Source organism: Schistocerca piceifrons, chromosome X (assembly GCF_021461385.2).
Source record: "Schistocerca piceifrons isolate TAMUIC-IGC-003096 chromosome X, iqSchPice1.1, whole genome shotgun sequence".
Classification (NCBI taxonomy): Eukaryota; Metazoa; Arthropoda; class Insecta; order Orthoptera; family Acrididae; genus Schistocerca; species Schistocerca piceifrons.
The window spans coordinates 615,468,892-615,540,980 of NC_060149.1; the positions used below are offsets into that span (position 1 = coordinate 615,468,892).

Below are 72,089 nucleotides of genomic sequence, written 5' to 3' on the forward strand. Positions count from 1 at the left end.
ATTCTTATAATTTAAATAACACCAGCTGCTGCTTGTAGGTTTAATGATACAAATTTTTGCCAAGTTGTGGAATTCCACAATTTCCTAAATCAGTGGCATGTGCTTTCCAGTCATCCTCGCTTCATGCTAATAAGAACAGTATAAGGAGTATAAGAAGCACAAAACAAGTTGTGGTTGTATTATTTTGTGATATCCCTAAGTCTTCATGCAGAAAAAATTAGTGCCTTCTGCTTTATGTTACTAGTGGGGGTTAAGTTGATTTTACTTAGCCTATTCACCATTCTGTATGAAATTCTGTTTCTGTGACTGTGCAATTAGTACTACTACTCCTATTTGGAATTTCTCATTATCATCATCTGAGCTCTCTTTTTCACACTCTCAGAACAGATGTTTTGTGTTAAATAGCTAACTGAAATCCTTTTTGTCTGTCCCCTTTGCTGGCTGTTTTAATAAACACACCTTAATCTCCCTGCACAAAGCTTCCAAGAACTAACACGAAGTATGACATTTGTAAAGCCAGATTTGATATTTCTCTCCTGATATTCTTCACATATATCATATGTTTAACTTCGTGTAGTTATTAAAACTACTACTTGTAATTCTTTCAAAGTTGTGATGAGAAATGTCCTCTATCTGTGGTGACTAGTTTCAGATATGACGTCCACAATCAAACCATCGCCTTCATCGAAAGTATAGAACCAGTACATTTGCAAATAGCTACATTCGGTAATCATAAGTATCATGTACACAATCATCTACATATACAATATTATCAGTGCTTCTTGCCATGCTGTACCAGGATCATGCTACAGGTTCCAAATCATCATGTACTCATGTCAGTACCGACATTTTTATAATGATAAAATGGAATTATACTTCATTTTGCAGGATACCACAAAGTAATTAGAGGCTGGTGCCTCTGTGCTTTGTTTTATGAATAATAGCACAGAGTCTTCCATCTGCTTCCCCCACCTACTTTTAGCTACAAAACATGCAGACAGCTTTCATTACCGTTAGAGAAAAATAATGGAGTGGACCTATTTGGCATAAATACCACTGCTAAAGAGTGTGAATAATATGAAGCAAATTATTATCAAAAAGCTTATGGTGGAGTCAAGTTTTCATGGAGAAATGCAGTGTTTCATGTTTAACACTGTTATTGACTTTCCTGGGCAAAATATAAATTTGTATGAAGATGTAAGAAATGAAACTGACTTTTGTAGTAAAATCTTTTGAGACATTAAGAGGAGATCATAAATCAGGATCAGGATCCATAAGATAACATGAGTTATTCATTACAAATATAGTCCTCAAAATGTAGAATCAAACAGATGCAAAAAGTCACTTGTAGAAGCTATTATCTCCAGAGCACCACATCTGCACCTAAAAGTGAGTCTCTGTTTTACTCTTAGGTGGGGAAATAAGTAGACTCATGAAAATGGGTCACAGTATATTACTGACAGTGTGCTGCTATCGAGGACACATGGATATGGGCAAGCAGCCTCTACTAGGAATGAGGGCAAGCACTTCTGTCTCCTATATCACAAATACAATTTTTCCAGAGTTATTTGCCGGACCAGCATCAAGCTAATTCTGTATCTCAATATCCAAATGTGATGCTGAAACTGGCTAAAAGCCAGAAACTGTCCACATAGATGAGTAGATTTCCACAGGGACTCTGCAACTGATAGTGAGCAACATCTTTAGTTCACTAATAGTATAACATATAGGTACTTTTACAAGGCCACCCCTCCTGGTCAGTTGTAAAGCTATTTAAAGTAAACTGGATGCACATAGTAATTAAGAATAATTTACACAGTACTGCTCTTTATGTCTAACCCTATAACCCAATACACCTGGAGAGTTCCTCCCTCTCACTCCGTTGATGTTACTGGGTTACGTAAAGGACCCAGGGCTGCCCAACCCTGCACCCAAATCAGAACACAGCTCGGGAGTCATTGCAGTACATAATTGTGTTCAACATTATCTGAATGTGAATAATTAAAAACAAACTTGTTGCATGTTATCTAGATTTAAAATAATATTTTATAATTTTTTGTTTCATGTTTTTACCTTTAGCCTTAATTAGTGAGTACAGTGCGCAACAGGTCTCAGGTAAAATCCAGCAAAGAACTTGAGATGAAATGGTATACAGATATCTGATGGTAGCTAAAAATCCTAATGTAGCACTTAAATGTTTCATGAACAGTTATGGTGTTTCTGAACCTTATATCTTTATTATCTAAAAATCTACATTTTTATAGGCATTGCAGATATCAGTGCCTATGACTAGATGAAATTTCAGAATCTCTCTCTTATGTAAACACAGCTCATTCAACAGATTTCGTTGACTGTAGTACTACTACAAATCATTGTTCCCTTCCTTTTTGCTAACACTGTTAAAATAACAAAAACATCAACAGCTTGTCACTCAGACAGGAACTATCATTCCATTGTGTGTTAACCAAGAACTGCAAATGGACAGGCAATTCTAGTAAAACATACAAGGATGTGTACCAAGGATTGACAAGCTTTGTGAAACCAGAATGCTATAGCAAAATAACAGCTGCAGGGAAGCATATGAATACAGTTGAACTTGCTTTATACGTATATCAAGAAGAAGCGAAAAGATTACTTGTACTTGTAACTCAGAATTACTTAGAAGTCATACATAGATACTGTAATACACACAATATTTTTCACTGAAAAAGCATATAACTGGGGCTACACGAGTAAATTTTACAAATGACAAAGATAAAATACAGTATAAAGAGAGAAAATATTATTTGGTCCTGCTTTAGAGAAATTAGATACTGTATTGTAATTTGGTACTTTGCACTGTACAAACAACTAAGATGGAGTATTAAAGAGAAAATACATTCTTTTGAACTTAATCCTGCTTTAAAGAAATCAGATAATTTGGCTTATTTCACTTTTTGAGGATTAAGTGTATACACCTCATTTTGCAAACTTAGAAATGAATTCAGAGCTTTTTCACTACAAGTTTTTGCACTGATGAAACACTTGCACACATTGACTGCACATAACATTTCACTCAGTTTAATTGTTTCAAGATTCAAGTCATCGTCATCATCTCCATCTGCTTCACTGTCACTTGAAGCTGGTCCATCTCTTCAGTCACCACCACACTGTTGGCACACATCAGCAACAATCTCCACATCCTGTTGTTCTGCACACATGGTGAGATTATCATCAAAATGTACAAACCTGTCAAAATCTGCACCATTCAGTAGCACTATCTCATTACTAGACACAACTTCATCATCACCACCACCAGCATCACCACCACCACCATTGGCAGTCTCTTCCAGCAAGGTAACAGCTTTAAGGAAACAGTCATTGATTGTAAAGGATGCCAGGCAGCCGAAATAAATTTCATGGCTTATAGTAAGTTAATGGAAAGATTTTCATTTCCTGCATCAGTCAATGCTATCAAACATTGAACCAGTTTTTTTCTATAATGCACTTTGAAATTTGCAATAATGCCCAATTCAAGTGGTTGTAGAACACTGGTACAGTTTGGAGTGAAAATTCCACTCAATCATTTTCCAAAACTACCTGGGGTGGATATGCCGCACATTGACCTATAAAAAAATTTTTTAACCACTATTCCATTAAAAACATAGTCATCCAGGAATTTTTACTGGATTCGCATTCCATAGGTTTCATCTTTACACCTTTGGAACCTCAGATTCTTAGATTTTCCTGTCAAAAGGGATGTTCATGATGAGAAGAACTGTCACATGATTTTTTTTTTTCTTCCTTCCATGGAATGAGTCCAGGGGTGCTGACTTCTAAAAAATATTGGGGGCGGGGGGGGGGGGGGGGCTTGCCCTGGGTAACTTTCTAAATTTTAGATGAAAAATAGTGAGATTTAAAGTTTTTTAAAGCATTTTAGAGTCATATAAGTAATACAGTAGTTTGTAATACATTACTAAACTAGTACTAATATTTCGAAACTGAAAATTTAACATTATGTATGTATTTAATTCTCTATTTTAAAAAGATTTTTAATAGTACTCTAAATGCCAGTATTAGGGCTAGAGTGTCTTTAGAAAGGTGTAAATGTTGACCGTCTGACTTGATTACTGAATATGAAGTCATTGATGACTGGTTGGATATCCAATTCATCCAAAACATCTCCATGGGCATAAAGAACAGACAAGTTGTTCAATCGCTTCTGTTCCATTGTTGATAGGACATATGACTTCAGATGTCTAAGGGCGCTTAAATGACCGTTCTGCTGTTGCTGCTGTGATTGGAACTACTTGGAGAAGCTTAATGCACTTCACTACTCCACATAACATTTCTCCAACTGCAGGCTCTTGTGTAATGTACTTTCTTACATCACACATGTTTTTTAAGACCAGTTGTTTTTTATTAGCAATATCGGCCAACATATTCAAGTGTAAGTGCAGTCTCTCCATGTCTAGGTTCAAATGGCTCTGAGCACTATGAGACTTAACTGCTGAGGTCATCAGTCCCATGTCTAGGTCATTTTTACAAAACTCAGTTGATTTTTCCAAATTTGTTTCACCTCTCCTTACTACAAAGCAAGCACTCTTGTTCAGCTGTGAGTCCAGTTGAAGCAAACTGCTCAATAACGCAAGATTGCACAGTTTCACAAACTTCAATGTAAATAGCTTTGCAGTATTCCTTTGGGGTTTTGAAAGTATGCGGTGAGCTGTCTTCATTGTTTTCATACTTCTTTGGTATACTTCAATTCTGAGGAAGTGAAGGATCATCAACTTGTGAAGGTTTTTCTTTTAAACACAATTCTCAAAAGTGTTCAAAACTATTGCACCTTGTATTCAATATACAAATCAAGCCCTCATATATTTTTTCCAGATCAGCAACACTTAGATGAGGGCATTGAATTTTTTCATTGACATCCTCTACTGGGATCATTGCATGGCAATAAAGATGTAAAAAGAAATTAGTCTTGAATTGTAACATTGACTCAAGGTAGCCTGCAGATTTGTAACCTGCCTCTGTTTTGTCCTTTGCAGAAAATGTTTCAAAAAACTCCAGAAGTTCTTCAATGTTTTTCAATATTCTCAAGATACTAGAAGCTCGCATAGTCCATCAAGTTGGCCAAAGGAGTCGTAGACCAGCTTGGTCGTTGGCACTCTCACAGCATATGCTTCTGAAAAGTCACACAGTGCTTTCGCAGTCATTCAGTGTGGATAGTTTCATTCAGTGCATGCTGCAGATGTGTTTAGTGTTCGCTTGGAAGTTGTTCATACTGCAAGTCAACCTCCAACAATTATTGTGTCATCAATTGCTTCATCATCTTCAGGCAAGAACCGTTCACAGCCATAACCTGGACAATCCGGTATGGGAAGATCATTTCAGAAGACTTGGTTGATCAAATATACGTGGCTAGTATATGAAGCATCTACTGAAAAAGGTTTTTGCAAAACCTGCAAAGAGGCCAAAGCTAAAAATTTATTACAATTTTCTTCAGAAAAAGAAGATGCATTTACTTCCGTAGGATTTTCTAATTGGATTGTTGGATTCCCTTGCGTTTTTGGAAATATTCCGTATTGATGAAAATACATTTACTGATAAAGAAGATGTTCTGAAACTAAATTCTATCACTAACCAAAGTGTGGCCTCCCAATTGAATGAACAGTTAGACACTGATATGAAGAAAGGCCGTTTAGCTCTTGAGATAATTTTTACTACTGTGCAATTTCTATGCCGACAAGGACTAGCAATTAGAGGGCACGAAGATGTAAACTCAAATTTTTTTAATTGTTGGAACTCCGAAAGAATTGGTTAGGGCATTTGGGGTATAAGTGGATGACCCACGATACTCAAAATGAGACCATTGATCTACTACGAAAGTCTGCATTGAGAAAGGTATTGGCTTCAGTCAAGAAGACTAAACCTTTTTCTATTACGGTTGATGAAACAAGTTATTCTTCGATTCAAGAACAAGTGTCATTTTGTATTCTTACTGTCAATGATTCCTTAATCATCAACTAAGACTTTATTGGCTTATATGAGACCCCCAACACTGAATCACAAACTCTGTTTAGTATTTTAAAAGACTTTTTGCTCGTCTTGATTTGTCAATGGATAACTTGAGAGGACAGTGCTATGACGGTGCCTCGAATATGAGAGGTAAGTTCAAAGGACTAAAAAAGTTAGTTTTGGATATACAACCAAAAGCACTGCTCACAGTTTAGACTTGGCAGTTGTAGACAGTGTCCACTATCTTACGTCTATGAGGAATATTACGGTTTTGTCAAGGACTTAATAAATACCGCAAGGGACTCCAACAATCCAATTAGGAAATCCTACGGAAGTAAATGCATCTTCTTTTTCTGAAGAAAATTGTAATAAATTTTTAGTGTTGGCCTCTTTGCAGGTTTTGCAAAAACCTTTTTCAGTAGATGCTTCATATACTAGCCACGTATATTTGATCAACCAAGTCTTCTGAAATGATCTTCCCTTACCGGATTGTCCAGGTTATGGCTGTGAACGGTTCTCGCCTGAAGATGATGAAGCAATTGATGACACAATAATTGTTGGAGGTTGACTTGCAGTATGAACAACCTCCAAGCGAACACTAAACACATCTGCAGCATGCACTAAATGAAACTATCCACACTGAATGACTGCGAAAGCACTGTGGGCTTTATACAGCAGTGGCGTCATAATGTCTTGAAGCGTCAAGGCGACGTGAGGCATAGGGTTCCAGGCACTTCTGTTCCAGTCCTTTCGATGTCACTGTGGCCGCAGCACTGGCCCGCAGGCGCCAGACTTTACCCAAATGTTTGCGCATCGAATCTAATCCTTATTTGTTTGAACTCATTACTGAATGTATTTTAAAAGGTAACTGTCATCAAACAAGCAAAATAAAAAATTCCAACATAATTTTGTGATTTTACAAAGCATAATACAACTAATAATTTTCTTAAATTATTGGGGGGTGGGGGGGGGCTCTGCCCCCAAACGAATTTTTGAGGGGGCTCGGGCCCCCTCAGGCCCCATGGAGTCAGCACCTCTGCGTGAGTCACCCTTTTCAGCTAATATTTTACTACGAAGCAGGCTGCAGAATAGGCCATTCTCATCACAGTTGCAGATGTTTTTGAGGTTGATAACCCTTTCAGATACCCTGCAGAACCCCATCAGTCCAATGTTGCACCGTGATGACATCCACAGCTTTAGATTTTCCAGAAAATGTTCTCCGTGTGATTCCATGACAATCTTTAAATCCTTGTAAACATCCTACTGAAACCTTGAAATCAGGAATGATGTTCATACTTATAGCTAAAGCTATTGACTTTGCCTTTAATATGTCGCCACTGATCAGTAGAGCTGCGTCCCGAATTTGCTGGAACCATATAAAAAGCACCTTTTCCAAATGTACGTATCTCTCTTCTTGCTGGTGGCTACATTTTGTTGATTTCACATCCAATTTTAAAAACTTGCTCAAAATACTGTTTCTTTTGCTGATGAGTGTACATAGTGTGGTATGGGTATGGTCTCAAGCAATTTCAGATTTTGTTTTGTGTGGATTAACATCCACCTCTCGTATTTTTTTGTTTTGTTTTAGGGCACAAAAACAACTAGGGTCATATGCACCCATTTCAAAACTGTAGAACACAAAGACAAAGAGAGGAGTTGAAATGGCTACATGTCAATCCCAATTGATGGAAGAGAAGACAGCTAAAAACAGGGATGTGGAGCAAAGTCTATAAAATACACCACAGAGAAACGGAGGTCCAGAACTAGAAAGTAAATGGCCTTCGTCATATTGCTATGATGGATAAAAAGTGAAACATGGCTGACAGCCCATGCATCATTCACAAAAGCAGCCAATAACTCAGACAGCAAACACAACTGGGAACGTAAGCAGTTAAATAAAAAGGGTATTCCATCAGGAAATGGCAGACAGTCAAAAGTTGGGTGCAATGTGCACAAAGTGGAGGGGGAGCACCCCTTAAAAATGGCAATGGCTAAAGAGACACTGCCCAATACACAACCTGGTTAAAACGATCCCCTCACAGTGAGGCGGCCGAGAGGTGGTCATCCAAGCTGCTGGGAGAGGCTTAATTACTCCGAGATTGTTCCCATGAAGGGAGGGCCAGTGGTGATGCCAAAGTGACACCACCTGCTGACAGGTAGCAACACAGAGATCACTGGAGGGAATATAAAAACTAGCGGGCAGAGGTACGAGGACTGCAGCCTTGGCAGCAGCATCAGCAGCCTCGTTTCCTGTCAGACCGAAGTGACCAGGAACCCACATAAACATCACAGTGGTTCCTCCAAGAGTGAGCAAGTGACAGCTTTCCTGGGCCCATTGCACTAAGGGATGGATGGTGTGTAGCACACAGAGGCTATGAAGGGCACTGAAAGTGTCTGAGCAGATGACGCAATTGGAAAGCCTGTGTCGCCAGATGTACTGCATGGCCTGATACAGGGTGAAGAGGACTGCTGTTAATAATGAGCAGTGTTCTAGAACCCGATACTGAAAAATGTCGGCATCAGTGATGAAGGCACAGCCAACATCACAGTCAGTCCGAGAGCCATCAGTGTAAACAAAGGTACTATTGTGAAATTCCATGTTAAGATCATGAAACTCAAGGCGATAGAACAAGGCTGGAATAATGTTCTTAGGAAGTGAACGATGGCCTTAGGAAGTGAATGAAGGCCAAGTTGAGCACAGGCCACCACGCATAGCAAAGGTGGTGAAGGGTTCACACCCACCGGGAAAGTTGCAGGTAGTGTGAAGTTAAGCTGCCATAGAAAGAGCCAAAAGTGAACTCCAGGAGGTAACAACAAAGGGGGACATGCCCCACATTGGTGATCAAAGAAGTCATCAATGAAGGAGGCATAGGATAGATGGCCATGCATGGTGGACAAACGGCATACATATCTGCTGAGGAGAAAGTCCCGGCAGTAGGATAGTGGTAGTTCGGCAGCTTCTGCATATGTACTCTCAACTGGACTACTGGACTAGTGTAAAAAGCCCCAGTGGCCAAACGGATGCCACGATGATGGATAGTAGTGAGATGGCTTAGGAGGGATAGACGTACAGATGCATAAACGAAACACCCACAGTCTAGTTTTGAACTGGCAAGGGACCGAGACAAACGGAGAAGGATGGTTCGATCTGCACCCCAGTACCACTGAGGACAGTAGGACATTGAGGGACCACATACCATGGGCTGCCAGGTAAGACATGTGGGAGTACCAAGAGTGTTTCCTATGCATGAATCCCAGGAATTTCATAGTTTCAATGAACAGAAGAGCAACAGGCCCACGACGTAAAGATGGCGGAAGAAAATCAATTGCACCATCAGAAATTCATACAAACAGTTCTATCAGTGGAAAAACGAAAGCCATTATTGATGACTAAAGACAATCGAGACACCACTGAAGATGCCACTCAATGAGACAAGTCCATGGAGAACTGTAATAGATGGCAAAATCGTCAACGAAAATGGAACCAGAGATGCCTGACAGGAGACAGGGCATTATAGGGTTAATGGCAATAGCAAAGAGGATGACGCTTGGGATGCGACACTGAGGCACACCATTTTCCTGGCTAAAGGTGTACAACTAGGCAGAACCCACATGTACCTTGAAAACTTGGCCTTTTAAAAATTCCTGAAGGAAATGGGGCAGGCAGCCATGGATGCCGCACATGTAGACTGTACAGAGGATACCAGTCCTCCAGCATGTGTCGTAGGCTTTCCCCAAATTGAAAAACGTGGCCACAGTCTGGGATTTCCACAGAAAACGATTCATGACATGGATGGACAAAGTGATGAGATGGTCAACTGCAGAACGCCGCACTCGAGATCCACACTGTGCAGTGGTTAGTAAATTGCGAGACTCGAGCCACCATACCAGCTGGGCATGAATTGTATGTTCCATCACCTTACAAACACAGCTGGTAAGAGAAATGGGGTGGTAGCTAGAAGGAAGATATTTGTCCTTACCAGGCGTAGGTATGGGTATCACAGTGGATTCATTCCAGTGTCTGAGAAACGTACTCTCTGCCCAGATGCAGTTGTATGTATTAAGCAGGAAGTGCTTGCCAGCAAGAGAAAGGGGCTGTAACATCTGAATGTGAACAGCATCTGGCCCTGTGGTTGAGGATTGGAATGAAGTGAGAGCACGATCTAACTCCCTCATAGTAATGGCGGCATTGTAGCACTCACTGTTCAGACCAGAGAAGGGTATCTTCCGAGCCTCCTCTATTTTTCCGATGGAAGAAGGCAGGATGATAGTGGGAGGAGCTCGAAATATCCGCAAAATGGCTGCCCAGGGTGTTAGAGATAGCAACAGAGTCCATGACAACATCGTCTGCTATTATTAGGCAGGAAATTGGAAAATGGATGGTGGTCCCAGAAAGCAGTCGCAGTTTGGCCCACACCATTGAAAAGGGAGTGGAACTGTTGAAAGAAATAGGGAATGAAATCTAGCTACCTTTTTTTATCCCGAAGAACGTGACGAATTCTGCAAGCATGTGTTTACAATGAATGCAATTTGCCATCATTGGATGACAGCACATCTCCACACACTTATTGCATCGTGGCACACCTCAGTCCACCAAGGGACCAGGGCACAGTGTAGTAAAGAAGAAGTGTTAGGAATGGAATGTTCTGCAGCAGTAGCAATAATGTTTGTAAGATATTCCACCTGGTCATCATAACTGGGGAAATGTTAAAACTTCCTGGCAGATTAAAACTGTGTGCCGAACCGAAACTCGGGACCTTTGCCTTTCACGGGCAAGTGTTCTACCAACTGAGCTACCCAACCACGGCTCACGCCCTGTCCTCACAGCTTTACTTCTGTCAGTACCTCGTCTCCTACCTTCCAAACTTGCTGTGAGGACGCGGCGTGAGTCGTGCTTGGGTAGCTCAGTTGGTTGAGCACTTGTCCCCAAAAGGCAAAGATCCCGATTTCGAGTCTCGGTCTGGCACACAGTTTTAATCTGCCAGGAAGTTTCATATCAGTGCACACTCCGCTGCAGAGTGGAAATCTCATTCTGGGGAAATGTTGTTTGTCAAAGGTCACCAGGGAGGAGTAAAGCCTCCAGCCAGCCTTAAGTTGCCATTTGAGTGTGCACGTAGGTGGGGTAGGAGTCAGCAAATTGATAGCACACGGGAAATGGATTGGTTCTGGGAGAACCTCAAAGGGGATAGTGTGCATTAAAGTCACCGGGCAGCAGAAAGGGGTGAGGTAGCTGCCCAGTAAGCTGGAGGACGTCTGCCTTGGTGACACTGTGTGATAGAGGGATGTAAATGGTACAAAGGGAAAAGGTGAAGTGAGGAAAGAAAAGGCAAACTGCAACAACTTGAAGGCAGGTAGTCAGGGAGATGGACTGACTATGAACGGCATCCCATATGAGCAGGACGACTCTCCCATGAGATGGAATGCCGACATCCCCTTTAAAGTTCTTCTAGAAACAATCCATTTCCTGTGTGCTGTCCATTTGCTGACTGTGATAACTTCATGACCTGCTTTGATCTTTGACAGAAGAACCACCATAAAAAATGATAGAGAGAGAGAGAGAGAGAGAGAGAGAGAGAGAGAGAGAGAGATAGAGTGTGTGTGTGTGTGTGTGTGTGTGTGTGTGTGTGTGTGTGTGTGTGTCAGACGTAGTCTCCAAAAGCAAAGTGTCATTGCATAAATGAGAGCAGGATTTCACAGGGCCAGTAATTGCATCATCACCTTTCTGAATAATAAACGGATTTACTGCAGTGAAGGACTGACAGTCTTCACTACATGAAACCACGAGGCACCTTGTTGCAGCTGGGAGGGACTTTGAATCATAAGCCTCACTCTGTTTACGTATCGTAGCCATTGACTGTGAAGGTGATTGGCTCATTGCGAGAAAATCACCCATGACTACCAGTGTCTTCGATGGCATGCTCCTTCCAACTGGGGGGCCCCCTTCAGAAAGGGGTGTCCTCGCCTTAGGTGATTGTTCACACTTCAGGTCATATCTCCTGAACACCTGACAGAGGCACAAATCAGCAATTTGGGAAGGTAGTAGCTCAGGCAATCGCCCCTCCCTGGGCCTGGCCTGTACCAGGTAGTAGGTTCATAACCCTACCTGTCGACCTGGGGCTGGGAATTACGTGTTACCCAGTCATCAGTTATGCATCAGACAAGTGGGCCGGCCTTCAGGAGCACACAGGGAGGAAGAAAAAGCGGAACTGCAATGCCCAAGTGGAGGAAGGATAGGACAAGGTGAACGAAGACCGAAAAAAGGAAGATCGGAGAGTATTCTGATACTGACTACTGAAAATCCGGAATACATTTCCAAAAACAACCCAGACATGTTCCCCTAGGGAGGAGAAAACAGCAGCAAGAGGATAGACATGCAGCATGGAAGGGAAAAGATGCTGCTAAGACTGGGGCCCTGTGGTAGCCAAGCATGAACCTGCCAAAGAGCAGCGAGCCCACTGGGGGGCTCTCATATGAATGTTACTCTTTGATCCAGTATATAACTTTTCCTTTTTCTATTCTCCCTGGCTCATCTAAAGCAACTGAATCATAGAACAACTGTTCAACAATAAACATCTGCTGGCAACTTTTAACTTTAGGATTGTTACCATGAAAGAAATTCTCATATTGAAAACAACAGTGCCAGGAGTTCCTTTGTTTCCATGCTGCCCTCCATGGTTAATTGTGTCTTTGCTCTTTGTCTCTGCCCACTCACTGTACTTGCATACATCAACAAAGTTACAGAAGAGCTACTTTTCAAACAACAATGCTCATTACAATTATGCAAAACTAAATTTATTTCACCAGAATTTGTTACGTATAACAGCAAATTACATAAAAATGCATTACATATATAAAAGGTTTAGTTAACATATTTTAAAATTGTATTTTGTCGGGACTGACAAAACTTTATGTAGAACAGAGTTATGTATACATCCGTTTCAACTGTACAGTGTAATTCCCAGAATACTGAATACAAGACTGTCTGACATTTGGGAATAAACACACATAATCAGTTCCCTCCAGTCCTGTGAAATATCCTAATCATCGGATATACAACTAAGATTTTATTGCACCTATATGCTCAAAATTTAACACTTTTAGGTTCTCTGGTAATAATTATGTGAGAATTAATTTATACAGTGTGTACTGATTTTCCTTTTTGTTTTAACCATGTGTCATTTCATGTACTATAGATAGAGTTCTGCTGTTATAGTTGACATGTCATTAGTCTACCGCATGCAGACACTATCCTTGAAACACGTAAAGCAGTTGAAGGCAACTTGATTTCACTTCAGAAAAAACATTGGACAGCACAAAAAAAATTGATGCATACTATATGTTATCTTTCCTCACCTTAGTAAATAGCAAGACCATTGCTTGATTGGGCATTTTTTGCTTTGTATGAGCCAGGTAGTGATAAAACAATGTTATTTTACCCTAAAAATATTTGAAAATTATTCAGGGCATACATACTGAAAATTTTTGTCAAACCCACTCAGATTCCTGAAGAATTTAATTGATAATGCAGACTTGTAATCTTTCATGATCAAAATAATTTTCATGTCATCACTTATGTTAAAGTTGAACTTCCTATCGAATAACACATTGCTGTTGTAAACATCACAACACATTGATTACCAAGTCTGATAATCAGCACCTACTTCCACCTACCTCATTATAGATGATAGGATCAAACAATGCATTGTATAAACATTTTTTTCTTTGAAAGAATAGTTGTGTCTACATTTTTTATCTGTCAGTAACCAAGACATTCTGTAATTAAAGTGAAAATCCATTCAGTGAGTAGAGTTGATTGGATCACTGTAAATACAATTACCAAAAAATTTTATCATTTCTTGCAGAGAATTTCTCAATTTACTCTTATTGGCATAGTTCGCAGCTCATGGTCTTGCGGTCGCGTTCTCGCTTCCCAGGCAGGGTCCCAGGATCGATTCCTGGCGGGATTAGGTATGTTTTCCTGCCTCGAGATGACTGGGTGTTTGTGTTGTCCTCATCATTTCATAATCATTCATGAATGTGGCGAGTTTGGACTGAGCAAAGGTTGGGAATTTGTATGGGCGCTGATAACTGCGTAGTTGAGCGCCCCAAAACCCAATAATAATAATAATAATAATAATAATAATAATAATAATATTGGCATGGCCTCTGAAGACTTAGGGGTGGTCATTTGCCCCGAGGTAAGGAGAATAATGTCTTACCATGTGTTTTAATCGTGGGAGATTTGTTATCTTACCAAGTGAGGTGGCGCAGGGATTAGCACACTGAACTCTCATCTGGGAGGACAATGGTTCAAACCCGCATCCAGCCATCCTAATTAAGGTTTTCTGCACCTTCCCCAAATGCAAGGTTGGTTCCATTGAAAGGGCATAGTCAACTTCCTTCCCCATCCTTCCATAATCCGATAGCGCTGATGAGCTAGCTGTTTGGTCCCTTCCCTCAAGTCAACCAACCAACTTGACACAAAGGTTAGCCAGTTTCCTGCCCTGCAATTTCTGTTAATTGTGTTAATTGAAGAATTAGGCTTATCCTCATCTACTGGATAGCTACACTGGCAAAAAATAAATAAATAAATGTAAGGAATTGTCTCTTTCAAACAATTTGTTCTGTATGTTTTACAACAGAGTAGTTCATCATCAGATGAATGTAGAGAAAGTGTCAGTACACTTCTTTGGTTCCCAATAAATAGTATAAAGTTGATGAATCAAAGAATAAGAATGTGAATGTAAATATGAATGGATGATAAAAAAAAGGCCATTTAATATCATCTCCACCAGTTAAAACTTACAAATTTTATTGGTTCTATTTTTCTAAAATAAATACAATTTCATTTAATTTAGTAATATAAGCTTGCTTTCAAAAATCTACAAGTGAAGATGAACAAAAGGAGACTGACTATGGAAACACAGTGGACTAACAAGCGAGACTGCAAGAGAACAATGTTTCCCAGAAATGAATTTAAAATGCAGTCAAGAAGATAGCAAGTCAAAGTTTACAGGTAAATGTGGAGGACATTGTGAAACTTAGCTATATTTAAATCAACAAATTTGCAGAGCAGTTATGAAGGAACTTTTCCTTTCTGCATCACTCCTAAGAGTTAGCTTTCTGTGAAAACTATTCTGCCTCGTTGATAAATTATTAAAAGATTGCCTGCTACAAATATCTGTGGTTGCATTACTTAGAACGCTATATGTATTCAAAAAGAAACTCGTACAAGATTACCCTTTGTTATGTGTCGAGAATAAAAAGATGATTAATGGTGGTATAATATGGGGTTGTCTGAGGAATCTATGGTTAATGGTTTTCATCTCATGGAAAGGTATATGTGCAATGTCCAATGAACCACAACATTACCCAGATATAATTTTTCAGTTCTCAAACACTGTAGTAACGTAATAATTCGGGAATTTTTTTCCTGGCATGGTGTCGGACCAATATTCTGAAGCAATGGCAGAAATATATAAATATGCTCGCCAAAGATACTGTGTTGTTATATGCTGAGAGTGAGATACTGGAAATTTATACATATCACCCCAAAATCCCCAACCAAATCCCACTGAAAATCTGAAGAATTAATTGGTCTAAGGATAAAAATGTGGACATGTGGGAGGAAATAAAGAAGGAAAAGTGTTCAGTTCATAAAGAAGAATGCAAATTTGTAGTGCACTCAATGGGTCGATGATGTGAAGCTGTGCTGAACAACAGATTGCTTACAAAATACTGAAATATGTAAATTAAACGTCCAAGTGGATACAATTTCAATCTGAAGCAAAAAACTTCCATTATTTTGTTTAAACACTGGTAAAAAGTGAAATTTTTTAAACTAATTACTTCCATATTTTGAAAATATAACAAATTGTAACAGTATTTTATTTTACTTCGTTAGTACTGTTTCCTCTGTCCACCCTTTCCCTTCTATTGCTGTATTTCTCACTCAGTCTCTGTAAAACCCTACCCAATACAACAAACACGCCAAGTGATACGAACAGTCACATCCACTACATTTTGGGACATTTTAAGAAGAATACTTATATGTGTGAATTTTTTAAAATATTTCTAACATGAGTCAAAATGCTGTGTGTGCCACTTGAATAAAATTATTGGCAGAATACTGAATGCAAGTCACCAAAGAGGCATCATATGAAGAGACTTGCACACTAGGCAGCTGATCAACCGCAGATGGAGGTCTTGCAGCAAATAAAGCTATATGACTTACAGAGTTGTAAAAGTACTGTAGACTACTATAGGGTATCATAAGTGTAGGCCATGGTAGTTTTCCTAGTAGCTTTTGTCAGTTAAGAGTGTAACCGTGTTAAATGTATATTAAGCGTGTTGTATGAATATCGGGTGTTACCTCATTTTGAGCCCTTTGCGTATACGAAGCGGTGAACAGTCTAGAAATTTAGTGACTATAAATAAAGGGTCATGTAACCAATGCAAGATTTTTGTTCCTCATAGTTATCCTCCTGCCTGTTATCTAAGTGTAAATAGTATTTATAGCAAAGTTTAAATTGTCGCTGTTTAACTGAAGTTTTATTCAAACATTTTTGTAATGTGAAACAGAGGGATTATTTCTGCTATTCACAACCAACCTTCGTACTTGTGAAAAAGAACAGGGAACTCTTGCCTTTGATCAGGATGAATGTTCTATTGAGTATAAAACGACAATTATATAAATTTTTATGTTTGTGCATGTAAATTGTACTTTTATCAAAAGTATTTGCTTTGTTTGCACAAAAGCACAGAAGTTATATGATCAACTAATTTTTATTACTTATAAAATGCAGTTTATGTTTTGTAATGAGATAAAATACACAGTGTACTAACATTGAATGATGTGGGGTTCTAATTGTGTGCAACAAACAGTGAAGCTCTCGGTTCTCAGATTTTCTCTCACATTCATTCATTTAGGTTTTTGTCCCTATCAATGCTACCAATAACACCTGTAATCCTACCATTTACTACACCATTTACGTACTGCACCAGAACTACTGAACTGTAGTTTTGGCAGAGTGCAACTCTGTATACAAACATTTCAGTTCACTAGCAGAATATCTTCATCAGTCTTGATCTTCTGTCACAAAGATGTGTTTCATATTAGAAACTGAATATCCTAGCAATAACAAGTAATAAGAACCATATTAAAGACTCCTACTCAGTGAAATGATGATTTTTCAGTTACAGTACATCTTTTGCATTTACACCCGTACTTCCACTCAAACTCACTGAAGTGTTCTGTATAGGGGTAGAGTGTGGAAGAGCAACTGCCTATCGGTACAAATGATACGTGTTCAGTCACTATAGCAGCAATGTGGGAATATCTTTAGACCACCTGATTCCCAACATACTTACTGTAAGAACAGAAAGAAGGCTGGTAGTCTACATGCTGACTCGCCATGCCATCCAGAACACCTATATGCACCTATGGGTGCACACACAGATCACTGGTTAGCCCCCTAGTCTTCAAGGTGCAGCTGTGCCATTATATGTAGAACATCAAGTCCACTCCCTTAGCTCTGCAGTCTTCCTCACATGATTTTACAGAAACTATTCAAAGAAATTTTATTTTTACATTATGTATAGCTTTATACACCAAGCTTCACAGTGAAGTGCTGATCATCTCGCTAATGGTCATACTTATTGTGATATTCTCTTTTAAATAAGATGCTGCACGAAATTTGAAGAAGTTTGCAGTGAAATATGGGTTGCTACGATTTTGTGTTTGGTGCATATTACACGATATGTTGCTGTGAATAAAATTTAGCTAACATACTGAATTTTTCTTTAGGCTTGAGAGGTGGTCTCTGTATGTATCCAGTCTTGGGAAAATGGAATTTATGTAGCATGTACACTTCCCACCGCAAGCGTGCCATAATGAAATATTCATAACACCCCTGATATATCCTAAACTGTTTGAGATATTTTGGCAAGTGATTTCTCATTGAATGGTTAGTATTTTCCTATATGGTGAACATAAGGAACGTTCTTATCCACAGCATTACAGCAGACGCTATGGTTTTCATTGTATTTTTCAGTCCAGTACTGCAATGTTTTCAAGAGCCTTCAATAGGTCTTAAAAAGAGAATTTACTAGTATGAAAATAAACTAGAAGTTTCTTATATATTTCAGCAAACTGACACAATGAGAGTTTCTGTAAGGTACTGATTCTGGTTGCCAATTTCTTGTTTAATAAGATACTGTTTCAAGATTATTTTTATCACAATGGCTATTGAAAGTTCAGTTTGTGCAATTAAATCTGTCAGCAAGAGAAATGTAGTAATTCTTCATAACTGATGAAGCTTGTTCAAATAAAGAATATTTAACAATCCAGACAAAAATATGTCTTCAATTCTGTGGCAGTTTTGCTGGAATCCTGTAACCCATCATATTTTTAATAGTGAACGACTGGAATGGAAACTTACCAATGGATTTTCTCACTGTTCTTCATCTGAGAAATATGAAAATAATTCACAGCAAATAGCAAACCATACTTCTGTTCCAAATCCCATTCAAGGTGAGGTGGTGAACTTCTCCATCATAACTATCTTTTAATGTGTTAAAGATAGATTACACATATTTATAATCTATTTTAACCTTAATGAATAGTCTCAAGTGGTTTATAAAATAATGAAACACTGTAATTTTTTAACAGCCATCAATAGGAGGTGACACGAGATTTGCTGTGGGTTTTTTTACAACATAACTAAAGAAATTATACATTTATTTTCATATTGCGGATTTAGTTCTTGATAAGGCATTTATTTGATTTGTCCTCAGTTCCTTACTTATCCCTTTCAAACCTGAATTTTTTCTGGAGGAAGAAATTTTTTTCTTCATATGGTAATGCTCTTAGGTGATTTTTTTAATGATTTTAGATGCACAGTTTACGCAAAAATAAGAACTCTCTTTCAAAACATACTTTGTACACTTCGCTTATTTTATAGACTAAAATTACTAAATATGAAATATTCCGTATTGTAATAAATAGTAAAATGACCACTCAGTAATTACCGTGCAAAATAACAATATTCAGTTATACAGTGGAATATAGTGAACCAACTACATCCGTGTATTCTGGTGGTCATGAGCTGCTGCACACTACTACACTGACTTGCTGATATATCCATAGTGATGCCCAACAGTTGGCATCAGCTACAAGGGATGAATAGACTGAACATTCACAAATGTTTATCTCAGATTGGGAAAAATGCTTCTCTTGCAACTAAGAAAGTCAAAGTTAATGTACACAATTGTAACCAGAGGGTCCAAGAGGGTTAATAAGCTACTGTTTCAGAAGCTTTCAGGTGCAGAAAGAAAGTCATCTGCTACGTTTCAGTAACACCTGTTCCTTATTAAAAAGGCACTGGGAGGAATGGTCCATTTTTTGATGACTTGTTAACCTTATCAGTCATGATTTTTGGCTAAAAAAGTTTAATAACTCCGATGAAAATAATTTGCCAGTTCTATTGCTATTTCCAGGGAACCCTTTAGTGTGGGGTGTCTTTGATAATGAATGGCTTTGACTGAAACTTACCAGTGGATTTTCTTTCTACACCTCCATTACATTTGATGCATGACAATTACAGCAAATACTGTACAATCTCTCTGCTCCTACCCCATACAGAGTGAGGGACTGAATCTTCTTATTACAAATATTTTTTTAATTCATCACTGCAAGTTGTCAGTGTCTTCACAACTTCAGAGTTACAAAAGCATTTTACTGGGTCAGTTCTACTCTGCAGCAAAAATGCAGTATTATTCTATTACAAGCAACAAATTTGATGCCTTGTATCTGTGGATAAGAATGGTACAAAAAGACAATACTCATTACTTTATAAACAGATTGAGGTTGAAATAATTTATAAATATATATAACTGATCTTTAATACACTGGAAGATAATTATGGTGGAGATCTTCAGCACTTCACTTTGAATGGGGATGTGAATAGATATATGGTACACTATTTGCTGCAAATTATTTTCATACTTCTCAAATGAAAAACAGAAAATCCTTCTGTAAGTTTCCATTCCAGTCATTCACTATTAAAAATATGATGATTTAGAGGATTCTGCCAAAACTGCAACAGAATTGATGATTTATGTTTGTCTGAATTGTTAACCATTTCTCATTTGAAGAAGCTTCATCAGTTATGAGGAACAGCTACATCTATCTCGTTGACAATTTTTTTTTGCCAAAACACAATACAAATTGCAAAAATCTCACCTTGCAATAGCTATTGCAACAGAATCCAGAAACAGTGCTTTATTACACAAGCAAAAGGCAACCAAATCTTGAGACAGTGTTTTATTAAACAAGCAATAGATGATCAGGGTGGTTGATACCTTATGTAAAACCTTACTGTGTTGGTTTACTATAATACAAGCTAAGAAACTTTGTGTTTATTTTCATAGTAGCAAATTCTCTTCCTTTACAGTACTGGATTGAAAAAATAAATTAAAGCCATAGTTTCTGCCATATCACCATAGATAAAGTTCCATATGTTAACCATATAGCAAAATACTCTCCTCTTTGCATGGTATCACTTGCCAAAATCTCTTATCGACTTCTTGAACAGTTTAACATAATGAGGGATGTTATGAATATTTCATTATCATGCACATACAGTCAGAAGATCACATGCTACATAAATTCGATTTTCTCGAGATTGGAGACATACCTCCTCCCAAGCCTAAAGAAAAATTCAATACTTTTGTCAAATTTCATTCACAGCACGCAAAAGCATAGCAACCCATATTTATCATTGGAAACTTTTTTGAAATTTGCTTAGTAATTACTTTACTGACGATATCACAGTATGACCATTATAAATTTTGGGCACTTCACTATGAAGATGACATAGAAAAACTAATGTGAAAATTAACTCCTTTAACCAATTACTTTCTGTAAAGTTGTTCGTTCTGGCTCGCTGGTGGGCTCGGGCCCTCATTAGCCGCCTCATTAGCTAACGGGGATATATTTTCTGTGCTTGGTCTAGCCGCCCACACTAGGCCCCCCTGCACAGGTAGCCCATTTTCTGTGTGCACCCTTACACAACATTTATTGATGTGTCTTGTTTAACTAACTGCCACAAGGCTGCCCATGGACACAGCAGAGCATCACCTTGACACTGTGTGCCCACCAGTGGCTGAAGTTTCTCTCATATAGTACAGTGTTTAGTGCAGCACTCCTCATCACTTTGTTGTTCACGATTAAATGTCAATGTACAAGGAAACTGGTATAATATCTTGTTCACTATTCTGAGTTGTTTATTTCAACGTTACATTCAAGAGTTATTTTATTAATTCTTAGAATATTTCAATGTCACACTTCTATTACAAAGCTGACTACTAATTTATATTTTGGTATCAACAATCATATTTGCCTTATCATATAACACAAACAAATGTTTTAGCTCAAATAAACACTGTACCATCAACCAGTGGGATGGCACACAGTGTAAATATTGAAAAACAACTAGTTTCACTAATGAAGAATTACTGAGGCTGTTGGAAGAGTCAATTTTGATGTTGGTGATCCAGCATAGTCTGAGTTTTCAGATGATCGAGATGGGTTTGTGGACACGACTGAGTGATGGCAGTCACAATGTGTTGCTAATGACAATGGCAATGAACTGCAAGAAATCTCCAAGTAGAAGTGTAACAAGTCACTACTGCAATCAAGGCTAAACTAATAACCTTGCCAACTGAAGGTCACTTTTACAGCTGGAGATCATACACAGTACAAGTTTCACCAACAAGCCACGTGTGTGACTGACTGTACTACAAACACATCAACCAGGGAGATACTGTACTGAACAAAGTTAAGATTATGGCCACCAGCAGGCACATGGTTGTCAGGTGTGAGGCCTTGCTGTTTCCATTGTGGCCTTGTTACAGACAAGTTGTGAAGTTCATAGCTTATTTATTATACATTTTTGACACAGTTATTAGAAATAATGTCAGTGAGGTATGTTTAATTTTCCTCCCTGCCCTTTAACTTCAGAATACCACACAAATGTGCTAACATGCTCCACCTATAGGTTAAGTCTCTGTTCCCTCTTGCTCCAAATCAGTCAGAGTTCAATGACATTCCTTTAAATGTAGAAAGGATCCTGTGATGACCCATTTAAATTTAACAAATATTCAGTCATCTCTTTCTACGTGATAGGAATACAATGAATTACTTCAGACGTATCATCTCATTTGAACATAAGATAAATTAATTCTGTATTAACAAAGAAAGTCGAGGACTTTTTACTCTGGGATGTCTTATGACGGCATTCAGATGGCCACAGAATGAACAAACTGTTGCTGTGATTTATGTCAGCTGAAGATTGACATGAAGTCTTCATTCTTCAAGGACATGGCTTGCATTCATAATTTTTAACAAGTTTTGAGTCTTGACACATTATTAGAAAGAAAGAGAAGTCAACCGCAGCATGGTCGTATTGCAGATGCCTTACTCCATGCTTTTGATCTGATTTGCCCAGCCAGTTACACAGGAACCTACATTTCAACATGGACTACGAACCACAGTGTAATTCTGCAGTTTTTAATACAAACAAACAGAGGTAAAAGAAGTGGTGACTGATAAATATTGTAGCATATTGGTGAAACAATCTGCCTGGCATATAACCACACTGAAGTCACGTTCAGGATGAGAGTAATGATGGGAAATGAGCATATTTCTAAGCTTCCCTTATAAAGCATGCCACATGACTTGAGAAGACAATTTTGGAAGTCAATATGTGGAACCCACAACTGAAGAACAAAACATCGGCAAAAGACTTTTCAACTGTTACACTAACAAGAACTTTTTTTACATATTGTGTCTTAAATATCAGTGAATAACCCATAGCTACTAATTATGTGTTTTAACTGATTAAAAAAGGTAGATATTGATTTTCAAGTGTTCCAACTTTATTTGGTCTTCAACATTTCAGAGACAATGTCTTACACTGCCTTAATGAACTTAAATTTGGTAAATACATAATGCATGTACATTATAACAAAATTCATAAAGCCTACTTTTTTGGCAATTTGTTATTTAATAACAAGTGATTAAAGCTTTACACAAAATTTTAAACTTAAATCAGTGTCTTTACTACAGGAAAAGTCATTTTTAAATACATAACAACACCCATTAGTATCTGTATGATGATCTGCAAGACGACGTTACGGACTGGTGACTACTGCCAGAACACTTATTTCTACATAGACTCAGCAAAACCAACACGATTGTTTTGCATGTCAAATTCTGTGTAGAATCTGCCAATAAAAACATCTCCCAGAATCCACAGCGGGCCATGTGGTGGTGGTATATCAATGCCCATGAAGCCAGACAAGCATACAGTTTTTCCAAATGAAGATACCTGAAATAGGTCATAACAAATTAAATACATAAATATTTGGCGTACTTTAAGTAGATGTTTTCAAAGAAACAGCTTCTCATTTAACAAATCTTCATTGCTATGCTTTCGGTGATAGGAATAACTGAAATTTGACTACGTAGCATATAGAACAGTACAGTCCAATGGTGTGCAAAACAAAGGATGCTAGTAACTGTCACTGACGAATAACAGCTCGATGAAACTGAGCGCACACTGAAAGAACTGCTACAGTACAGCACAGAAGGTAACAAAGAAACATACAACGAGAGAACAGAAACATTTTCATTCAAAGACAATAATTACACAGAGGTCGCTGATGTATAATGGTTTCCTGGACATGACATGGTTCTTAATAGGATTTGTGATCACCATGGACAGCAGTGCATAATCTGCAATATGCTCTCATGCTGGCCATAAGTTTGATAAGGCATTCTAGGGGCAGAGCATTCCATTCCTCCTCCAGTGTGATTGGCAACTGTTAGATGGTTGTTGGTGCATGGGAAATGTTACAATACACCTCCACAATGTATCCCACATACGCTCAATGGGATTTAAGTTGGGGGAACATGCATGTCATTTCATTTGCTGAATCTTCTCTCCCTGAAGTAAGTTGGTGCACCTGCACAGTTCCTTGCTGTCTAGCAGTGTCACCCATAAAAATGAAGTCAGGGCTAAATGTACACTCCTTAAGGGACGTGTGTACATAACAATAGTGTTGATTGGTGAGTGTCCTGTGTTCAAAGATTTCGATGTCAGCATGCCCATGCAACATTTTACAGCACCACAAATCTTTTAGACCACCACACTAAACTGATCAACATTATTGCGACATTGTACTCCTACCCCAAGCACATCTTTTCAGGACTGCATTTGGCCACAACTTCATTTTTATGGATGACAATGAGTGAGTGCATACGTGGAAGAGCTTGTGGAACAAAAGGATATTCAGCAAATGAAGTGGCCTGCCTGTTAGCCTGACTTCAATCCCATCAAGCATCAATGGGATGACACGCACCAACAACTATCCAGCAGATGTCAATCACACTGGCGGAGGAATGGTATGCTCTACCACAACAATTCCATTGCAGAGCACGCAAAGCGGTTTGGTGATCACGCATCATTAACAACCATATCCACCATTTGTAATGTCAGGGGACCAACATAAATTGAGGTGACTTCAGTGTAATTATTGTCTTTGAATGAAAGTGTCATGTCTGTTCCTCTCTGTAACACTTATTTCTATATATAAGTTTCATCAAGCTATGTTGCTTGGCAGTGAAACCTCATGCAGAAGTTACTATTGTTAAGTTTTGCACACCAATGTAGAGGTCCACAATCATGTTTCTTCCAGACCTATTAGGTTCTTGCAACCACTTCAGGAGAGCGAACACTTACAGCGGAACTTAGAGTAGATATCTGCATCATTTAAGCCAGGATAGGTATATAAGTAATAACTTAACATAGCTACCAAGTTACTATGAATATCTACTATTCTACACATTCACGATGAGTAAATAGTGAACCCCTTAATGTAAAACCACTCAAATTAGTTTTTTTTATTATTATTATTCTGATAGAAACTTAAAATCCCTAGTGTACTTCGGCAACTCAAGAACAGATCTTGGAAAAAATAAAACCCCACTTATATCTGTTTCTGCACTGGTAGTTAAGTGCTGAGCCATTAGAGGAGCATCTGGTCCTACATTTGAAACCTGACTATTGTGTTTTGGTTGAGGTGGTTGCCACTAGATATTGTCTTTACTGTGTTCAGCTTTGCATACTCAGCAACAGCAACAAAATGTGCACTTTTGGACACTCCCTCCGGTATTACTGTTTAGGCAATGCTTTAACAAAAAAGTGAAGAAGAATGATGTTACTTCATTAGAGACTGAAAGTGATGACAGTTTGCCAGTTGAATGAGAAGTGCTCACCAGTAGTACGAGATAAATACATCTACTGTGCTCCACTATGCTCCTTTAAGATATATGTTCACAGGAAACTCTTGTGAAATACACGGTTGGACTTCATAGCTACACAGAAACTAAAAACTGACTAAATTTCATGATTTTTTTTATTTTACACATGTAGTTCCGTAGGACCAAACTGAGGAGCGCATCTCCAAGGTCATGGAACATGTCAATTCACGAAATTACAATATAAAAGTAATAACAGATAAAATAACATTTTTTTGAACCCAAATAAAAGACAAACCACAAGTTTATGTAAATGCAAACAATAACATTGGAAACAGCAAATTTTTCAAGGAACTCTTCAACAGGGGAATAGTGACCCATGAGGAAACTCTAGTTTCAATTTGAAAGAGTGGATTACCGCTAAAAGCTCTTAATTCGTGTGGTAGCTTATTGAAAATGGATGCTGCAGTATACTGCACACTTTTTTTTTTCCCCCAAGAGTGGAGGAAGTGCAATCTAAATGCAGATTCGACTTCTGCCTAGTATTAACTGAGTGACAGCTGCTATTTCTTGGGAATAGGCTGATACTGTTAACAAGAAGTGACAGTAAAGAATATATATGTATTGAGAGCCCAATGTCAAAATAACCAGACTAATGAAAAGGGGTTGACAAGAGGTTTGTGAACTCGCACCACTTATTACCCAAACCACCCATTTCTGAGCCAAAAATATCCGTTTAGAATGGGAAGAGTTACCTCAAAATATAATACCATACAACATAAGTGAATGAAAATAAGCAAAGTAGACTACTTTTCGTGTCAAACTATCACTCACTTCAGATACCATTCAAACAGTAAAGATGGTATCAAGTCTCTGAACAAGATCCCGAACATGCACTTTCCATGACAGTTTACTATCTATCTGAACACCTAGAAATTTGAACTGTTTAGTTTCACTAATCATATGCCCATTTTGTGACATTAAAATGTCAGGTTTGTTGAATTGTGTATTAGAAACTGTAAAAACTGCATCTTACTATGATCTAGCATTGGTTTATTTTCTACTAGCCATGAACATATGAACTGCACTATTTGAAACAATGCCCATGTTGCACACAACATCCTTTACTACCAAGCTAGTGTCATCAGCAAACAGAAATACTTTATAATCACCTGTAATACTAGAGGGTGTATCATTTACATAAATAAAAAACAGGATTAGCCCCAGCACTGATCCCTGGGTCACCCCCCCCCCCCCCCCCAAATTGACCATACCCCACTCAGACCCCACATAATAGACATTCTCAATACTGTGAATAATGACCTTTTGCTGTCTGTTGTTAAGATGTAAACCAACTGAGCTACTCCCCATATTCCATAATAGTCCAACTTCTGGAGCAGTATTTTGTGATCAAAAACTATCTTAGTTAAATAAAAAAAATATGCCTAGCATTCGAAACCTCTTGTTTAATGCATCCAATACCTCACAGAGGAAAGAGACTATAGCATTTTCAGTAGTTAAACCACTTCTAAAACCGAACTGTACATTTGATAGCAAATTATGTGAAATAAAATGATCAATTATCCTTACCTATACAGCATTTTCAATAACTTTAGCAAATAATGATGGCATAGAAATAGGTCTAAATTTTTTTACATTACCACTTTCTCCCTTTTTATGAATCAGCTTTACTACCAAGTACTTTAATCATTCACAAATCTGACCATTCTTAAAGGAAAATTATAAATATGGCTAAGTACAGGGATAACATGTGCAGCACGCACAGTACTTTAATATTCTGCTAGGCACTACATCATATCCATGAGAATCTTTAGTCTTCAGTGATTTAATTATTGACTGAATCTTCCCCTTGTCAGTTCCAAAAACTAGTATTTCAGACATGAATCTCTGAAGGGCATTTTTGAAGGGAGTTATAGGATTCCATGTAGAAACTAAGTTTTTATTTAATTCACCAGCAATGCTCAGAAAATGATTGCCAAATACTGTACATATATCTGACTTATCAGTAACAGAATTTTAGTCAAAATCCCATGCACAAGTACACTTCAAAGTTTTGCAACTAATTATTTTGAGCTCTAAAAGTTCTCTTTACCTGTATGTATGTGTGTGTGTCTACTTTTTCCATTAATAAAACTATATTTTTTGTAACCTATCCAGACTTTCAATGTTGAGGTGCTGGTTGCAACCAACATGTAAACTATTTTATATTTTTCAGCTCCTGGTGCATTTTAATCTAAACCAACTCTACACTATATTTCATTCTAAAATGACGGAATGTGTCACATTGAAGTAAATGGCAGCATGCAAATGAGGAACTAATTCTTGATCATTACTAAGATGATATACTGCTGTAAATATTTCAACTTACCCTGAGAACATAGTCCTTTCCTAATAGTGTGTAATTTTTCCCACCAAGAACAAAGTCAATAGCAGGTAGATTAGGAATCTGAGTGCAGTCAACCTGGAAAAGGAAGTACAGTCACATACTGGCTACACTATAAATGAAAAAGGCATTTACAAATAACTAGCTGTGGCATTATTAACATACCATAGAGAACATCACAAGTGTGTTCACAAATCTGTACTTCTGAGTACAGTGGCACGACATGTGCAGTACCCTAAAATAGCAAATGAACAGGAGCATTAAATAACTTGACTGTGGCACTTCAATGGACTGTCCAATGCATTATTGATGGGTGAGTTAAAATTAATGTGTTAATGGATGGACCACATATGGTTCAGGAAACTTACCTGGACATCTTTCATTGCTACAGTTCCTCGAGACATGTTTTGCAATTTATAAGGAAAAAAAAACGTTGTGCAGATATGTCAGTTTTGAAACAAGGATTCAAGACCTGAACATCCGAGGAAATGAATCGAAATTTTTCAGCTCTGCTTTCAGTTGCACTGTATACTATACCTTGGGGAGACAAATTAGAAGCCATTGCTTTACACAGTTACACTCTGCTAACCGAGCTAGGTTAATAATTGGCTCCTTTTACCGACCTCCCGACTCAGCAGCATTAGGGGCAGAACAACTGAGAGAAAATCTGGAATACAGTTCACATAAATTTTCTCAGCGTGTTATAGTCTTAGGTGGAGATTTCAATTTACCATATATAGACTGGGACACTCAGATGTTTAGGACGGGTGGTAGGGACAGATCATCGAGTGATATTATACTGAGTGCACTATCCAAAAATTACCTCGAGCAATTAAACAGAACCGACTCGTGGAGATAACATCTTGGACCTACTGATAACAAACAGACCCGAACTTTTCGACTCTGTAAGCGCAGAACAGGGAATCAGTGATCATAAGGTCGTTGCAGCATCCCTGAATATGGAAATAATTAAGATTATGAAAAAAGGGAGGAAGGTTTATCTGTTTAGCAAGAGTAATAGAACGCAGATTTCAGACTACCTAACAGATCAAAACGAAAATTTCTCTTCCGACACTGACAATGTTGAGTGTTTATGGAAAAAGTTCAAGGCAATCGTAAAATGCGTTTTAGACAGGCACGTGCCGAGTAAAACTGTGAGGGACGGGAAAAGCCCACCGTGGTTCAACAACAAAGTTAGGAAACTACTGCGAAAGCAAAGAGAGCTTCACTCTAAGTTTAAACGCAGCCAAAACTTCTCAGACAAACAGAAGCTAAACGATGTCAAAGTTGGTGTAAGGAGGGCTATGCGTGAAGCGTTCAGTGAATTCGAAAGTAAAATTCTGTGTACCGACTTGACAGAAAATCCTAGGAAGTTCTGGTCTTACGTTAAATCAGTAAGTGGCTCGAAACAGCATATCCAGACACTCTGGGATGATGATGGCATTGAAACAGAGGATGACACACGTAAAGCTGAAATACTAAACACCTTTTTCCAAAGCTGTTTCACAGAGGAAGACCGCACTGCAGTTCCTTCTCTAAATCCTCGCACAAACGAAAAAATGGCTGACATCGAAATAAGTGTCCAAGGAATAGAAAAGCAACTGGAATCACTCAACAGAGGAAAGTCCACTGGACCTGACGGGATACCAATTCGATTCTACACAGAGTAGGCGAAAGAACTTGGCCCCCTTCTAACCGCCGTGTACCGCAAGTCTCTAGAGGAATGGAAGGTTCCAAATGATTGGAAAAGAGCACAGGTAGTCCCAGTCTTCAAGAAAGGTCGTCGAGCAGATGCGCTAAACTCTAGACCTATATCTCTGACATTGATCTGTTTTAGACTTTTAGAACATGTTTTTTGCTCGAGTATCATGTCGTTTTCGGAAACCCAAACTCTACTATGTAGGTATCAACATGGATTCCGGAAACAGCGATCGTGTGAGACCCAACTCGCTTTATTTGTTCATGAGACCCAGAATATATTAGATACAGGCTCCCAGGTAGATGCTATTTTTCTTGACTTCCGGAAGGCGTTCGATACAGTTCCGCACTGTCGCCTGATAAACAAAGTAAGAGCCTACGGAATATCAGACCATCTGTGTGGCTGGATTGAAGAGTTTTTAGCAAACAGAACACAGCATGTTGTTATCAATGGAGAGACGTCTACAGACGTTAAAGTAACCTCTGGCGTGCCACAGGGGAGTGTTATGGGACCACTGCTTTTCACAATATATGTAAATGACCTAGTAGATAGAGTCGGAAGTTCCATGCGGCTTTTCGCGGATGATGCTGTAGTACACAGAGAAGTTGCAGCATTAGAAAATTGTAGCGAAATGCAGGAAGATCTGCAGCGGATAGGCACTTGGTGCAGGGAGTGGCAACTGACCCTTAACATAGACAAATGTAATGTGTTGCGAATACATAGAAAGAAGGATCCTTTATTGTATGATTACATGATAGCGGAACAAACACTGGCAGCAGTTACTTCTGTAAAATATCTGGGAGTATGCGTGCGGAACGATTTGAAGTGGAATGATCATATAAAATTAATTGTTGGTAAGGCGGGTACCAGGTTGAGATTCATTGGGAGAGTGCTTAGAAAATGTAGTCCATTAACAAAGGAGGTGGCTTACAAAACACTCATTCGACCTATACTTGAGTATTGCTCATCAGTGTGGGATCCGTACCAGATCGGGTTGACAGAGGAGATAGAGAAGATCCAAAGAAGAGCGGCGCGTTTCGTCACAGGGTTATTTGGTAACCGTGATAGCGTTACGGAGATATTTAACAAACTCAAGTGGCAGACTCTGCAAGAGAGGCACTCTGCATCGTGGTGTAGATTGCTAGCCAGGTTTCGAGAGGGTGCGTTTCTGGATGAGGTATCTAATATATTGCTTCCTCCTACTTATACCTCCCGAGGAGATCACGAATGTAAAATTAGAGAGATTAGAGTGCGCACTGAGGCTTTCAGACAGTCGTTCTTCCCATGAACCATACGCGACTGGAACAGGAAAGGGAGGTAATGACAGTGGCACGTAAAGTGCCCTCCGCCACACACCGTTGGGTGGCTTGCGGAGTATAAATGTAGATGTAGATGCTTAGGTACAGGTATTACAGCAGAAGAAATTTGTTATGGTGGTATGCTCGGGTCATCATTTTGTTATCAGTTTTTTCAACATTTAAGACAACTGCAGAGAGCTCCCAACTTCATGCTCCAACACTAATGAGCATTCTGTGTCTTGAGGCAACATGGGGCCTGATAAAAAATGTATTATTTTTTAACAAAAATAATAAAACATTAAGTTTTTAAAATTGTCCGGTTAAGCACATAATATTTGGTTCATTAGCTCTGTCATACTACACTCACTTGTCATTATTGTGTACAGTGTTCACAAATCGCACACTAAGCCGTTCGCCCCCTCTGCTGGTAGCACACTGCTGCCTGACTGTTCATGCATAAACAGTTTTGTAATCCATGCTGGCTGGTGCCAGGCTGCCCACAGGCAGGCGCTCTAGCTGGAACTGCCTGCACTATGATATACTGATGCAAATGACAAAAAATATTTTATAAACTTCCATTTTACACAAATTCCTAGCATTCCCTGATTTAATCAGAAAAATGTTACGTCACAGCAACATCCAGAAGTTAAACTACAGCAAAACCATTTTTTAACATACCTAAAGGAAAATATACTTGGGTCCCTTAAGAAGACGTTTACCTCAAATTACACTCTAAGAGTGACCCAGAATTAAAATTCAAATTTACTCTTTTCCTCTTCGAGGTGAATGTGGTAGGAACTGAAATACAGCCCACAATAAAAATATTGTCTCCATGGTAAATCCTGAAATATGTATTATTACCACTCTTTCATAGGACCTTAAAAATCTTTCCACTTATAAGTTAACAAACAATTACGTTTATCTCAATGAAAAGAGCAACTCTTCTTCCAGTATAACATACTAACAGGACTTGTCACTCCAGATGGTGGCTGCTGGAAAGAACTTACTCAGACTGTAGGAGAGAAGAAAGTTCGTAACACTATGAAGTCATTACACAACTGCAGTTAAACTTTCTGCAGGAGACAGCTTCCCTTACTCATCATTCTTACTGCCACCTATTTCACCTTGTTCCTTTAGATCAGTTACTATAGTCTGCTTCATGAGAGGCAGGAATTCATTGTCATAATGGACAAAGAGTTAAAATGTTCCACTTGACAGATATAAAGCATTCAATTCTTCTTCAGTATAAATCTTTTTACAGTAACTGCTGTTGTCCTGCTGTCAGAAGTTCAACACAGTTGGGCCACAGCTTTCCAGGTAGCTACAATCATATGCTCAGCAAGCATAATTTTCATTAATTCCTTGCTACTGGAGTAACAAAATAGACCTCTGCATAACATCAATTCCCTATTTTGCTAAGACTTAGTGAACTGTGCTAATGTCCACAGGGGCAGTTAACTTACACTTCGGAAGCAAGAACACTCATGGGAAATGAAGACAACTTTTGATGTGGAGATTATTGTATCAATAATAAGAGCAGTGTCTCATTCTGCAGTCATCTTGGCATCTAAATATCTAAATAATCAAAATTTTTGTAGTCTTCCAAAAATTTCTGTTGATGTCTTAAATGCTAGACACTGTTTTACGTCTTAAAAACATGAGGTACTTTAAAAGCTTTTAGAATCATTAATAGTGGGCATATTGCATTTTAATCAACTTTAACACATTGCAGTGTTGTTATTTACTCTGTTCACCTCAATGACATTTTATACTCTAGTAGTGTACTTTCTGAGGGGAGTAAATAGCAAATTACTAATTAAGCAACACTTCAACAATATACTCTCCACCTTTTATCACACATGATTAAGTATTATACTTCCCTGATTTCAAAATTTACATGTCCATAGCCACTCTTTTCACTTGACTTATTAGATCCTTAAGCAATTACTCTTAAGAGCAAATGAATTAAATTGTCAAATCAAAATGAAAATTAGGTGCCCCACCTCTCACCAATACAAAGTATCTGAAGGAACTGTCACGACATTATGACGTCGTTTGTGAAACAAAGGTAATGACTACTATGAAGTAGAATGCCAAAAAATGTGTCCAAATAGTTGCTCTCTAATTACTTTAAAACACTCTACACACCTCTGATTAACCTCAATGTGTAGCTTTGTCAATAAGATGATCCTTCATAGTTATGAAAGTACTACACAAAGGCACTTTCAAAACACACCTGATGCCAGTGTCTGCATTTATTGTACTTACAAACCAATCAGAATTTTCCAGGCTGTCTGGTTGCGTTAACTGTACAAGTACTAAATTTGAAGTTACATGCAATTGAATTCTTTTTTACAAAATGCAAGTAATTGATAGATGAATCTACTCAACAAGTGACAGCACAAGAACACACACACAAAATTGTATTACAGTCTGCAGGCTTTTGGAGCCAGTGGCGCCGCTTCCTGGCAGAAGGGTTGAAGGGGAGAGAGGAGAGGTGAAGGAAAAGGACTGGTGTGGTTTAGGAAAAGGGATAGATGGGATGAGAAGGAAAGACAGACTGTTGGGCATTGAACTGGATCAGATTTGAAAACCTGAGAGCTTAAAAGTGGAAGATAGGATAATATGCAAGCCATAGATTATTGCTAATACACCGTGCAAGAGTTAAAAAGAGCAGAAAGGTAAGTGCACTGTATCTGATAGTGGTGGTAAGGGGACAGCAAATAAAAGACAGGTCAGAAAATGAAAGATTTAAAAAACTGACAGGAAGTGAAGAAAGGAATAGTTACTATGAAGAAATGTTAAAACCAAAGAAATTAATGTAAATTAAGGCCAGATGGGTGGCAAGAAGGAAGGACATGTTGCAGCATCAGTTCCCACATGTCAAGTTCTGAGAAACTGGTGTAAGACTCCAGATGGCAAATGCAAAACAGACACCAAGGTCATGACTAGTGTTTTAGAGCATGCTCTGCAATACGATACTGTATGTTGCCAGCTTACACCCTCTGTCTAAGCCCAATCATTCTAACTGATAACTTGGTAATCAAGCAGATGTAAAAGGTCAAACAGTGTTTATGTGACAGCTGATATGACATGTGTTGCTTCACAGGTAGCTCTTACTTTGATAGTATATGTGTTGCCAGTTACAGGGCTGGTATAGGTGGTGGTAGGAGGGTGCATAGAACATCCACATCTACATGGCTACTCTGTGAATCATACTTAGGTGCCTGTTAGAGGGTTCATGAAACCATCTTCACAATAATTTTGTTATTCTACTCTGTAACTGCGTGAGGAAAAATTATCACCTATACCTTTCCACGCAAGTTCTGATTTCCCTTCTTTAATATGATGATTGCTTCTCCCTATGTAGACTGGCATCAACAAAATATTTTCACATTCAGAGGAGAAAGCTGATGACAAATTTTGTGGGAAGATCCCGCAACAGCAAGAAACACCTTTGTTTTAATGATGTCCACCCCAAATCCTGTACCATGTCCATGACATTCTCCCCCTACTTCTCGATACAACAACACATGTTGCCCTTCTTTGTACTCTGATAATCCTATCTGTAAGAATCCCACACATGCAGCAGTACCCCAAACAAGGATGGAAGAGCTAGTGAGGGCAGTCATTAGCAGATCTGTTGCATCAATAAAACAGTCTTTGGTTCATCAGGTTACTCAGGCGGTAGCTATCTAGAGATGTTGGATTCTTCCCAGGCTTAAAGACAGGATAATTATACTGTCTCACCATTGTGACAGGAAAGCACCCACGAGCCAAATGCAGTTGAAGATCCCGAGGAGACATTGCCTCTGGGCAATGTCCAAGTATTGGATCATCTGGATATGGATGGAATTTGGGCCTGGGGCCATGTCCTCTGACGAGGTAAGAGCCTGCAAGAATGCTCATTCAGTGAAGGGTTCAGTGTGGTGCAGGTTGAAACAGGAGGGTCTGTTCAAATTGGCATTTCTGCTGGAGAAAGGTAGTGGGATAGGAAGAGGACACCGATGCTGTTGCAAAGTGTCTTGAGGTTTTCTGCAAGGACCAATGAATCAAGTGCACAGAGCACCTTGGAGGTTCAGACCCTTAGCTGACTCACTGGCAGCCCAGAAGCCTACAGTGCTTGGACCAAAGCTGTGATGAGGCATATGTCACCAGGGAGGAAACCTAGCACTTCCAGCATTCCTTTTTACTCTGCTTAACAAAGTAAAGAGCCTTACCATGAAGACACTCAAAAGTGGGGATTTTGGTTGTGAAGTGTGCCGTTTAAATCACTGTGGTGCCCTTCGATGGTCCTGGACAGCAACTGTTACATCCTTGGTCCACCGTGGTACTTGTCGAAGAGGGGAACATGGGATAGGGGTGACAATAGCGCCAGAAGCATGAAGAATAGTGGCAGACACATCTTTTCAGGAAACATTCCTCACACACAAATAAAGAAAAGATGTTATGTGGACATGTGTCCGGAAACGCTTAATTTCCATGTTAGAACTCATTTTAGTTTCTTCCACCTACGCTCAATGGAGCATGTTATCATGATTTCATACGGGATACTCTACCTGTGCTGCTAGAACTTGTGCCTTTACAAGTACGACACAACATGTGGTTCACGCACGGCGGAGCTCCTGCACATTTCAGTCGAAGTGCTCGTACGCTTCTTAACAGATTCGGTGACCAATGGATTGGTAGAGGCAGACCAATTCCATGGCCTCCACGCTCTCCTGACCTCAACCCTCTTGACTTTCATTTATGGGGGCATTTGAAAGCTCTTGTCTACGCAACCCCGGTACCAAATGTAGAGACTCTTTGTGCTCGTATTGTGGACGGCTGTGATACAATACTCCATTCTCCAGGGCTGCATCAGCGCATCAGGGATTCCATGCGACGGAGGGTGGATGCATGTATCCTCGCTAACGGAGGACATTTTGAACATTTCCTGTAACAAAGTGTTTGAAGTCACGCTGGTACGTTCTGTTGCTGTGTGTTTCCATTCCATGATTAATGTGATTTGAAGAGAAGTAATAAAATGAGCTCTAACATGGAAAGTAAGCGTTTCCGGACACATGTCCGCATAACATATTTTCTTTCTTTGTGTGTGAGGAATGTTTCCTGAAAGTTTGGTCATACCTTTTTGTAACACCCTTTGCAGAATGCCCAATGCGGGGGCCTGTCTGCCTGGTGGCAGCAGGGGAATGACAATCACCAGAAAGTGGTCACTGTCACAAAGATGATCATGGGGCGACCAATGTAGGGAAGCCACGAGAGCAGGGGATGAGATTATGAGATCGATAGCAGTGAAGGTGCCATGAGCAGCACTGAAGTGGGTAGGGGAACTCTCACTGAGGAGAGAGAGTCTGCAATAAGTTGGTCAATTAAGACACCCCTACCCACTGAAGTGGCTATCTCCCACAATTGATGATGGGCATAAGGAGGAGAAACAGGGGGGCAGGAGTTGCTGCATTATGGTAGACAGTTCAACATAAGGAAGTGGCCTACCAGGAGGGAGCTAGACATTGCAAACAAGGATTGCCGAAGTCGTTTGCACTCTAACCACTATTCCTCCCAAGTTGGTACAAAGGGGGATCCAGTCCCTATTGACATCAGAGTGAACCAAAGTGCAGACTCAACCAAATGCTACCCAGGGACCAACATGGCTCTAACAGAACGAGAGTGGTAATCACAGAAGTGCATTTCTCGAAGAGCAAGACAGAACACAGAACTGGAGGAAACAAGACCTATTTCCGGTACGTAACAAAAGTATCCATTGCAATTCCACTGGATGATAGTGTGGCGAGAGTCCAGGTTAGATATAAAGAAACAGAGAGGTGGTCATGTCACTCGATCTGTGGTGGGCACGGTCAAGGATGAGGTTAACAACCATAAATAAGATGTCAGACTCAGGTTGCGAGGGGGCAGATTGCACCTCTGAGGACGAAGTGGATGAGAGGGCACAGAGGGTGTACAGGTGTGTTCAAGATCTGGAACTGAAAGAAAAAGGGCAACCCTTTTTGTGGATGAGTTGTGGTAGTACGCTTACAGCCTGAGAGATGCTGGGGAGAGGAGTTCTGGGCAGGAACCCCATCTCCAGCAGGTGCCAAAGAAGGGGGCACTACTTCAGCTGTGGAGGGGGAGCGGCTCCCGGAGGGGAGGTCATGGGAACTGCAGAGGACGGGCAAGGGAAATGAGGATGGGGCTCGGTTAAGGATGAGGTAGGTGGGGGAAAGGATGTAACACAGGCAAAAGTTGAAGAAGAAAGTGACAGTGGATGGTGGGTCTAATATTTTTGGTGAGCCTCAGCATAAGACAGGAGATCCAAGGACAGACTCACTCACGTAACCTCAACCTGGTGTGCAAGGGGAGTGACGGTCATAAAAATTTACACACGCAGGTGGCGGGACACAGGAGCTACCCTCATGGAGTGGGTGTCCACAGCCACCACACAGAGGGTCCGCCATACAGTGGGAAGACATGCCGAAAACGGTAGCACTGAAAGCACGTCATAAGTGGTGGGACGTATGGCTCCACATCACATCTTTGGCACATTACCTTTACCACCTCTGGGAGCGTATTCCCTCAAAAGCCAGAATGAAGGTTCTCTGGTATCTGTGTGGTTGTATTTACAACCCTTCTGCAAATGTCTAACAAAATGAATGCCGCGTCACTCCAGATTAGCCTGGAGTTCATCAGTTTTCAGGATGAGGCCCCTGTGAAAAATCACTCCCTTGACCATATTCAGAGGTTGGTGAGGGGTAATACACAGTGGGACATTGCCAAGACCATCACAAGCACAAAGAGCTGCACACTGAGCAGTAGAAGGTGCTGTGGCCAACAGGGAGTCCGACCAAATCTTACTGAGAGACTCCAAACTTGTCCTTGATATTCTCCACAAAAAACAATGGCCTTGTAGCGGTGAATGTGTCCCCATCAGTCATAGTACAGATGAGGTTGCAGGGAAAGCATTTCATCCCAAGACAGTGATCCTGGCCCTCCTCCCATAGTGTAGCAGTGGAAGGGAAGGCTGCCAGGTCATACGAAGCAGCATTCAATGATCCTTTACCATTCGAAGAGACGGCCATTTGAGACCAGCCAGATTTTTGCAGCTTTATATGCTTCATGTGTCAAGCATCCATCCCGATACCACCCACTCCGATCAGGGGCTCTCCCAAATTGGCACCACCCAGCCACAGCAAGGGCCGCCTGGCACAGCAGCTGTTGCCGGTAGTTGCAATGCTTCAAGAAGACAAGCAATCACTCCTTGGTGTACACGGGGAGGAAACAGCTCAGGTGTCAGTAGTGTAATCCTTGTGTTGCCAGGGGGCTGAACCAGATGAGTACAAACAGCCCCACCACTCTGACAGGCTGGTGACGTAACAGGGTAGAGGGGACTACAATGGGGAAGGAAGAGTTTAAGGAAGGGGGAGAGGAATCCACACCATGCATGCTAGGAAGGAAGTTTTTCCTCAAACGGCTCACACTAAAAACAGAAAATTTCAAAGCGGAGGTCAAACTTACGCAGAGACCTTAATGCCAAAAGGTACGAAAGACAACAGGCAGAAAGAACAAAATTGCAAGCAATACAGGGAACCAGGTGGAGAGCCAGGTCGAACTAATCTTAAAAGCAAGAGGGGGGAAGGAAGGGGCAACAGGTAAGGAGCAAGAATAGGGAGGGAGGAGCAGGGGAAGGAAATGCAGCCAGGGAAGTAAGAATATGCTGCAATAGCTTGGGCCCTGTGTGCGCCATGCATGAAAGAACCATTAGGCCCCTGGAGAGTCTTACTCTACAACTTTCCATCAACTACTACTCACTGTGGCCTCTCTAACAGGAATTCACGAATCAAGTTGCATAAATCAGACGATATTCCATAAGCACGCAATTTCGCAATTTGATTACAAGCTGTTTGTGAGTTGCAGTGTCAAAAGCTCTCTGGAAATTTAGAAATACAGAATCAATTTGAAATCCTTTGTCGATAGCACTCACTGTACGAGTCAAGGACTAGTTTTATTCCATTAGAGCAATGTTTTCTAAATTTGTGCTTCGTGCCAACACACCTTTCCCCTCAAAGTAATTTATGATGTTCAAACACAATACAGGTTCCAAAAATCCTGTACTATATGTTAATGATCTGGGCCTGTAATTTAGTGGATTAATTCTACAGCCTTTCCAGAGTATTTATGTGACCTGCGCAATTTTCCCATCTTGCGTATGGGTCTTTCGTTGAGAGAGCAGTTGTGTATGATGGTTGAGTATGGAGCTATTACATCAGTATAATCTGAAAGGTACCCAATTGGTAAAAAACCTGGACCAGAAGACTTGCTTTTATTAAGAGTTTCTACATTATTCTGACGATATCTACTTCTAAGTTACTCATGGTGGCAGCTGATCTCTATTTGAATTCTGGAATATTTACTTTGACTTCTTTGGTGAAGTAGTTTTAGAAGGCTGTGTTTAGTAACTCTGCTCTAGCAGTAATGACATTGATAGTATTTCAACTGCTATCATGCAGAGAAGGCATTAATTGTCTCTTGCTACTAGCATACCTTACATATGATCAGAATCTAGATTTTCTGCTACTTTTGAGAAAATTTCATTGTGGAAACTATTTTAAGTACCTTGCATTCAAGTCAGTGTTAAATTTCGAGCTTCTGGGAAATATCACCAATCTTGGAGATTTTGTGTTCATTTAAATTTGGCACGCTTTTCTTGTTTCTGCAACAGTGTTCTGACTTTTGAACCATGGGTAGGAACAGGAAAAAATCTTATTTTTTGCACTTTTCGTTGTTATTTTTTTGGCAAGCTTTTTCTATTATCAGTTACCTATTTTTGTCACATTTAACCATTTTTTCAATGCTGTGTTGAAAATGCAACTATTCCTAAGCTAGGGTTGGTCAAAAATGAGACAAGTGTAGAGAAAAATTATTTTAACAAAAAATATTGACACAAATAATTACTTAAAAACAAATGCCAAAGGTAAAAAAGGAAAATAACAGTATTTTGCAGATATTTTACTGACATTTTTGCACTTCACACCATTCTTGAGCTGTTGAGACCACAGAAGAAATAAATAATTAAAATTCACACAGTGGTTGTTCGTATGCACTCACAAAAGTCTAAAGGACACTAGTGACTTCGAGACTAAAAAGTAGTGCGACAGCTGAACATGGAACACTTCGACATTAAATATGTCACCATCATCATTAGATTTAAGACACTTCTTACAATAACATTTTGTTGAAAAACATCGAATTTGTTTTACTCCCATAAAAACCGCCGAATTCACATTATTTGTTGTGTTATCATTTAAACTAATTTTTCCTGTCCCTAACCATGGGGGATCAGCTCTGTCTATTGTTAATTTATTTGGTATAAATCTCTTAACTGCTGTAGATACTATTTCTTTGAATTCAAGGACATCTGGTCTACCCTTACGTTATTAATTTGGAACGAGTGGAGATTGTCTCTCTGGAAAGCGTCGAGCACATATTTATCTGCTTTTCTTAATAGATATATATATTTCATTTATTTTTAGTGGATTTGGGAGTTACAGTATTCAGTCTTGCTATGACAACCCTGTGTTCACTAATCCCTGTATTTGTTTTGCAGCAGGGATTGTCACAGGGGTAAGAGCCAGGGAGATGGATGTAGAATGAGCATGGTGTCTGACAAGGATATTTGAGAGACTGGCAGGGCGACAAAAAGATATTTTACGTGTGGCGAGCAAAATCTGCCAAGGAACTCCTGTCAGGGCACGATTTTATGAATGCATGGCCTTGTTGAAGTAACTGCTTCATAAATTTGGAGTACACCACTTGTCACACAGAATTATCCTGGTCTTGAATGTACTAATCAGCTACTTCGACAATGCTTTGTGACTTACTAAAAAAATCATACCCTGAAATGAAACCCATTCTGTCCAAGATTTTGCCCACCACAGCTAGAATAGCTTTTCGTCACCCTCCCAATCTCCGCAATATCGTTGTCGGACCCTATGCTCCTCCTGCATCTATCTCCTTACTCTATGGCTCCTACCCCTGTGACCATCCTTGCTGCAAGACTTTCCCAATGCATCCTCCTACCACCATCTACATCAGCCCTGTAACTGGCAAAACATACTATCAACGTAAGAGCCAACTGTGAAATGATACGTCATATCAGTTGTTATGTAAACACTGTTGGGAATTTTATATTGGCATGATTACAACCAAGTTATCGGTTAGGATGAATGGGTATATGCAGAGGGTGTGTGTTGGCGTATTACCCTATCTTCCACCTTTAAGCTCTCAGGTTTTTAAATCGGACCTGGTGCAGTTCTCAACAGTCAATCTTTTCTTCTTATTCCATCCGATAAGTCTCCCCTGACCTGGGGTTCTGTGCGACTTTTCTGAACTCTTCCCCTTTTCCTAAACCTCACAAGTCCTGGCTCCCGAAGCTTGCAAACTTAAATACCTTTTTTTGTGTGTGTGTTCTCCTGCCGCCACTTTTCGAGTAGATTTTTTATCTATCCAATTACTTATATTTTCAAAAACTGATTATTTTTGTTGATGTCTTAACGTACAACAATTCAAGTCCATGCTGAATTCTTGTGGTTTCTTTTGTGGCACCAATGATGTGTTCACCTCCACTATGCTGAGACCCTCAAATGATCACACAATACCAACTTGTCACCATTCATTGGACTGCGCATTCACTAGCGTGTAATATTTACCAGAAAAACCTAATTTTGTTTAATTACCTAACAAATTAATGAGGAACCAAAAAATTATGCAAACCTGTTTTAGTGGTGATGATACACACGTCACAGAGCCACAATACAACACATTGTACTATGATGTAAAAAATGAATTAAGATGAACTTTATTAATAATGTTCCATTTCAATATTTTTCAACAGTAACAAGAACACAAAGTAATTGTAACTGTATTGCTTTCTTAGGATTGCAAATATTTATTTCTTCCCAGTAACAGTTATCACCTATTTGCTGTGCTAATATTATAAAAAGAACAAAAATATTTCCTTTAAAACAGTTTTTTTCCATCACATTTTTGGAAAACATTTGCCAATTTTAAAGTTATTTTCATGGTTACTACTGGAATAAGGCAAAATGTAAAGAAGAGTGATAGCTTGTCTGTGGATTTTTTTCCTTCTTTTTGGGGAGGGGGGGGGGGGGGGGGGGAGAGAATGAGGAAGGGTGAGAGGGACAGTGGAATGATCAATCAACTTAACAATAATAGAAAAAAAAATTATAAAAACACTTCCAAAATAGTGTCTTACCATGTATTCTCCACCAACAATTGGTGTAGCTCCAATAGCCTTATTGAGGTCTTTTATTTCACTAAGTGGTCCAGCGATGAGGCTGGTGCCAGTATCAGCAATTGCCTCACAACCAGATGCACAGAATGTTGACTGACTGGCTCCATTCACAATAACTCTATAAAATACACTCAACTGATTAAACTTTTCCTGTCTTATAATTTTACATTTATTATGGTAATAGTACAAGGTTCTGTAACTGAATGGATTATTTTAAGACCCTTACTTGTCCATTTTGAACTGCCAATACATTTTACGATCCACTGGTAAATATGTGAAGTCACCTTTGTAGTGTTTTGGATCAGAACCACCAAGAATAAGTTCTCCACCCAATGGCGCATCTGGGTCTCTGAAAACAAAAAGAAAGTATAGCTATATCTTTACAAATTTGTTGGCAGATTTTTAAATTTATTTTAATTAAATGTAGACGTCAAACATAACTATGCCCAAAAAGAGATTTTAAGCAGTGACAAAGAGATTTTTTTAAAAAAAAAAAAAAAAGGCAATTTTCAACTAAACATACTTCATTTTTTGAGGTTTAACACTTAACATGGAACAAGATTATCAAATCAATAAAGCCTTAATGGTAAGCAAGCATAACTTTAATGTTCATGGCATGTAACAAATTTTACTAATTTGCAAATTTATTGTTGGCAATTAACATATGAGAACTAATATTCTCAATGTTAGATTCCTAACTGAGAAATGTGGGCTAATTAGCATCAGAAGCCTGGAACTTTAAATTCACTGATAAGCTGTCTCATATGAGAGAGAGCAATCCCTCCAGCTACAATATCCTGTTTCATAATCTTGCTGCAACTGTGACCAAATGATGAATCTTTATGATCTGTCCAAGTGAAAACATTACTGGTAACTTATCTGGAGGGCAGTGTGTGGGAAGGGAATCAGATTTCACAATTCTTTGCTCATACTATAGACTAACCAGACCAATCATACTACTTAGATGAAGTACTGTGTATACACACTTGGCTGTACAGTATATTGGCAATGAAATTTCAGGTTGCTTCACACACAGCCATTTGTAACCACTCCTGCCAGGTGGCCAGGTGTAAACAGCTTCCCACAGAGATCTCAGGTCGTAGCAGCTGGCTCTACCTCTTGGGCAGACATTTGCAAACTGCCAGGAATTTTAATTAAGATGTAATTGTCACAACTGTGTAAAGCTATCAACATTCTTCCTACTTTTAGGGGATCAAAATTAATTAGGGGACTGAGGGATGTTCTAAACTTATTCAAACAGATGAATGTTAAACAATAGGCTAAATTGTTCTATAATTTACAAACAGAGTTGAGAGCAGCCTTCACTAACCAGATGATCTACTGGCATACAGGGAGTAATCAGTGAACACAGGAATCAGACAGACACAATTATGACAGACACTGTCTTTTGTCCCGACGTTTCCCTTCCAGCCTTTACTCCAACCGTCAAAACAGTAGTTTTTGTGGTACTGCACCTCCTCTATGGAGAAGAGCCATTTCAATTTTTGCATGAATTGAAGGGTTGCTACCATCTTCAGATAAAAAATCAACACTTTTCAAAATGATCACATCAGAATACAGATTACAGCATGTTTCTCAGTAAGGCAGGAATCTATTACAGTATTTCCCATTTCAGTTTTAAATCAGTGGTAAATTTGCATTTAATGTTTGGGGCACTTAGAAATTGAACTGGTAAGTCAACCAGAGAGTCATCATTAAAATGGGTTCAAAATTTTCAATGGCGTGTGTTCAGTTTTAATTACCTGGGGTTTCTTGCTTTGTTAATGGCCTGTTGCAAATCCACATGTGCATGCCCCAATGCATGACAAACCTTGCCATGATGGCTGTGTTTCACACTGACACACCCATACTTCATTTTCCCACCCACTGTGATACACTTTCAGTATTATTTTTTCAAGAAACTGAGTAGTTACTCTCCCACTTAAAATTTAAGCCTAAGCTGTGTGCTGTCTAGACATTACCTGCTTAGATAGAAAGAGAAGACAGGTGCTGAAACCAATCCTTGTTTGAACATGTTGTAAAATACTGGTACCACACCATCAACTGATATGGTGCTATAAGCCATTCCAAGGATACCATCAAATTTGGCAGCAACAAAAGCAAGACCAGGTTCACTTATTGCTTCTGCAAATGTCTGGTTCTTTACCTCCAAACCACCAACCTGAAAAATGTACAGAATGTGCTAAACCTATGTCTAAAAATAATTTAATTTTTGACAACAATAACATAAAATGTTCATGTTATTTCAGTCTTTTGTGACCTTTTGCTCTGTGGTAAGAAAAAAAAATTTAAATACTGATTATAGCATGATCTTAGCCCTAACCTTTTCCTGTTACTCTGTCTGCTTTACTAATAATATGTCGCCATCTATCCTGCTGATAGGTATCAACTTCACTAAGGGTTGTCACAGTACTGTAAGTTTGGTGCACCTGCCATTACACAATGAGCTGTCATGTGATGGACAGTGGCTGCTTACCAGCCTCTACATAAATAGGGAATGTTCCTAAATGCCCCTGTTGCCACTAATTCCCTTTATGGTAGAATGCATTACGTGTATTCAGGTAAGGCATCATGCAAACCATATCATGCCATGACTGTACAAAGATTGTATAAAACTTCAGAACAAGAGATTGGTCTGCTCTCATTGTCAAGTGCTTTGAGGAACTCTTGTTTTCAGCTCTTCTGGTGTGGCAACAGGGTAAGCTGCTTATCAAAAATGTGAACAGAAAAAACTCATAATTTAAAGATTTAAAAACATTTGTTTTCAGTCTATTTCTCCACCTCCTTCCATTGTAAAAGAACTAACTATTGTTTGGAGGAAAAGCAGAAAAACTGCAAATTCCCCAAGTAAGACTCCATCTTTAAAAACTTCCATGGCAATAGTTTATAAACAATTCTATATTTAAAGTTTGCTGAGGAGGAACTTTCAGCATCCCCATGTATTTAGATGTCTGAGGATAAAAAAAAACATGGTTGTTTTTGTAGCAGTTACAGGCATTTCTTTCCCCAAGCATATGCACTTACAAGTATAAGTAATTTGTCTTATCTCAGTGGGCACTATGGGTTGCTGTATTAGCTTTCAATAGCGATTTTTTGATGGTTGCCACATAAGCAGCAGCAAAGCTAGGAGGCTATCCGTGTAAACTAATCCACTGTAAGAAATTTTACATTTCCCCCTCAACAATTTAATGTTTGTTTTCTTTGGCATGTCACAGCACCATAAATCATTTAATTTATATGGCAACTGCAACATACATTCCAATTCATGGGTTCAAAATCCATACTACTTGAGGGTAACTCCACAACCATACACAACTGTGGTGTGCACAACCCTGATATGTGCAGATCATATGTGTGCAAGTATGAACAGGCAACCTTGATAAGTGTATCTCTTGCTGGTATAAGTGCCATTGAATAGTTGCCTCAGGCAATATATGTAAAAACGTGGGGCAATCATTGAATCAAATTCGTTTTTTTGGAGGGGAGAGATTTTTTCCATGAAAATGTGGAAGTATTTTGACAACTCCTGACCACATAGGAAGGAATGACATTCGTAATAAAATATGTGAAATCAGAGCTCTCACAAAAGTGTTCTTTATGCATTCTTACATTACTTCTTGATAGGACAATTCCATATTTAAGGTTTAATAACAAGTACACTGTTTTGTTCCACTGGTTTTTGTTTATTTCAAACTAGCATTTGGCTTATTGGGCCATCTTCAGGAAACAGTTGGCTAGTGTCTGAAAAGGACACTAGTTTTTTGTTACCAAACATTATAAGCAAAGAAAATCCACTTGCATACAGTGTTGTGCATCAAACTTGTCTTAATGTTGGAATTACATGTTATACAATGGAAAATGTTAAGCAGAATACATAAACTACACAATATTACTAGTTAAATTACCTGTAATATTGTGTAGTTAAACTATTTATTGTACTTAACATTTCCCACTGTGTAAAGTGTGATTTCAACATTAAGACGAGTTTGATGCACAACACTGTATGCAAGTGGTGGATTGAATCTTTGCTTATAATGTTTGGTAGCCAAAAACTAATATCCATTCCAGACACTAGTCAGTTGCTTCCTGAAGATGGCGCAATAAGCTGAAAACTAGACTGAAATAAACAAAAATAAGTAGATAAACAATGGTGTACTTTTTACTCAACCTAAAATTTAGATGTTCACTTCTCCTGTACACTGTTCGAGAGTAGGATGTGAGAGAAATGAAAATGGGTCAATAAGCTCTCTGCTAAGGATTTAAGTGCAAATTGCAGAGTAGTAGTTTAGATAAAGGTATAGTGTGGCACCAGATTGGGCTTTGTAAATTTGAATGCTGTAACTGCTGATTCGCAATTACTACAGCAAAGCTGCTGCAATAAAATCACACACACCTGCATTACAACAACGAAGTCCAACTACGAAATTTAAGACCTGCTGATATGCCTCATTCAGTTGTCTCTAGACCAGCCTTCACCATTTCATGTGGGTCCACAACCAACTCAGATTTTGTGAGTTCCTAGCAACTGATTTAACTGCAGAATGCTTTCTTGTCTATAGGCATTTCCAATCATTCAGCCAGGTCCACAGCTACTAACAATTCTTGTCAAAATTTGACACGCTAGCAGCTAGGACAGTTCCTATGACTTCATCGAAAACACCATACTCAAAATGCCCCGTAAGGGGTCTCCTGGCCAATGACACCAACTGCTCATTTCCATTTTACCATACTCAACACAGTGAAACCATTCCAAAGTGCTATATAATGCTCAGATTTGAGTGCACTGTTCATGTTCTAACACCTGTGATTGGTTACTGTAAATTTTACTCCTGGCTCCCAAACGTGTTTTTGTTCTGAAAGAATAACATGGTTTTCCTCACTTAATTCAAACTTTATGAAACTAGTTCAGGTTTCACCTAACTTAACTACCATTATGCAGTATATGTTACAGAAAATTACTTATTCCATCAAGACAAGTTAAAAAATTTACCTGCACTGTATCAGTAGACAAATAGCCAGAAAGGCTTCCAGAACCATATTGTATTTCAAACTTTGTTCCATTTGGCTGGTATGTGCTGGACAGCCCATGATCATATTTGTTATGCAGCACTGGAATGAGAAAAATTACATATTACTTAAAGCTGCATCATTACAGAGACTGGGTGGAATGAAGAGAAATAAGTGACAGCTTACAGCATGCAATGCTTGTAACATGACATTTCTTTGATGGTACCCACAAATTTGAAGATCCTGTATCAAACACTACTCTAAACTTCTGTGGTGGGTTACCAATGCTTATTGGTCCATAGTATTGGGCCTGAAAAATTTACAAGCGATATTAGGTATATTTCTTCAAAGTCACAGATACAACACAGAAAGCATATAAAACAAACTCAAGTTGACAAACTATTTTATGGCAATTATCTAATCACACTGAAAATTTATCTGCAGCTTATGACATACATGTCTGATTATCTCTACAAGTTATTAATCTCAGATGAGACCAACCATGTGCAACATACCAGAGTGCTTCTACTCTCTATTACTGTATGTTTCAAAGTCAAAATTAATGTAATATGTTTGGTTGATTTTTAAAGTTATTTGGCTACATTTTGGTGCCTATAGGACAACCACACTCCTGTCCTATCACCTCATTAATCATCTTACAGGTTACAAAAATTTAAATAAAACTCAGGCAGGATTATTATACGTAAAATTTGACACACACACACACACACACACACACACACACACACACACACACACACACACACACACACACACACAGTTTTGATGGTAAAATAAATAAAGTTTAAAGGTATAATATAGTTTCTTAATTCACACAATAATAGAACATACGTTTTGATACAGTTACTAAAGGCATCATCACCTTAGCGTATGACAAGTACCATCAAGTTAACTGTCGCAAATTAAATGCAAGTCCACAGTTAGGATCAAACAATGTTCCAAGATATCAAAAAATCTAGTTTAACCACATTAACTTGACAGTTTGTTACTACAACAGCTGTTGTACTTTTCCTGTATGATGGGGCTTAAATCTCTGCAGTTCTTTGTGTGAAAACACCATGGACTTCAATTCATGCAGTGACATCCTGTTTGGACATCTTGTGAACATCATCTGTACCACAAGAACATCTTTGAGAATATTAAATCTTTTGGTAGATTTTATAGTAGTTTGGACAGGAAAGTTAACTGGAAATAAACCTCAATATTATTGCTTGCTATCTAATGTTTCAAGTCCCTTTCAAGTTAACTCACCAAAGTTTACAAATTCAATGAATGCAGAGCCCAACTTAAAATGGCAAAAGCATCTCGCATGAAAACCTCACCAAGACTGCAAGTCCACAGCACTGTCACTGAGAAATTATTTAAAGTCCCAAAATTAAACTCTGGAAAATTCCAACACTTTCATAAAGTGACTCGTTGTGCATACCAGCATAGGCCCTACATCTACTATAGCCCAATGATAACTGACCAGGAGCCAAGATGGCCACCTCTTTTGTAATAATTTCTATTCTGTTGTGGCAAATTTCCATAAACATGTATCAAACAATAATCATCCATGCAACAGAATCTGGAGTAGAATTCCCTCAGCTTTACAATGCTGTGCTCACTAGACTGGCCCTAAAGATATTACCAGTTTTATCAGTGAGGGATCTGAAACACATCTGTTATCAAATAATTGAAAACAGTATAAAAAAACATTTACTGGAAGCTATCTTAGCCTAGTGTAGCATACAACAGCTAATTTTATTTATTTACAGATTTTACATAAAGTTTATGCTTTTGTATAATTCAAATCCTATTAACTATCATACTTCTGATAGCATGCTCTGACAGAGATTCTGAAGTGCTATCCACTGAAACATGGTTTGCAAAACTTGCCCAATGTACCAGTTTATGAATCTTTAAAAAATTTTGATGTTGACTAACTTTAAAAACTAAGACTGATTGGGGGTGCATTTAGACTCTCCTACTTACCTTAATTTTCTCTTTACATTGGTATATTTGCCCATTTCCATGTAGTCAGATTGGATTTTACTGATCTTTAGTCTGTGTAGTAATTAATAGTCTTTTCCACCACATTGTGGCCTATGCTCACCATCCCCTTTTAACAATTGCCAGAAAAACTTTTTCAGTTTGCTTTCAAATTTTACTTTGTTGTCTGCCAGACTTTGGGACTAGTGTAGCAGGGGATACATCCCGCGGCTTTGGACATTGACTTCACAAGTCACCAATCGAGAAGCGATTCTTCTTAGTGTTGTAGCTTCCTTCAGTGGCTGATAAGTGTTTTTTGGCTTAAAAAAAATCTCACGAGATAGAATAAACAGATCCACTTTATTAAGCAATCAGTAAAAAAACAAACAAACATAACAGCAAAAGCGAAAATGGTAAACTGCTATCTGGCGACTTGTGACGTCATTGTCCAAAGCCGACGGGTTGTATCCCCTGCTACACTAGACCCCAGACTTTATATCACTAGGTACTTCATAAAAGTTTTTGTTGCAGCATTGTGCACTCCTTTTTGTGCTAAAGATAACCTTAATGTGGAGTAATGGACATCATTTTTCCTCCTGGTATTGTAATTTTGTACATCATGGTTCCTTTTGAAGTGTAGTGGATTATTTACAACAAACTTAATGAGGGAATAAATATAGTGTGAAGCAGTAATCAGAATGCCTAACTCTTTAAACAGATGTTTACGAGACGATTGTGGGTGAGCATCACAAAACATTTTTGAGCAATGAAGGCAAAGATAAGTTGCCCCAGAACATTATTCTATATGACATTACTAAATGAAAATATGCAAAATGTCAACTTGGTGATTTCTCTCTTCCTAGATTTACAATGACTATATCTACACAGACCCACTGCATAACACTGTATGGTGCATGGAAGATGATACCCTGTACCACAACTAGTGATTTCCTTACTTGTTCCACTCTCAAATAGGGCAAGGGAAAAGTAATCATCTAGATGCCTCTGTATGAGCCCTAATTTCTATTATCTTTGTGGTCCTTACATGCAATATATGTCTGCGGCAGTAGGCTAATTCAGTAGTCTGTGTTCTAAGTGCAAATGTGGCTGACTTAAGTTGTTATAGGAATTCCAAAATGTGCTTTTCCAGTTTAAATTCTCATCAGCAGGGAAACTCTAGAATTTTGAAGTGTCTACCCTATATTGCCTGAAGACATCTATTACCCTTCTTAAAAAGATGTTTCAACAATAGTATATTTCAGTCTCTCCGGAAAAATGCCAAAATTGGTAATGCATTATTTATTCCAGGTCACACAGGGCTTATTATATGGGAACCATCTTTAGTATTCTATTGGAAACACCTTCTTAACCAGGGGACACTTTACTTTTGAGAGAATGTACAATATTCTCAATTTCAGAGGTAGCTGATACATTCTTATGATTCAATTTTATGACAGCTACTTTTTCAACATACTTCTGTGATTTTTCTCTATGTGTCCCTGTACTTTCTATGATATTTAAGAAATGATAGATATTTGCTATCTGTGATTCATGATGTATAGTCCTTTTGTTTGGTTCAATAGTAATGTTATCCTGTTCTTTGGTTGGTGGTCTTTTATCTTTCTTCACTACATTCTACATAGCCTTAAGTTCACAGTTGGAATTACTGATTTCTGACAATGTCCATGTTACTTTATTTTTTTTAATAACCTTTAAGAAATTGAGTAGTTTTTGTAGTGTGCGCCTGCTGCAGGATCTCTACTTGGTCTTGCCAACTGATACATTCCACTTTTCCTTTCATTAGATACTTCAGTCCCCTATAGTGAACCATGTTTTTTTTTTATGTGTGTGTAACATCCTTTCTGTCTGGCTTATTCCATTTTCAAATAATGAAATGAATTTATCATAGAACAGATTAAATTTTATGTCAGAAGTTCTTACATTATAAATTGTATCCCACATCAGCTCTTGTTAAATGTTCTTGAAAAGATTTGCCCTGGAGTCAATTATTCTAACTGGTTTTCATTTCGGACTACCTGTACTGTAAGAACTCTTCTTTATCTTAACTGTGCATCATGACCAGAGTGAGCATTTTTTACTGGGTAAACAGTTATTTTCTTGCTTTCGAGGTTCAACAAAGAAAACATTATCAGTTCCTGTCCTAGTGTCTATCTGCCTGTGTTGGAAAGTTAATTACTGACATCACATTGTAGGATCCAAATAAAGTTTGCATATCATCTTCCTATCTCAACCTGTTGGAAAATCTACAATAAAGTCACCAGATACTTAACAGCTTGCTCCTGTCTGACAGACAGCATAGTAAGGAACCGAGATTCCTCATAAACAGTTCAAAATTTCCCTGTGGGGATCTACATACAATTACAATTAAAAGTGAAATGTTTTTGCAATATTAATTCACAAGCACACACTGTGTGTTTATCACTGCAAATTCTACATGTCTCAATGTTTTCCATATTAGTTCTGTGTGAATAAGCTGTTAGGGTGTAATCTTATGTGTAACTTATCTAACTCTGAGGTTATGTTGTGCTCATATACACACAGGATGTATTTTTTAAGATAAAGAATTTAGTCATATCACATGTTGCTCAGGGTATTACCTTATGAAATAAGACACTAAAAGTAGTAGAGGAGTTTTGCTATTTGGGCAGCAAAATAACTGATGAGGGCTGAAGTAGAGAGCATATTAAATGTATGCTGCCAACAGCAAGTAAAGTGTTTCTGAATAGAAATTTGTTAACATCAAATATAGATTTAAGTGTTAGTAAGTCTTTTCTGATGGTACAATATTTGTCTGAAGCGTAGCCTGCTATGGAAGTGAAATGTGAATAAACAGATTGAGCAGAATTTTTTTTTTTTTTAATGCTGCACTACACATGTTTTAAAGTCCCATCATTGAGGTCATTAGAGATGGAGCACAAGCTCAGATTGAGCAAGGAAATTGGCCACGCCATTTCAAAGAAAACATCTTGCCATTTGCCTGAACTGATTTAGAGATCACAGAACACTTAAATTTGGATGGCCGGACGTGGGTTTGAACCGTTGTCCTCACGAATGTGCTAACCATTGCACCACCTGGCCCCGTGTGTAACTCATGACGTAGTACCGAATGGGACTGGGGTGAAATGGAATTTGTGGCATAATGTGTAGAAGAGGGATCAGTCAGTATGATCCATTTTCAGACATCATGGGATCACCTATTATGTACTGGAGGGAGGGAACGGGGTGAGGGAAGGGTGGCGGGAGAGGGAAGAGAGAGAGGGGAGAGGGAGAGAGAGAGAGAGAGAGAGAGAGAGAGAGAGAGAGAGAGAGAGAGAGGGGGGGGGGGGGGGGGGCAGGCTTCAGATGGATGTAGGTTGCAGAAGTTATTTGGAGATTAAGACTTTTGCACAGTGTATAGTAGCATGGAGAGCTGTGTCAAATAAGTCTTCGGACTGAAGAAAAACAACATTTGTTTTTGAGTGGTGTCATTCTTACTGTTGTACATTCAGTTTGTTGTCACCCAAAAACCCCTACTTCCCACAGTTGTGCCATTACTTTCATTCTATTGCTGGAGTCAAATATTTTGTGTATTATTTTGTTTGTTCACGTGTTTAATAGTAAATGACACCACAATCGCTGTATTACATATACTTTAAGTGTGAGTGTTTGCCACCTTGATGACATCACACATCAAAGCAGATCGGTTGAATCTCAACTTTTGGTAATCCCAATTGAGCTATACTGCTCAAGTACACAGACTGAAAAATCCTGAAACAAATGTCACTACACATGTAAAATTATATAAATAATTGAACAAGGAGTCAACAACTTGTACTGGGCTATACAGCTAAACCAGACCAGGCAGTACCAAAAAATGAACCCTAGAAGAAATCTTGCCTTATTTGGAAAAAATTGCCAAATATTTGTGAGAATGAAGATTATAAACACAATTGACCTGCTTTTAGGTTCCCGCCTGACATGTTCTGAAATCTGACATAATCGGAATAAACAGCATGTGTTTGTGCCAGTTAGTGAGAAACACACAACATTTAATAACGTGCCACTTCAACTGCTTATGTGCTTCACATTGTAAAATCACAACGTGTGGCTCAAAGCAAAAAATTTGAATTGGTACAATCTCCAAGCAATTTGTAGTAAAATGAAGACCCATTTCTTTCCACCCTCCAACATTTCAACCACCCATCCCCTCCCAGACTAAGGATTCCCTTCTCTTCCCTAGCAAATTCAATTTTCATGAGAATTCTCTACCTTCCAAACATGTTCTGTAACTGTAGCTTATTTCCAATTTTTTTGTTTTGAACAGTTTATACTCTACCACTTTCCATGTTCACCTTTATGTCAGGCTACAATATGGATCAGTTTCTATATAGCTACCCTGTAGCAGAACTCTGGAGATTATGTTATACAACTTATCATTGTCACCGTTGACGTCACGAAAGGAGAATCCCTGACATCCCATACCACACATTGTGCATGTGAAATTAACCATTGGTATATTTCCTTCTTTCCAGTTCTTATTCAATTGCCTCACAAATACATGCAGCAGCACTACCAAATGAATTCTGTCCAATGAAAAGATGTCTAAGGCTGCAGGGAACAACAGGTGCCATGCCTTGTCCCCATATTAGTACTGCCATGGGGGCAGGAGCAGTGAAGGGAAGGCAGCACCAACTGCCTCCTGCAACGTACACACAATTATCCATATTTTGTAGTTACATTACAGCAGATGTGACATGTGGAAATATTGTCAGTGCTTTGAGACAAACATCTTCAATCATGTTCAAATTTTTTCTGCTACTGGCACTACAGTAAAAAGCTTGACCAAACTGTACTCACCGAAATATTTTTTATTGGCATTTCTCTACTTTCTACAAATATGATTTGTATCTCAACCATTGTGCAAATCCATTCAGTAGCAATAACATGTTTCCATATGTGTCAATTGTTAAAAAATATATTAATGGCAAAACTGAGTACTTACATCAAGGTAGTTAGAAAGTGGCTCTGGAGTCGGACCACCATACCTTCGCCGCACTTGCTGTACCTCTGTACCTACTTCCTGCAGAGATCTGCGGGCTGTCTTTATTTTGTAGAGCGGCACCCTTTAATTCAGAAAATTAGCTATGAAATTTCTTCTCTCCCCTCCCTACAGGCACAAAATATCAACAATGATCTTTCCACACATCTACCTATTTAAAATGTTCTCTCTAAGAATACTAAAACATTTCTGCTTGATAGTTCCACTTACAAAGTAATTCCTAAATACAGTTCCTGTTACACAACAGACAATATTCTGAATGGACTACACACACAACTTGTGCCAATAATCTATTCCTGACTGTGAAACCACCATAAAAAAAGGCATGCAAATAATCTTGAATGGACTGGTGATGTTTTAATTACCATTTGACATATGCTTATGGGCAACTTTTCTGAAAGTACTGTGTTCCATACAGCACATGTCATGGGATGAGTCAATCATCCCAGAATCCTGATACATATAAAGAAAAAAACACACACACACACACACACACACACACACACACACACACACACACACACACAATGCTTATGGCACCCTAGTATACACAAATAAATAATACTACAGTGAATGGGGAAGTATATGTAAATCTACACAGATGGCAATCAGAACCCTACGAAACCTGCACCGAGTTCCCAAACTGACACCAAAGGCAGTTCTAACCACACTTTTGTGATCCAAGATTATTCTTTACAGATACAAATAGTTGTTACTATAAGTCCAAAATTAGTTATTTTTACAGTAACTATTTTTACAGTAACTATGCTTTAGTCATGCTTTTGTAGTTTCATGTATGCAGTGCCTAAGCACAATCTGAAGGAGCCAAATGATTGCTACAACTTATGAGCCATTTTCTATACAGCACACAGATGGTATGTTGTACTAGCATGACATGCTAATGCACAATTCTGCAGCCCAGGAATGCTCAGACAGTTATTATCCCAAGAGAAGCAGAACGTTACATCCATTGCTAAAGATGACACTTAAAATTCCTTTTCAAAGTGTATCTTAATTTTCAGCCTTGGTATTCATGGAAAAACAAAGAAATGGACTCTCCCCTTCACCACTCTACAACATTTTCTCTCCTAATAGTTTCTATGAAACATTAGAAGAACGTATTACGAAATAATAGAATAATAATTATTAAAGTAATCGAGAATTTAGTGAGATAAGTTAGATAGCTATTGCTTGGAGGTGTTTTGTCTGCTATTGTCGAGATCGATTTTTTTTTTTCCCCACACAAACTTGTTTGAACATGTACATCTCAGTCAGCGACATTTGAAAATACACATCTGCTTCTAAAAATCTGACATCTACCACAAAGCTCTTGCTACGAAAACAATCTTAATATCTGCAGATTCCCTAAATGTCAACCAAATAAAACTTGCAGCTACTGGACTGATGATTTCGGTAATAACTTCAACTGCGCGACTGATACAACAATTCAGCATAAGAGATGATGTCTCACCTGTGAAGTTCTGCCGAACACGCTCCTATAACTAAAATTACCAACAAAGCAATGCGAAACATTTCCCAGCTACTTCACGCACAGACACACTAAATCTCAGTGACTTCTGTCTTACGGCCTAGTGCCTAAGCTTTATCGAGCCGCTAACTCATCTGACTTTCAAAGCACTTAAACAAAGACGTTACTTATCTCACGCTAGCGTTGCATCTGTCGATTTGTTTTAAAAGACTGCCTATTTGTTATTTCAGCCCCCCCCTCCCCCCCGCATAATCAGAGGACAGGGGTGAGCTGTCTGCGGACGCAATTTGCCGCTCTTCAGCAATATGAGAGTAAATATTTTAAAACATAAAAAAACAGATCGTCAGTTGTATAAGTTAAAATATACAAGGTCGACTCGTTGATTAACTAAAATATAGGCACAGACGAACGTAAAATGTGTTGCACATGAATAAACAGGGTGTTTAATTTTAACTGAAGACATTGAAATGTCTCGAAAACTACACATCGGATCAAAAATATTATAATTCCAATTTTTTTGTTTGTCTCAGAGGCGAACATACGACGATACCACAATCGACCTGCCACCCCACACCGTGCGTGGGAGGGGAAACCTCCGTTTTTAATTGCAGATTAAGATTCTACAGCAAAATTTACATCCGTTTTGTATGAAGCATATTCATCGTTTCGTCACAGATGGCGCTCCAGTCAGAAGAATAGAAATAAGTACCCAATTGTGGAATACAGGGAATAGCTCACAATTGCTTCACCTGTTACTTTAACAACAGGCAGCAAAAGGTCATTATTCACGGTGTTCAGAATGGCTATGATGTCGGGTCTGAGTGGGGTACAGTCAAGTGGGGGGTGCCCCAGGGATCAGTGTTACGGCCACTCCTGTTCCTTATTTATGTAAATGATGTGCCCTCTAGTATTACAGGTAACTCTAAAATATTTTCTCTTTGCTGATGACACTAGTTTGGTAGTAAAGGATGTTGTTTGCAACATTGGCTCGGTTTCAAATAGTGCAGTTCATGCCATAAGTTCATGGCCTGTAGAAAATAAACTAACGCTAAATCACAGTAAAACTCAGTTTTTACAGTTTCTACCACACAATTAAACAAAACATAACGTTTTAATTTCACAGAGTGGGCATGTGATTAGTGAAACTGAACAGTTTAAATTTCTGGGTGTTCAGATAGATATAAACTGTTGTGGAATGCCAACATTCAGGATCTTGTCTTAAGACTTAATGCTGCCATTTTTAGTGTCTGAATGGTATCTGAAGTGAGTGATCTTTTAACAAGAGAACTAGTGTACTTTGCTTATTTTCGTTCGCTTATGTTGTGTGGTATTATATTTTGGGGTAACTCTTCCCATTCTCAAGGGATATTTTTGGCTCTAAAATGGGCAGTTTGGGCAATAAGTGATGCAAGTTGACCCTTGCTCAGTAGTCTGAATATTCTGACATTGGCCTCTCAATATACACTCCTGGAAATTGAAATAAGAACACCGTGAATTCATTGTCCCAGGAAGGGGAAACTTTATTGACACATTCCTGGGGTCAGATACATCACATGATCACACTGACAGAACCACAGGCACATAGACACAGGCAACAGAGCATGCACAATGTCGGCACTAGTACAGTGTATATCCACCTTTCGCAGCAATGCAGGCTGCTATTCTCCCATGGAGACGATCGTAGAGATGCTGGATGTAGTCCTGTGGAACGGCTTGCCATGCCATTTCCACCTGGCGCCTCAGTTGGACCAGCGTTCGTGCTGGACGTGCAGACCGCGTGAGACGACGCTTCATCCAGTCCCAAACATGCTCAATGGGGGACAGATCCGGAGATCTTGCTGGCCAGGGTAGTTGACTTACACCTTCTAGAGCACGTTGGGTGGCACGGGATACATGCGGACGTGCATTGTCCTGTTGGAACAGCAAGTTCCCTTGCCGGTCTAGGAATGGTAGAACGATGGGTTTGATGACGGTTTGGATGTACCGTGCACTATTCAGTGTCCCCTCGACGATCACCAGTGGTGTACGGCCAGTGTAGGAGATCGCTCCCCACACCATGATGCCGGGTGTTGGCCCTGTGTGCCTCGGTCGTATGCAGTCCTGATTGTGGCGCTCACCTGCACGGCGCCAAACACGCATACGACCATCATTGGCACCAAGGCAGAAGCGACTCTCATCGCTGAAGACGACACGTCTCCATTCGTCCCTCCATTCACGCATGTCGCGACACCACTGGAGGCGGGCTGCACGATGTTGGGGCGTGAGCGGAAGACGGCCTAACGGTGTGCGGGACCGTAGCCCAGCTTCATGGAGACGGTTGCGAATGGTCCTCGCCGATACCCCAGGAGCAACAGTGTCCCTAATTTGCTGGGAAGTGGCGGTGCGGTCCCCTACGGCACTGCGTAGGATCCTACGGTCTTGGCGTGCATCCGTGCGTCGCTGCGGTCCGGTCCCAGGTCGACGGGCACGTGCACCTTCCGCCGACCACTGGCGACAACATCGATGTACTGTGGAGACCTTACGCCCCACGTGTTGAGCAATTCGGCGGTACGTCCACCCGGCCTCCCGCATGCCCACTATACGCCCTCGCTCAAAGTCCGTCAACTGCACATACGGTTCACGTCCACGCTGTCGCGGCATGCTACCAGTGTTAAAGACTGCGATGGAGCTCCGTATGCCACGGCAAACTGGCTGACACTGACGGCGGCGGTGCACAAATGCTGCGCAGCTAGCGCCATTCGACGGCCAACACCGCGGTTCCTGGTGTGTCCGCTGTGCCGTGCGTGTGATCATTGCTTGTACAGCCCTCTCGCAGTGTCCGGAGCAAGTATGGTGGGTCTGACACACCGGTGTCAATGTGTTCTTTTTTCCATTTCCAGGAGTGTATATATTCTTTACTGTCGTTTCATGTTAACAATATCAACCTATTGCCAAGAATTAGCAGCCTTCATTCAGTTCATACTAGGTAGAAATCCGGTCTGCATTTGGATCACACTTCCTTGACTCATGTGCAGAAGGTGTGCAGTATACTGCTGAATCCGTTTTCAACTAGCTGCCACAAGAATTCAAAGCTCTTAGCAGTAATCTATGCGCTTTCAAATCGAAACTGATGATTTTCCTCATGGGTCACTCCTTCCACTCTGTCTAGGAGTTCCTTGAAAAATTAAGCTGACGTGTTTACTAAAAGTTACGACTTTTTATTTCTCTTATTTTGTAATTTTACATACTGACACATTCCATGACCTTGAAGATTTGCTCCTCAGTTTCGTCCTACAGAACTAGAGATGTAAAATTTTAAAAAATCGTAGTTTATGACATGCCATTCAATGGCCATTGAATTGCCAGTGGCATATGTGACCCCACCTCCATGCTGCGAGAGTAGGAATGGCTAGTATCACCCCTGATACATGGGGCTTCCAAAACTCCTGTAAACACTTCAAAATAGATTCTAGAAATCCGCTTCTGGTTGCTGGCTTTCCAATACCGCAATCGATTTTTACTGCCGTGTTAATGCAACCGGTTTTGAAACGTGCTTGGAATGTCAGGTTTCTTCTTGTTTTTTCAAGTTTTCAGCTAATATGGACAGAGTGGCTTTTTGTACAGTGAAGGATAAGTATAAATATTAGAGTGATACTGTTTACACCACGTCTAATTGAAGGAGAATAGTGATTTAACTAAATCATAAACTTTAACAGCTGTTTTCTAGGCGCCATATTTAACTAGCCTAGCAGATCGCTACTGGTCTTAAAGCTGGTTTCACACATGAAACAAAAGTGTCATCACAGCTAGTGGCATACTGCAGTTGCATTGCAGTTGCATGTGTGAACTCCAAGTTTTTAGTGGCGCAACCTAAGAGACACGATTTTTGTCATGCTACAAAGAGTTGAACTTGGTTGTACTTTGTCGCTCCACTTTCCTACCACCACTGCTCCCTGGTGGCAGTATTGCGAAACAAGAGCATTGTGTCACAGTGAACGCTGCCGTGCACTATTCTATTTCAGGGTGTTTTTATTTTATTTCTGAAAAAAAAAAAGAAAGCCGTTTCGGCAGGTGCACTTTCACAGCTCCTAGAATTACAAGAACAGCAATCTATGTTTGATTTTCTGAATCAGTGTGTGTGTGTGTGTGTGTGTGTGTGTGTGTGTGTAAACCAATGACATATCCCACGAAGGAATAAATAAATAAACTTAGTATGTGTAACCAAAAAGACGAGTCATATAAACTTCGTAATTTGTGGGACCAAGCAGTGTATAAATTGTGGATAATATGCAGGAAATTGCTCCCTAGTGTGATGCAGCAGCTGTTAAACTAAAAATTAGTTATTCGAAATGCCTATATCAACAAATATAATAAGATTCTAAAATCTTGAGAGAGAGGCATGTCTGCAGATGATATTTATATGCCAGCTGTTGGTTAGTTTGCCATTGCAGACAGCATTATCGTCTCTGAGTGTTATTTCTTTTATAAATGTGTTTGTTTTCCTTGATTTATCCGTGGGTGAAATCTATTTTCGGATGCAGCATTTGGGTTTCGTCTTCCTTGTATTTAACTCTTTGTCACAGCTCTAAGGCCATAACCTGCACTATAGCATTCATATCCGCCAATATGATTTCAGTTGACACATGTCTAAAGCTGTGCAACTACGTAGACTTTGTGGTGTCCTGTGTGAACGGTGGCTCACAATGCCACTACAGCAAGCCACAAGCTGTGGCGTCACATTAGATGCCTGTGTGAACCCAGCTTAACATATAAATACAACAGCGAGAAACGGTTTCTGACATTCGGTTTTCGTCTTTCGGAAGATGTGTCGCATGTAAACGCAGTGTATTTCATAACTTGTAATTGGACACTCCATTCACAACGTTGTATTCCTCCAACATATCAAACAGCAGACTACTTCACACGCCACTGTGACTGTGTAGCGAACTTCGAGGCATCATAACAGGCAGTACACTGCGACCAGAGTTCATGAATCATGCAGACATAAAAAAAGACATCGGGTCTAAACATTACATTTGTGCAGTGTTTATTGCCTACACCCCTACCTGTCATTTGGAAAACAGACATGCAAGTGGACGATGAATGTTGCAACCATAGAAGGAAGAAATGAAATTATCCTGCTTTGTGAAGAATGTAGGAGAAATATTGAGGCTGCTGTTGCATTGTATGAGGAGCGTTTTCCAGAGAAAGTTCTCTCTCGTTTGTTCTTTTACAAGGTTGTGAACGCCTTAATGTCTGATAGCAGTGTACAGAACAGCAAAAGGAAACAAAGCAAATGTGTAACAGGAGAAGCTAATGAAATAGCTGTACTAGCGGCAGTGAACCACAACCCACAGATAAGTGCCTGGCAATTAAACTGCGATTCCAGTATCTCCGTAGGTAGTATTGTCACAGTACTGCATCATATTAAGTATCATTCATACTATGTGTTACTGCATCAAGAACTTCATGGCCTCGATTTCCATAACTGGGTAGTGTTTTGTGAATGGGCACTTAAACAAATGCAAACGACCCCCACATTCTTTGCTGAGGTACTATTTTACGATGAGTCTACATTCACAAACAATGGTAGTGTTAACAGGCATAACATTCATTACTGGAGTGTAGACAATCCCCATGGACTACAGAAAGTTGATCGTCAACCACCCTGGTCAGTTAATGTATGGTATGGGAACATGGGGAACAAACTCACTGGTCCATGTTTTATCGATGGCACGTTGAATGGACGCAAATATCGAACGTTTTTGGAACAGAAACTACTCGTTCTACTGCAGGATGTTGCCTGGACATTCTACAATGTATGTGGTTACAGCCTGACAGTTGCCTAGCACATTACACAACTGAAGCACAGGTATTAGACCGTGTTTACACTGGCCGCCGGATCGGCAGAGGTGACGCTAATAATAGGATAGCTAGCTTGCTGAAATTGACGTCGCCACATTTCTTTCTGTGGGGATATTTAAAAGGTAATGTGTACCAACAGGCCGTGAAGATATTGTCAACTGCATCAGAAATGCCTCTGCTGACATTCCCACTGATATGCCTGTGTCCTATATACAGTCGTTTGAAAAGCAGACCACTAAGTATACTGAAGTTGGTGGAAGTACGTTTGAAAATTTACTCTGATTGGAAAAGTAGAGCAGTGTCCACAGCCATGTCCACAGTGGTGAGTCGAGTAGTTCCCTGTTTAATATGTTGGAGGAATACAACCTTGCGAATGGAGTTTCCAATTAGAATTTATGAAATACTGGACTGTCCTACTATTTGCCTTTGGATATTCAAGGGCAATTGAGTAGCATGTCGTAAATTACAATTGTGCAGCCATTTCTATTCCCCAGATTACAGAGATATCTATGGTGATATGATGAAAATGCTTCAGACAAAACTATATAGATTTTGCCACAAAATCGTAATGTGCCATAAAAAATCAGAGGTTCTCATTGAACATTTCAAAGTTGCCCCCCACCATCCACGCATGGCGTGGCATGTGGGGTCGAGTGTATCATTGGATGTCCCCCTCTGAGAGAAAGAAATTGGAATTGTAACTTTATTTGATCCAATGTGTAGTTTTCGAGATATTTCAGTGACGTCAGTGAAAAGAACACCCTGTATAAAAAACAAATGAGCAGGTGCACAAGTTAAAAAGGTGTTGAATGATTAAAATAGATACATAAATGATTGAAGTGATGAGTGAATGTAGAATGCCAGGGATGAGTGTCATGGAAACATAGCATTCAAGGATTGTGTGTAGAAGGGTGTCTGCATTCATAGATGTTTGAAGGAGGGATTTGACGAGAGTGAAGAGAATGTGGTTTTTAGATTTCCAGGCTTTCGACATCGTTCCTCACAAGCGACTTCTAACCAAACTGCGTGCCTACGGATTATCGCCTCAATTGTGCTACTGGATTCGTGATTTCCTGTCAGAAAGGTCACAGTTCGTAGCAATAGACAGAAAGTCATCGAGTAAAAGGGAAGTACTATCCGGCGTTCCCCGAGGAAGTGTTATAGGCCCTCTGTTGTTCCTGATCTATATTAACGACATAGGAGCAATCTGAGTAGCCGTCTTAGGCTGTTTGCAGATGATGCTGTAATTTACCGTCTTTTAAAGTCGTCAGATGATCAAAACAACTTGCATAATGACCGTGAATAAAGAAAAGTTTGGAGTTATTCACGTGAGTACTAAAAGAAATCCGCTAAATTTCGATTACGCGATAAGTCACACAAATCTGAAGGCTGTAAATTCAGCTAAATACTTAGGGATTACAATTACAAATAACCTAAATTGGAATGATCACATAGATAATATTGTGGGTAGAGCAAACCAAAGACTGCGATTCATTGGCAGAACACTTAGAAGGTGCAACAGGTCTACTAAGGAGACTGCTTACACCACGCTTGTCCGCCCTATTCTGGAGTATTGTTGTGTGGTGTGGGATTTGCATCAGGTGGGATTGACGAATGACATAGAAAAAGTACAAAGAAGGGCAGCGCGTTTTGCATTATCGCGAAATAGGGGAGATAGTGTCACAGACATGATACATGAATTGGAGTTGCAATCATTAAAACAAAGGTGTTTTTCGTTGCGACAGGGTCTTTATCGCGGTATAAGTGTATATTTTTATTTTTATAATTATATATTTTAGGATTTTGGTTGGGGTGACTTTAAATATTGTGGGCTAGCATGAGACTTTTAATTAACTTATACCGCGATAACACTTGTACGAACATCGGCTGCCCCGAAGTACGTACGATATAATATTTTTTAAACACAGCGCTCGACTCACCGCCTTCTAATAAATAGTTTGCGTGAGCGCTGCTATTTAGAAAAGAAAATATGCATATTCTTACGAAAACTGTAATTATTAATATGGGTCTCAGGGGCTACTGGTTGTTTATGTACCAAATTACATAAAGAGTAACCGAGATATTGCTGAAAGTAATGATTTTTAATATTTCTTGTTCATTATTTGCAACGCAAAACTGGAGAGAATCTCATCTGCCGTTACGTGGCCAAAATGAAACATACTGAACTCATTCAGCGCTTTGAATGTTGGTTATTGAAATCTATCACTACTGTCTTTAACTTTGAAATTAATGAAAGATCAAAATTGAGAAGTCTTTCGCATTTACATTTAATAAAATGAATCGTCAGCGTAATGGTCGACTAAATCCTGCTAGGGGAGATGAGGTCCCTGCACTACGAATTTCTGTAAAAACTTCGTTAACTATAATTACTGGCTGCAATCATGAGAGGTGACAACTAAGTCAATAATACACACTTTCTAATAACAATTTATATTATATTTTTTCAAAAATACAGATAAAACTTACATTAATTATCAGACAGCACTACAATGTCGGCCTACCGCTAGATGAAACAAAACAGGAGAGATAGTTCAATCAAACCATTGTCTCTGATCTTCATGGCCTATGTTACACAGAGATTATATAAAACGAACTGTGTTTTGTTAATTACGTAGATATTTGTGTTTCGATAATAATAACTTACATTCTTTACTATTTGTTATACATTGCACACACGTACACAGTCTTGAAATAATTTATAATTCACATGTCTCATAACAAAACCTTCCTTTCCCTTTCTCCAAATGTCCATTTATGTGACGTACCGTCACATCTTCTCATGAAATTTCAATCACCAGTTGTCTCCTCCAATTGCCAAAACATTCCGTTGGCACCCACCTACATAGGGAGAAATGATTATCACGATAAAATAAGAAAAATCGGGGCTTGCACAGAAAAATTTAAGTGCTCGTTTTTCTCGCGCGCCATTCGAAAGTGATACAGCAGAGAGACAGCCTGAAGGTGGTTCATTGAACCCTCTGCCAGGCGCTTTATTATGAATAGCAGAGTAATCACATAGATGTAGATGGTTCCGAACCAAAATTTAGGAAGTGAGTGGAGAGGTAAGAAGCCCTGACAAGGGAAAGGTGGAAGGGATCTTCTAGATCTGGTAAGATGGGCATATATCAGGGCTGTTTCATGGATGAGTAAGGGAAGGTGATTAAAGTTTCATGAAGAGAAGACGTGGAGAGTGTGGTGGTGTAGTGTTAATAGAATGTGGTAATAGAGGCGCAGCAGAGTATCAGGGTGAGTAAGCAGGGGGCGAACTGGGGAGTGGGCAGCGTCAAGTTTACAGGTGTTCAAAATGGAAGAGTAGGGCGGTGAATTTTATAAGTTGATTCGTTTTGGAATGGAGAACATAGTTGTAAAATCTTCTCGGGTTGACAGCCAAGTCAATGCGTTGTTCTCTGGCAGTGTTTCAGCAAATTTCTTACTTGCCATCTTCAGGCGAAGACTTCACCTGAAGATGGCAAGTAAGAAATTTTCTGAAACGTTGCCAGAGAGCAATGTATTGACTTGACTGTCAAACAAGAAGATTTTATCGTCGAGATTCTCCGAGAAAGCCTGCATTCTCATATGGAGAACATACTTTTTATAACCACAAATAGGTTGTGCAGATATGTGAATTTATTTCTGCATCTACAGCCATACTTTACAAACTGCTGTGAACTGAATAAAACGTGCTCGGTTTTCAAGCCGTGTCATTTCGAATAAAATCCTCGAGCTTCCAATGGCCATCTCCGCCATCGTCGTCAGGCGTTCACTGACTGCCGGGGCTGCTTTTTTTTCCCTTTATTGTGATTTCATTCCCCTGCCCCATATAGGCAGGGGAGGGCTGTCAGCGGCAAAATCCGCGGTTCTTCAGTCGAGTGACATGACAAATAAAACAAGAATAAAATGCTAAATATATAAGGCGATAAAAAAGGGGAATATAAAACAGAGTAAGGGGAGATAATGGAGGTAAAAATACCTGGACAGGGAGACGTTCATGGGCGGACAATTAAAAAAAGTCACCATACAGTTAAAAAACACAGTTGGCGATTCTTAAAACACAAAGAAGACACTGAATGCACATGCACTGGTTAAAAGTCGGCCAGCCGGGGCTGCTACGGTTTCTCGCTAATATAGGCATGATGACATCATCAGCAGCCAATCAGATAGATCCAGTGTGGCGCGCGTGTAAGTCGAACCGGGCAGCTAGCGGAGCTATTGCCCGTGGTAGCACCGGTGACGTCAGGTGGACCAGGGGCAGGCGCCATGTTTGAAACTGCCGCTCCCGCGTCGCGCATCTGTCTTTGCTTTCTTTCTATACCCAACGCCCGCCCCCATGCCCTGCTGAGTGTGTACACCTGGTCTCTGATGAAATTGTTGTTGTTTAAACGAATCTCGGCCGCTTCCTTTATAAAGGAGTCCCAATATGTAGAAGCATGAGCCAACACTTTTGTATTTTCGAACTGTATTTTAAGTCCGTTTTCTAGGCAATGGTCCACTATGGCCGACTTGTCAAGCTCCCTTTGTTTTATATGGTGCTTGTGCTCAGTACAACGCTCCGCAACCGTGCAAATTGTTTGTCCGATACACATGCTGCCACATTCACAGGGTCCACTATACATGCTGGACACTCGAAGAGCAGTGTCGTCTTTAACTGGGCACAACGAATCTCGGATCTTGAGGGCGGGCCGGAACACTGGTCTTAGCCCATGTTTCTGCAGCAGATTCCATAACTTGCCGCCAGTTGCTCCACAGTATGGTAGGAATGCAGTCCGCTTGGCCTCTTCCACTGATTCACCAGATGTCTTTCGTCGGCGGCCCTTGAAAGCGTTTGCGATGTCTCTTTTGCTGTATCTATTTTCCCCGAAAACACATTTCAAGTTCTGCAATTCAGACTGTAGGTGGTCGTCGTCAGAGATAATCTTGACTCTATGAACCAACGTGTTCAAGACCGCTTTCTTGTGTACAGGGTGGTGGAAACTATTGTCGTTCAAGTACCGATCAGTGTGTGTTGGTTTTCGGTACACTGAATGACCAAGCCGGCCTTCTGCCTTCCTCTCAACCAAAACATCCAAAAATGATAGCTTGCCGTGCTTCTCCATCTAGACAGTAAATTTAATGTTGGAATGGACGCCATTCATGTGATCGATGAACTGCTGTAGTGTATCTTCACCATGATGTCATGTCTCACAGTTTGCAGAGCCTGCTCCTCAAAGTGCTCCACGAAGAAATTTGTGACTGCTGGAGACAGTGGTGATCCAATGGCTGTGCCGTCCGTCATCTCATAATATTCATCGCAGTACAAAAAGTATGTTGTCGTTAGGACGTGACGAAACAACTTAATAATTCCAGATGGAAAATGTTGGTCCAAAAGACCGAGTGTATCTTGTATTGGCACTCTCGTATAAAGTGACACAACGTCCAGGCTAACCATTAGGTCGTTTGGGCCTATCTTCATTCTCTTGAGTGTCTCAACAAATTTCTGTGAGTTGACAACATGGTGTTCACAATGTCCCAATTTTGGTGCTAATAATCTGGCCAGATGTTTAGCAAGTCTGTAGGTGAGCGAACTGATTGCACTAACAATGGGCCTCAGAGGAACACTTTCCTTGTATATCTTTGGTAATCCATAAATCCTGGGAGGTCTGGCGGCACAAGGCGTTAATTAATTAATTTATTTACTTACATATCGAGTTCCGTAGGACCAAATTGAGGAGCAAATCTCCAAGGTCATGGAACGTGTCAGCACATGAACTTACAACATAAAAGTAATAACAGATAAAAATAAATGTTCATGAACCTGAAAGAAAATCAGTCCATAAGTTTAAGCAAACGCTATCAGCAGTACAATGAGAATCAGCTTAATTTTTCAAGGAACTCGTCGACAGAATAGAAGGAGTGACCCATTAGGAAACTCTTCAGTTTCGATTTGAAAGCGCGTGCATTACTACTAAGATTTTTGAATTCGAGTGGCAGCTTATTGAAAATGGATGCAGCAGTATACCGCACACCTTTTTGCACAAGAGTTAAGGAAGTCCGATCCTAATGGAGGTTTGATTTCTGCCGAGTATTAACCGAGTGAAAGCTGCTTATTGTTGGAAATAAACTAATATTGGTAACAAGAAACGACAATAAGGAATATACATATTGAGAGGCCAATGTCAAAATACCCAAACTCGTGAACAGAGATCGACAAGAGGTTTGTGAACTCACAAGTTTAAGCAAACGCTATCAGCAGTACAATGAGAATCAGCTTAATTTTTCAAGAAACTCCTCGACAGAATAGAAGGAGTGACCCATGAGGAAACTCTTCAGTTTCGATTTGAAATCGCGTGCATTACTACTAAGATTTTTGAATTCGAGTGGCAGCTTATTGAAAATGGATGCAGCAGTATACTGCACACCTTTTTGCACAAGAACCGCCCATTTCTGAGCCAAAAATATCCTTCTAGAATGGGAAGAGTTACCCCAAAACAGGGACCGATGACGATAGCAGTCTGGTCCCTTTAATCCCACAAACCAACCAACCAACCAACCCCAAAACATAATACCATACGACATAAGTGAATGAAAATAAGCGAAGTAGACTAATTTACGTGTCGAAGTATCACTCAGTTTCGATACTTCTGGAGCAATATTGTTAGATCAACACAGTCAAATGCCTTTGTTAAATCAAAAAATACGCCAAGCGTTCGAAACTTTTTGTTTAGCCCATCCAGTACCTCACAGGGAAAAGAGAATACAGCATTTTCACTTGTCAAACGACTTCTAAAGCCGAACTGTACATTTGATAGCAAATCGTGTGATATAAAATGATCAATTAACCTTACATACACAGCCGTTTCGATAACTTTTGAAAACACTGATGGCATAGAAATAGGTCTAAAATTATCTACATTATCCCTTTCTCCCTTTTTATAAAGCAGCTTTACTACTGAGTATTCTATTCGCTCAGGAAACTGAACATTCCTAAAGGAAAAATTACAAATATGGGTAAATACAGGGCTAACATGTGCAGCATAGTACTTTAATATTCTACTAGACACTCCATCATAACCATGAGAGTCCTTAGTCTCCAGTGATTTAATTATTGACTCAATCTCCCTCTTGTCTGCATCACAGAGGAGTATTTCGGACGTCAATCTCGGAAAGGCGTTTGCTAAGAAATTAATATGATTTCCTGTAGAAACTAAATTTTTATTTAATTCGCCAGCAATGCTCAGAAAATGACTGTTAAATACTGTACATATATCTGATTTATCAGTAACAGAAATATTATTACTGCGAACTGACTTTATATCATCAACCTTGTGCTGCTGACCAGACACTTCCTTCACAACAGACCATATGGCTTTAATTTTATCCTGTAAATTAGCTATTCTATTTGCATATCACATACGTTTTGCCTTGCTAATAACATTTTTAAGCACCTTACAATACTGTTTGTAATGGGCTACTGTAGCTTGATTGTGACTGCTTCTAATATTTTGATATAATTCCTGCTTTGCTCTACATGATATCCTTATCCCACTAGTCAGCCAATCGGGTTGTCCATTACTGCTAGTACCCCGTTTAGATGGTTCTAATGGAAAGCAACTCTCAAAGAGCATGAGAAATGTGTTATGGAAAGCATTGTACACTCCTGGAAATGGAAAAAAGAACACATTGACACCGGTGTGTCAGACCCACCATACTTGCTCCGGACACTGCGAGAGGGCTGTACAAGCAATGATCACACGCACGGCACAGCGGACACACCAGGAACCGCGGTGTTGGCCGTCGAATGGCGCTAGCTGCGCAGCATTTGTGCACCGCCGCCGTCAGTGTCAGCCAGTTTGCCGTGGCATACGGAGCTCCATCGCAGTCTTTAACACTGGTAGCATGCCGCGACAGCGTGGACGTGAACCGTATGTGCAGTTGACGGACTTTGAGCGAGGGCGTATAGTGGGCATGCGGGAGGCCGGGTGGACGTACCGCCGAATTGCTCAACACGTGGGGCGTGAGGTCTCCACAGTACATCGATGTTGTCGCCAGTGGTCGGCGGAAGGTGCACGAGCCCGTCGACCTGGGACCGGACCGCAGCGACGCACGGATGCACGCCAAGACTGTAGGATCCTACACAGTGCCGTAGGGGACCGCACCGCCACTTCCCAGCAAATTAGGGACACTGTTGCTCCTGGGGTATCGGCGAGGACCATTCGCAACCCTCTCCATGAAGCTGGGCTACGGTCCCGCACACCGTTAGGCCGTCTTCCGCTCACGCCCCAACATCGTGCAGCCCGCCTCCAGTGGTGTCGCGACAGGCGTGAATGGAGGGACGAATGGAGACGTGTCGTCTTCAGCGATGAGAGTCGCTTCTGCCTTGGTGCCAATGATGGTCGTATGCGTGTTTGGCGCCGTGCAGGTGAGCGCCACAATCAGGACTGCATACGACCGAGGCACACAGGGCCAACACCCGGCATCTTGGTGTGGGGAGCGATCTCCTACACTGGCCGTACACCACTGGTGATCGTCGAGGGGACACTGAATAGTGCACGGTACATCCAAACCGTCATCGAACCCATCGTTCTACCATTCCTAGACCGGCAAGGGAACTTGCTGTTCCAACAGGACAATGCACGTCCGCATGTATCCCGTGCCACCCAACGTGCTCTAGAAGGTGTAAGTCAACTACCCTGGCCAGCAAGATCTCCGGATCTGTCCCCCATTGAGCATGTTTGGGACTGGATGAAGCGTCGTCTCACGCGGTCTGCACGTCCAGCACGAACGCTGGTCCAACTGAGGCGCCAGGTGGAAATGGCATGGCAAGCCGTTCCACAGGACTACATCCAGCATCTCTACGATCGTCTCCATGGGAGAACAGCAGCCTGCATTGCTGCGAAAGGTGGATATACACTGTACTAGTGCCGACATTGTGCATGCTCTGTTGCCTGTGTCAATGTGCCTGTGGTTCTGTCAGTGTGATCATGTGATGTATCTGACCCCAGGAATGTGTCAATAAAGTTTCCCCTTCCTGGGACAATGAATTCATGGTGTTCTTATTTCAATTTCCAGGAGTGTATTTATCATCTATATTATCGGCGCTATAAACATCTTGCTACTCTTGTTCCTTGACAGGTTTTGAAAAACTATCTATTGCTGTTGGATTAACTTTCCTACGTAGTTTGTAGTTAAATACGACATTGGTTTGAGTACAAAAACCTTTTAGTGTTAAAATTTGTGCATCATGGTCTGAAAGGCCATTCACCCTTTTACTAAAAGAATGCCCATCTAGTAATGAAGAATGAAAAAAAATATTGTCTATGACTGTGCTACTGTTTCCCTGAACCCTAGTTGGAAAAAACACAGTTTGCATCAGATCATATGAATTTAGGAGATCTACCAACATTCTTTTTCTTGCACCATCATGTACAAAATTAATATTGAAGTCACCACATATAACTACTTTCTGGTACTTCCTACAAAGTGAATCAAGAACCCTCTCTAGCTCAAGGAAAAATGCTCTGAAGTCAGAGGTAGGGGACCTATAAACAACAGCAATTAGAAGTTTAGTTTCACTAAATTCAACTAATGCTGCGCAACTTTCAAATATCTGTTCAAGCAGTGTCATGATACATCTATGGACCCAAATGAAATACTGTTTTTTACGTACAGAGCCACTCCCCCACTCCGCAAGGAACTCCTTGAGAAACAGCCAGCTAATCTGTAGCCTGGTAAAGGAAGCCTCTGAATTATCAAATTATTTAAGTGGTGCTCTGATATACCAATAATTTCAGAGTTAACATCTATTAGCAGTTCACTAACTTTATCTCTAATACCTCTTATATTTTGATGAAATATGCTAATTCCTTCTCTACTTGGAAACATTACATCCTCTGGAGGTGAGCCCTTAGTTAGAGGCACTTCCTTTAAGCAGGTATACCTATCAGCTGACTTCAGTCTAAAAAAGATGCAGGTCTAACACCAACTACTACAGGAATTTTTCCATGAGTGATACCACTACCACCACCACCACCACCACCACCACCACCCACTACACTGTCACCTATAAGCTTAGCCAGTCTCCCCTTCCCATACCTATTGAGGTGCAGGTCATGCCTAGTGAAACCCCATCTACTGATAGACCCAACTGGCACCACTGAGATGTGATCCATGCCCTCTGCCATCAGTGCCCTCCCCAGCCCCACATTAACGCGCCTAACAGCCGCATTAAGGTGAGGCCTATCATGACGCTGAAACAGTTGCACGAAATGCACATTAGTGCCACCAGTTTGAGTAGCTATCTTAACCAAGTCACCACTGACATCATATTTCCCGTCCCTTCGAGACTGTTCCCTGCTCCACCCACTATCACTGCCTGATCCTCTTTCGTAAAATTCTTACATAACTCTCCTATGCTTTCAGTCACCTGAGCCAATCCTGCACTAGGCTTCACAATGCTGGTGACCTGGTACTCACTCCCTAACACTTCCTGCAACTGCTGGCCCACACCTCTACCATGTGAACTACCTAGCAGCAGAACCTTCTTTCTGCTAGACTTTGCAACTAACCTAGGCCTCCTAATTGGTGAGGACTGCTGCAAGTTACCTACATCTACAGCTACACGAGGCTCCTCTCCACTCAACTCCGACAGTT

General features: G+C 39.8%; 1 protein-coding gene across 1 annotated transcript; it reads right to left on the reverse strand.

Annotated features, from left to right (window-relative positions):
* Nucleotides 1-22,916: 22,916 nt before the first annotated feature.
* Nucleotides 22,917-55,746, reverse strand: LOC124721514 (lysosomal aspartic protease). The gene is made up of 9 exons (XM_047246530.1): nucleotides 55,581-55,746; nucleotides 54,053-54,173; nucleotides 47,245-47,368; nucleotides 47,042-47,160; nucleotides 44,013-44,212; nucleotides 42,257-42,379; nucleotides 41,992-42,148; nucleotides 27,711-27,803; nucleotides 22,917-23,390 (listed from the first exon to the last, which is right to left on the reverse strand). Exons 1-9 carry the CDS (start codon nucleotides 55,640-55,642, stop codon nucleotides 23,229-23,231), a joined length of 1,161 nt encoding a protein of 386 aa, XP_047102486.1. The 5' UTR covers nucleotides 55,643-55,746; the 3' UTR covers nucleotides 22,917-23,228.
* Between the last annotated feature and the right edge of the window lie 16,343 nt (nucleotides 55,747-72,089).

Excerpts from the sequence above, each read along its gene's own strand:
- LOC124721514 (XM_047246530.1), bottom strand. The coding sequence starts at position 55,642 with ATGTTTCGCATTGCTTTGTTGGTAATTTTAGTTATAGGAGCGTGTTCG. Across the intron at positions 54,174-55,580 it reads TGTTCGGCAGAACTTCACAG|GGTGCCGCTCTACAAAATAA; the intron begins GTGAGACATCAT and ends TCTGAATTAAAG. Across the intron at positions 42,149-42,256 it reads TGGCAGTTCAAAATGGACAA|AGTTATTGTGAATGGAGCCA; the intron begins GTAAGGGTCTTA and ends TGTATTTTATAG.